At 47.2% G+C, this 51,025-nt stretch overlaps 2 long non-coding RNA genes across 3 annotated transcripts; both read left to right on the top strand.

Moving 5' to 3' along the window:
• Nucleotides 1–2,155: 2,155 nt before the first annotated feature.
• LOC118166630 lies at nucleotides 2,156–4,179 on the top strand. The gene is made up of 2 exons (XR_004750638.1): nucleotides 2,156–2,343; nucleotides 3,488–4,179. It is a non-coding gene; the product is annotated as an uncharacterized LOC118166630 (long non-coding RNA).
• A 20,670-nt stretch (nucleotides 4,180–24,849) lies between these two features.
• On the top strand, nucleotides 24,850–30,412 carry LOC118167089. Of its 2 annotated transcripts, XR_004750927.1 has the most exons (3): nucleotides 24,850–24,912; nucleotides 25,283–25,446; nucleotides 28,795–30,412. It is a non-coding gene; the product is annotated as an uncharacterized LOC118167089 (long non-coding RNA). The 2 variants fall into 2 exon arrangements; XR_004750926.1 differs by lacking the exon at nucleotides 28,795–30,412 and having other exon boundaries at nucleotides 25,283–28,272.
• The last annotated feature ends 20,613 nt before the right edge of the window (nucleotides 30,413–51,025 follow it).

Here is a 51,025-nt window from a genome sequence, read left to right as displayed (position 1 = left end):
GCGAGCCGTACCAAGTGCTGGCACCGCGGGAGCCCACGGCTGGTATCGGCACCCGCGCTGTGCACAATGTTCATTTGTTTGGGGTGCTAACACGAAATGACAAAAGCCTCCAGATTCATGCTGAAAAAAAATTGTCTCTTGCTAATTATTAGATTACGAAACATGTTTCATAATCTAATGAATAATGGGGCACCCGCCGCCCGGGCCCAGATTTTTTATTTTTATTATTTTTATTTTTTTGGTTCCCTGTTTGAATCTGGATTTTTTCATTGTTTGCCCCAGAGTTCTTTTTTGGTAGGTCGAAACAGAGATGTGAAAAGAATGGGAAGGCTGGGTTTTATTTGTGCCTTGCCTGTTAAAGCTGTGACTTGGCTCACACAGTAAGTGCAAACAATTCTCTCCTGGCAAGTGTTCAGTGGAGACATTACTGATGACAGACTTTATTAACTGCAGGTTTGCTTGTTATTAAATTCTCTGTATGCTAGTTTCCGAAGCTGCTGGCCTGGCCGGCTGCATCGTATTAGGATCTTTAGGAAGAAAGAAAAGAACAGAACATTGTATGCAGCGGAGCCAGCGATGATGAGATAGGGAAGCCAGCAATGCGTTTTGCTTTGGGAAGAGGACCCAAGGAGATAATTAATGGCTACATTTAAAACAAACATTTGCTTGTTTTATTGAGTTAATTCAAGCCATGAGATTCCTGGTTTTCAGGGAGGCCAGGTGAAGCTGGGGATAGGTTCCCACGTCAGCGCACTCAGTGCTGCAGGAGGTCAATGTATGTTGCGTTAATTGTTTGGGGGGGGGAAAAAAAACACCATTAAAATTCAGGCATGTTTCTAATTTCTCAAAGCCTTGTCTAAAAGTCTTCTCTTCCCGTCTCCCACCCTAGCTATTGTATCTACAGCATGCCACCAGTGACTGCCTTTCTATACACAAAAGTCATACAAAGTCCTAATTCCATAGGACTGAATGCCCTCCGTCGCTGCGGGCACCAACCCTGATGGCCCAGGACACCTTACCAATTAAAAATGATGAGTTTTCACAAGATGGATGCCAGGTATTTCCTGAAAATCAGGTCCCTTTGCAAGGTGTCCCACCTTCAGCTCTCAACAGATAGTGATTTGTGGGAGGAATCTTGGCTGAAAGCTTGAAAGCATTTTAAACAGATGGGAGCTGCTCAGATGCAAGAGAGCAGGAATTGATCCACAGTAGCCAAAAAGGAAAAATAGATTTTGCACCAAAGATCTTGTGCATTTTTGCCCTAGGATTGTCTGAGATGTTTAAGATGCTGGCTTCCTCCTGCTGACCTCGATCAATACAATCATAATTCTGCGTCAATGAAAGCAGACAACTGGTTTGGTTCACAATCTGGGTTTGCAATTTGGTGTTTTAAGCACACTCCTCTCTCTATATGGCGCTGGCTGTTGAGGCTAATGGCAGTAGTTAAATTGTTCAAGCTAAGCCCAAGAATACAGTTCTTTCCCTCCACAAGATGAGAAATTCACTGGGGGGGAAAAAAAGGCTTTTTTTTTTTTTTTTCTTCTTTTTTTCTTTTTTTGTCCTAATGGGAAAATCTCCTTTCATCTCTGTTTTGGAGGAAACAAAAGAAAACTGTGCCTGTAGTGCCTGTAGCCCAGGTCACCCAGAGAGTTTTGTGGCTGAGGGAGAGGAGTTTCTCCAGCCAAGGGGTGCAGAGCAGCGAAGTGGCTGGGATGTGCCAGGTTTTGCTCCCCTAACTTCTTTCCCCAGGTACATTTTGGCTCACGGCAGGCGCTGGCCCGCAGGGACCCAAAGCCCCGAGCTGCTGTTGGGCTCCATTTCTTCATCTTTTGGCTATCAAAAACTGGGGAAAGGAAGGAAAGAGAGTAACGAAATACTTATTTTTCCTCATTCTTCCCTTTGGGCTTTTGTACCACAGCTAATGATGTTTGGTGGGAGCCCATGTTTTGCAATTTATCACTTTGGCATGCAGATAAAGGGGCTGGTGGTGCTATTGATCTCCTGCTTTTCCTTTGAGGCTGCAAACTGTGTGTTACTTGGTTGTGTGCCTTGGGGCCTCCCTGGTGGCTGGGGGCTGAAGGGTCTTTCTCAGTCTCCACCCCTGTATTCGGTATCTAGGTGCTGTGAGGCCTGTGCTATGGATAAAGTCCCCTCCTCGACGTGCTCCGAGGTCCTGCAGTGAGGAAGCACCACGAGATCCCTGCATAAAAGGCAGCACCGACCTTTCAGCTGTCCCCAGTTTCATTAAATTTGCCCAGGCTGCTTGCTGCTCAAAAGGTGAGTGACAGCCCATCTTGGCAATACCCTAGCATCCCGGAAATACTGGAGGATTTTCTTTTCTATGTAAGTAATAAAAATCTCTCAGTTGAAAGCTTTCCGGTGGGCCTTGTTGTACGTTCATTTTCTGTAGGTCTGACAAGTGCCCTCAATATGATGTTGCCTTATCTTCTATCTTGCTCTCCTGATAAAATAAACTGCTGGAGAAATCTGTATGCCCTTAGAACCATGCCAAGGAACAGATGCGTAACGGGTGTCCAAGTTAAAAAAATAATAATAAAATAAAATCGTTTTATGTCTGGCCTGAAAAAATGTCAGAAAACTACAATCAAGGAAAAAACAGCTCCACCCTCTCTTCATTTTCAGAACCTGGGACGTGACCATTTCAGGCCATGTTTTGTCTGGGAGTCTCCTTCCCCAGCCTGTGAACACAATGAGGATTGTGTCTCAGGTATCTTGAAAATGTTTTGCTACTGTTGGTGAATTTAGATGGGAAAAGCCAGGCACAAAGGGGCTTAAGTGATTTGGCTCAATTAACTATAATTTATGAATCCTAATTCCCAGTTGACTAATCACAGTATCAGACAATGGCTGTGACTCCAGAAATTGCTTAAATATGTGCCTCTGCTCTACTGGATGTTAAACATGTGCTTAAAAATAGACAGATGGGCCACTTTTGAATGAGAAATATTATCCTCTATTCAGACTTGGTTCTTAAAAGCAAGCGAGCTTGGACATCACTTGGATTTAGCCTTAGCTTTGCATTTACCTGTTCTGAGGAGGGAAGTGTTTGGAGAAAAGAGGGAGAGCTGAAGTCTGAAAAACTCAGAAGTTTTAAAAACCCTCTGCTCAAAGTCTTCCCGCGAGACGGGGGGCTGCAGAAGCTGCCATTCGGGGTCCTCCGGCCAGTGGGTCTCAATGAAGTGCTCAGGGTCAGTAAGGAAGAAGAAATCATCGTGCCTGCAGGGCAAGAGGAGAGGGCACCATGGAGGGTATAAGAAAACCTTTAGCATATAGGAAGGGAGCTTCCCCCACACCATCAGAGCTGCACCAGCTTCAGTAAGGGAGGATCGAGCTCTCACTGAGCGTTTCACTCCTATGCTCACATCCCACTCCAGTTTGCTACCAAACCTCTGACCATGTTGGCTTTGCTTGTTCTGAGAGCTGCACGCGTTGCTGGGGGCCTTCACTTTCCTTTCATGGATCTTAGGGGTGGGGAGAGGATCCCTCTCTCTGCAGGCGGGCAGGTCAAATGCAAGGTTTGATTGCCCACAGAAATGGTCCAGCACCTTGTCCAGCTCTGGCCAATGCTGAGGGGGATCCTCCAGCACTTCTTTTCATCCTAGATGCACCCATTTTTCCTGGAAAATGACTTTATAGACGGCTCTCCACACCCCGAGTCCTGTGACTTCTTCCAAGAATTTACTCAGGATTTTTTAGAAAAATACATCTCGGTTCCAGCCTGACTTTCCAAATATTGCCTTTGCTGAGGGGTCAGCCTGCAGCCTTGTACTGGGGTCACCCTCTGAAGCCCTGTTACATCTGTCAACCTGAAGGTTTTGAGGTCATTGACAGCACCGTGCAGGGTAAAGCTCCCTCAGCCTGCCCAGCCCGGAGCAGATACCCCAGGGGACTCCACAAGGACTAACAAGAAGCTGTTATCTCTGCCTGTTGCCATAGGTGATGGTTCTTCTGCTCCTTTTTTTTTTTTTTTTTTTTCCCCATGCTCAGCTAAAAACAACCCATACTCACTGGTGTTATAAACTGTTTGCAGCAAGATAATTACCTATTAGAAATTCCACAATTATTTCATTACACATTATTAGAGAGAGAGGAAAAAAAATAAAAATGTCAATCCCATAATATAGTTAATGGAAATTATTAAATTGTACAAATAACTTCCATGAGAGTCATTATTTGCTTAACATGGGCTGAGAAATCTAAAGTAATTATGTGTGGAGCCACATAAGAGTGAAGTTGCTGTGAAAACAAGAGTTTGTTTTGTCGCCACGGTTTAAAATAAATTCGGGAGAGGGACAAGGGGGGGAAGTCGTCACCTGAAAAGTTGCCACTCCAGCTCAGGGAGCAAGGAACTTGAATGTAGGTGTCTACAGCGGGTCTCTTTTTGCATGAGGTCCCTGAGGACCCACTGTAGCTAAGGGTGAGCAGATTGGTTCTCTGCACCACCTGCAATTAGCATCTGGGGGGTGCATTTTAAATGTGGGCTCAAGGCCTGGCAAACCTGGTCTTTAAGGGGTCTACTGGAAGGTTTGGGATGACCATCTCCAAGGCCACGTTGAACCTTGTCAGTTTGCGTTGAGGAACGTGTTTCCAGTGATGGTGTGGGGTGGTGTGTCTCACCTGGGCACGAACAACCTGCTCTCTGGATCCACGGTCCCCGCACCCCAGCAGGCATCCAGGAGGCACCACTGTCCTTCCAGCTCCACCGCGTTCCACATGTGGCCGGTCTTCTGCTGCTGGCACCACCGGCCTCCGTGGGTACCAAGGCCCCGGCCGAACCCCGGGACCTCCACGCAGCTCAGACCTGCCTTCCTGCCCAGGGGAGACAACCACTCAACAACCACTGCTTTCTGCCTGCTTCTTGCAATCCAACCCAACCTGTGTGGTGAATTTCATAGAATCATAGAATCACAGAATACCCCAACTCGGAAGGGACTTGTAAGGATCATCGAGTCCAACTCCTGGCTCCAGTTCGACCTTCCCAAATCCAAGGTCCCACATTTGTGCCAGCTGTTGGCCAAATCCAGCTTTCAGCCAGCTTCCTGCTCACCCAGGCTACTCCCAACCTTTGGTCTTCGTATCTTGGACCCTGGTTTCTCCATCAAACCCATCCCTACTCCTCCATCCAAGCAGAAGAGGGAGGGACACGGCGGGTAATGATGCCAGTTGCGTGCAATCCCCATGCCAGCTGTAGGTCTCCCACTCAGATCTTTGAGGGGGCAGGCTGAGAAAGCCCAAGGTGAGTTTTTACCTGCACATTTCCCGGCACAAATGGGCATAACCAGAGCACACAGCTTTCCCCGTTTGCAGAACCTGCTCTGGCACGTGCATCTTCTGAGACAGCCCCAGGAAGCCATCCACATCATATTCTAGGAAAGGGAGAACACCACCCAATTTCAGGCCAATGTATGGGCTTATTATTTCCAAACCGATCCCATTCCTTCTCCTGCCCAACCCTGTTTCTCTGCCTACCCACCCTGGAAGCCATGACAGCTCTTCTCTCCGTAGTTATTCAAGAGCTTGACAATTCCCCATATGAGCAAAGAATTGCTAAAGCCTTGGGGGAATTGGATTCTCAGCGCATGTAAACAGCGGTTGCGCCATTCAAGTGAGGTACAGTGACAATCACATTGTCTCGCACACATGGATGTAGTAGGGTAAAGTAGCACGAAGTGGCTGCATTGTGCTGAGATTCCTGTGTCCCCAGATGACTGCTGCCAGGCATAGCTCGGCTTCCTCGGACTTGCACCACGCACGCATTATCAGGGAGATGCCCTCGGGTGCGTTGAAGCTGAGAGCAATGGAGGTGGGTGGGCTCAATTCGTGTCTCTGGGGGTCTGGTACCCAGCAGGTGTCATTTCCAGGTCCCAGTTTGTGACCAGTTCCCACCCCAGGCTCTTTCACAAAGTCAGGAGGGGATTATTTCACTTTGTGATTGCCGTAAGAACATCGTAGAGTCTGTTCTTCAGGACACGAGGAGCCTAAATCCAGGAGGTGGCATCCAAGGAAAGGGCTCTCAGCTCCATCATGCCACCACTAAACAGTGGGACCAGACTTACCGATGTTATGGCAGAGCCAGATCCATATTGCCCGCACCGTCTCCAGCTTGCTCTGGGATTTGGCAGTGATGAGGGGAACAATGGCCTGGATGGACATCCTGCTGAGCCCAGATTTCAGCTGCAATGGAGAGGAGAGGTGAGATAAAGGCACTCTTGGTGTCACCACCACACGGCTGGGTGACTGCTGACATGCTGGGCTTGCTGGAAGGAAAAGGTACATCACGAAAACCCCAAAGCTGCATTTCCCACCCCGGAATTTAAAATGCAAAAATGTGGTTTGTGGTAGAACAGGGTGTTTTCCCCATTTTCCTAGCATGGTTTTACAAAAGCCTAAGGACTGGAATTGCAAGCTGGAGGAAATAATCAGATTAATGTCTTAGTGTATTAACACAGAAGAGGAGCGTCCTTGTGGCTCAGATACTCTTCTTGAGACTGTGAAACTCCAGCCAAATCCGTACACCAAAATGGGTGGAAAAAAGATTTTTGCCCCTACCTCTAAAATTCCTTAATTTCTTAAAAGCCTTTCTGCCCCTTTCCTCCCATTCACTCATTGACATTTCCGTGCTCTTCCCTTCTTTGTGCTAGCACAAGCATTTTTAGCAGCAGGCTTTTCTTTCACTGGGTTAAATTTAGTCCAGCTGGTTTCTCCAACCTCCTGCCCCTGCTATGTTACTCCTCAATGACTTTCCTGCCCCAGCCATGTAAGATATTTTCACGTAGATGGAAATTTCTTTCTGTCTACGTGTGGGAAATGTTGCGTTTGTAATTGCTAAAGATTTTCCTTGGGATGCTGGGTTTAAAAATGAAGGTGCAGCCAGGAGAGGACCTGTTTCAAAATGACTGTGCTGCTGCTGGTCCTTTGTGTTTCCACCACGAGGTTGTTATGAGTGTGCAGCTGCTGGGCAAACAAATAATGATAATTATTTCCAAGGAACAAAGAAGTATCTGCCATTAGTTATCTAGCTACGTGCTTCCCTGTTGGCACATCTTGGTGCAAATTCAGCCCAAGTGTATCCTCTGTTTCAGCCAGAGATGGTCCTAGATTGAGAGTTGCAACACTCCCAGGTAATCCTGGCCCTGAATAAGCACGAGGACCCTGAAGAATTGGGGCAGGGCGTCTTGGCTAGGTAACTGCTGGCTCCCCCAGAGGTATCTGGAGTTGACAGATGGGGCTGTTTTCCCCCAGACCACCCAGGCAGTGACCTGGGTGCATGCAGACCGTCCCCAGGCTGCTCCTAGATGGCGAGACGTGATACCCAACTGGTGGGCAGCCAGCGAGCTCTGCCCATGCTCTTGGCACTCATAATTCCCATCCAAGGAGGAGACTGAGTGCACCAGGTTTTAGTGCAGCTAGCACCTTGAATAAACAGCGAAACAAGCTGTTCCCATGACTCCCCATTGCCTTGGAAGTATTTTTGGTAGTTTATTACCTTCTTTCTCCTCCCTTCCAACTCCCTCCCCCTCTCTTCTCTTTTTTAATAGGCCAGGTAGGCCGTGAAATACTGCTGCATCCTTCTTCCCAAGGGATATTAGCCTCAGGCTAGGTAGAAATTACAGGTTTCGGCTACAACGGAGAGCACAACTATTCCTTGTGCCTCTTCACTCTCACTAATGAGCTGATGTGTAAGCTGCGAGCTCGCTGCTTAGACAAATTGTGCCGGCCCTGGGGGAGAAATTACAGCAGCAGCACAGGGTTGGGGTAAGAGGAAGGAATTATATAATTTGGTGCTCTCCTTCTGGGCTCCCACGCACCCGGAAAAGTGGAGCATCATATAACAGACCCCTTGCACCCTTCTAGAAAGGTCTTTGGGATCCTTCTGTCCACGTACAATCCTGCCTGGGGTCCTGCAAAGCCTGTGCCATGACAAAGCCAGCCCTTCTGCCCAAGTTTGGCCACCACTTTGCCCCTGCTGTTGTCAACCAGAGCTTGTGGTGAAAGCTGAAAGTGAGGAGATGGACCCGCTGAGGGACACCAGGACCTACCTGATGGCTCACATGTAGGACGTGGGCGTCCACGTGGCTGAAAACCTTTGAGTCAGAGAAGAGATCCCTCCTGGTCTTTCTCTGGGGATTTTTTGCTGGCTTCTCTTCTTCCGAGCTGCTAGGCCCTTCCTTGGGAAGGAGAGCTGGAGAGCAGCTTCCCGAGGTCATGGACGACTTCTGCAGCACCTTGTGGAAGGTGGCCCCTTGGCCACTGCCATTCACTTTGTTTGCCCAAAACATGAAAACGTCCCTGGAGGCGGAATCCTTGAGCTCATCCCTCACTTTCTGCGTAGCTGTGATGTTCTTTAGCACCCCATCCTTGTTCCTGTTCCTTCTGGTGTCTCGGCGGGGGAGTTTCTCTGGGGTCTCAGGGCTGATCTCTTCAGAAACGTGTCCCAGGGACAAGTTGCCATTACAGACATCTGATGTCTGAGCCCCCCTCTGACCAGGCACGGTGTCACCTGCCGGCGGTGGCATCGCGTTCTCTTTGTGGCTCCTGGGATGGGCCCACCTCCCCGGGCCTCGGGTGGGCTGTTTTTCATGGTGGCTGCCGTTCCTGGAGTGAGGGGAAAGAACCGGCTCATTTGCTTTGGCGGTGTGGGATTTGGATGACTTGTCCCTGTCGTGGCTGGTCTTCATCCCTGCCGTGGGCAAGGGGCTGGAGAAACCACCGAGGCCTGGGGATGGAAAGGGAGGTGAGGTTTTTTACAAAATAAGAATATAGTCTGAAATGATTCCTTCAGAGCCTGCCTGTCTGCATGGGTAAGTACAGCAAATCAGGATTTGGTCAGCAGAATTTAGCCAAAAGTACTGTTTTTTTTCCCCCGAATTCCAGCAGAAAAGTGGGATAGAAATGCCACAGAGAAGCCCTTGACCTGTTTCCAAGTGCAGATATGTGGCTTTTTCTTAGAGGCAAACTCGCTGGCTGAACATCAGTTGTTACATGTCTGCACTGGAAGGAAATGGGTAAATCAGGGCTATTCCTTGTGCAAACAAAGGGCCAGGAGGCATCTGTGTGTGTTGGAAGTGTCTGTGTTTGGGTCTGTGCCTCAGTTCCCCTGCATGAAACTTGGACAAATCACATAACATTTCTCCTCACCTCCAGAGCTAGGAATCAGGGCAAACAAAGAGTTAATATAATTAGTGTTTAGGTGCTCCAAAGGGGTCCATTTTTCAGCAAACCTTTTCTTTGGGAGGACCCCCCACATTCCACCCCAAATATTTTTGTGATGCTCAGACTTACTTCTTCTGTTCAGGTTCTGCAGAAAAAAATAATATGTAATTTTTTGTTTTCCTGCTTTGCATTTGAAATGTAGCTGAGTCGAGTGAGAAGGCCATGGGGGAAAATAGGTGAAAAAGTGGGAGGAAAGGTGCGATCCAGGACCGGCGGGTTTGTTGGGTTAAAGCTGCGGGCAGAGCCAGCTCTCGCATGCCCTCGACATCTGCACGGCGCCCGCTGGTTTCATCTTGGTTTAGCTTCTATTTGCTGTTGTTGTTTTTAATCACGAAATGACTGTTTGTGCCATGCAAGCAGCAGAGCCTGCTGTGAGGCACTCGGCGTCGCCCAGAAATGTCACTCCCCGCGTTCAGCCGGCCTCTCCCAGGCAGGCTGGCTTTCAACAGCTGCGCTGGGGCGCTGGCCCCGATCTTCCAGGAAAGCGGGGATGTCACTTGTCCCTCCCGGTGCTGCCCTGATTGTCCCCGCTCTGCCTGGGACGAGCCTCGCAGAGCTGGGGCAGCCTCATCCAGAAGGGATGAGGGAGGTGGTGACTCCCAGGCTGGCCAAAATTAACATGTGAAAGCACGCACCGACAGCGTGCCAACGGCACCCATGTGTCAATCCAGTGCTGGGTGCTCAGACAACCAGAGGACACCCCGCTGGGAGCACATCCCCTAGGTAGGCTTCTCAGTGGGATGCTCGTCTTTGCAGGGCTGCCGCAGAGCTTCTGCACGGCCCGCTGAAGCCGTCCGTTCCCTATTTCCTCCCGGACCACATCTGAGCCCAAGGAGACGAATTGTTGGTGCCCAGCTGTTGACACGTTGGAGCTGTCGCCGTGCGTGGGAGCTGCGGTCGCTGCTGGGCTGCTCTCCCGTCCCCAGGCGCAGCCACACGCTGACACAGGCAGAGAGAGGCGTTTTGCCTGCCGCTTTCTAAGTGAGCAACAAGAGGCCACTTCTGGGCCTTTCACGGTCGTTACCTGACGTGAACCGGGGCTTGGCGACTCAAAAAAGAGTTACCAAGAGTTTTCCCAGCAGGTCCCAGGAAGCACAGCCTTTCTCTGCTTGCTCCTGCAAAGTGTGTCCTGTCCTGGTGGGACCGGGGGGCTTCAAAGCCTGTTTTTTGCCACAGCCCTGCTTCCTCACACCTCGCCGTGCCACCTTCCCACTTTCTTTCTGGGAGGGGATCTGCGTGGGGCTACGGTGGAAGCTGTGCCCTCAGCACACAGCCACAGGCTCCGAAAGAGTGGAACGACCCAGATGATGGAAAACGTAGGAAAACTCACTTTCTTAGTCTTATTTTATTAAACCGAAGACTTTTGCTTAGATTTAAACTGAATATTTTGTTTCCATTCTGTGCCACTCATGTATTTACAGCTTTAAAAGAAATTTAAGCAAAAGCTCTGCTTTAACATGTCTAAATGGTTTTCTCTCCCCATGCATTAAACTTATCCCTCCAGACAAAACCCCTAGCTCAGAAGCCCCTAAATCATTGCTTGTAGTCACAGACGAGAAGGAAGACTGCTGCTTTCTTACTTTTCCCCCGAAATTTCATCTGTGGTTGCAGAGCACGGGTCAGCAAGAGCACTGACCTCAGAGAGCACTGTGCAACCTCCCCCTGCACCCACCAGTGTCCCGGAGGTGCCACCACGTTAACCCACAAAATGACAGCTCCAGGGGGGGAATTTCAGCCCCGAGGGGCTGCTGCAGAGGGAGGAGAGGTGGGGACAGGCAGGCTGCTGGTGGGGTTTGAATGGAACAATCACCCCGTGCCTCCCTGGGGACGGTTGGGCTATCAGCGAGCCACTATCGTGTTCCCAGACTGGCATTTCGGTCTGCCCTCTCTGTGTTTTTGAAGTCAGGAAGACGGGAATCACATTTGTAAGCTGCAACAGCGACAGCTTAGAGGTCAAATGCTCCTCAACAGGAGCAGAGCCATGCTGGACCCTGTCCAGCCCAGGTGGGGACACAGCACTTGGTCCTGCTACGGTGAGGAAATGGACAGAGCCAAGAGGATTAATGCAGAAAAGTGGCAAAATGATGAGAAATAACCCCAAATGGGGTTGTTCCTACTCACCCTGCTCACGCCGCCGCTGTTTTCTCCCTGCTGCTGGCAGAAGGCAGGCAGCTCCTGGTGGGCCCCATCCCTTTTATACACGTACCGACACAGGGCTGGCTCTTTCTTTTGCACCTTGCTATTATCAGGGGGGCTAAAAATACTATAAAGTGCCGGCGAACGTGTTAACGTCGCTGCCACCAAGCAAAGCCTCTGTGAGCCTGGCACTTCTGCAGTGTGTGTATGGGCTGGGGTGTATTTGCAGGGAGATAGGGGAGAGGGAAAAGGTTTTCTCTTATCAGCAGCCAGGCTTTGGCAGGGCCAAAGTGTCAGCCCCCCTGTCTGGTGAGGGCAGCTGCCCGTAGGTTGGGGTGTTTGTGCAGCCTTGCTCCTGCTCTGAGCACCTTTCACTGCTCTCCCATGATTTCACCATCTTGCTCCTTGTGTTTCACCGTCCTGCCTTTGCCCTAAGAGGGAGGGAGGTGATGGGGGAAGCCAAGAGCAGATTTATCCAGGGCTGGTGGGGTTGTTCTCCGCTTGTTCACAGTGCTTGGCAAAGCACAAGCTCTTACTACCTCGTGAGATGCTCACTGAGTAATTCCCAATGCCTTTGCAATCATCTACATCCGTCCTGAACTTATTGCACCCCTGATTTTCCCACTCATGCAAAATTTCCCTTGCCATGAGATTGCATCTGCAGGAATGGATTGTGAACTTTTTATTTCAGCTTTGCACAGCATGGGCTGCTTTGCAGCCTTTTTTCCTTAGCTTGGTTTCCTGGGAAATCTCCAGTGCACAAGAGAAATAACATCTCATAGAGGTGACCAAAAACTTGAAGCATGGAGGTCGGAATATTGTTCTTTGTTATTATCTAGCTATGTTCCACTAAGTGGCATCATATCCCTTGTTTCTGCACACTCATCTTAACTCTGTCTCCAAATATTGAAACATTTCTTGATCAAACAGGAAATAATAAGGGAGGAAACACAGTTGCCAGCTGAATGGGAGCAGATTCTTGGAAAAGAAATCTCAGTCTTTGGCTGAAATTGGAGAGAATAAAATGAAAAGGAGAAAAAGATTACTTTGGAGAAGTGAAGAGAAACATTTTGTGAAAACTCTCCCCAGACCTGAGTCATCTTTAAGTGGGGAAGGAGCCCACAGCCTGCTGATGCTGCAGGTTCTCCCCAGCTCCCCTCTTGGCATGGGGTCCGTGCCATTCCGGAGGTGGCAGAGCCCAACGTGTCATTTGGGTGCCAGCACTGAAACCTTCCTAATTTGCAAAAAATGGTTTCAAAATGAAATTTTCACAGTGAGCAGGACTTGGCACCGGGAAACTGGCAAAGGATAGTTGTGTGTCTTGGGGGCAAGAGCCTGAAAATCCATAACATGAAGATGTCCCAGAGCCATTGAAGGCTCTGTTTTGCAACGTGACCCTCTCCGCCCAATCCAGAGATCACCGAAATGCTGCAAAAGGATCTATAAGGCAAGGAGTCGTGAGAAATGCCTGTCTGGCACCAGCCCTCCTCATTAATCTCATACCATGCTCTTCCCTTTCACCCCGTTGGTTTGATATTCACATGCGAACAGCAATTACACCCTTTGGCTAAAAAAGTCCTGGAGTCAGGGCGTGAGCCCAAGCTTCTGGGCGACCGATGAGAGCCGTGGGTCTCCTGCTAGGTGAGACAGGAGGGGGCAAGATAGAAAAAAACACATCATTTCTTCCTTATTTCCAACAGTGGAAGAAGTGTGAAGAGAATCAAGATTTGGATAGAGTTGATCCAAGCAAAACAAGGAGCTAAGAATACTCTTGCAGAGAGGGATTTTGCACGTGCAACGAAGGCAAATTTGCATCAGCTGAGCTAGGGCTGCTGCTGATTTGATCTTTGTTATCCAGGTATGGCAGGAAGGGCAGATATGGATGGTGAGGTGTAGCTGCTGGTGGGTGGTTTAGGATGGGGCCAAGGTGGACCTGGTCGTGCTGTCCCCACCTTGGTCACACACCATGGTAGAGGGCTGGTAGACATGCTCCATTGGGTTGGGTGCAACCTTTGGGCGATACCCATCCTTGGGGCATGGCATTGCTAATAATGTGAGGAGACATTTCAAATCTGTCTATAAACGGGGTTTCATCCTGTTCACTTCTCCCTGAGCACCCTGGGACGTGCAGGATGAATCCAGCTCCGTGCCAGCTCGAGGGACTGGCCGTGGGCTCCCGACAGAGGCGAGGGATCGTGGCAGCAGCTCTGCAGCCTTCTCATGCAGAGCGCGGTTGAGAAAGTAATTTTCATTGTAATCTTTTATTTTGCTTGTGAAGCCTTCCAGACTCAGGGAGTCTCTTGGCTCTAAAGCCGGGAGCTAGTTTTTGGGTTATTTTTTTGTTTTATTTTTTTATAAAGCACTCAGCAGGAATCCAGGATTTAAGAGACGAGAGAGAATTGCTCGCTCTGCAGATATTGGCAGCGAGCCGCTTTTCCAGTTTATTTCCCTGGAAAGAGGGAATGAATACATGGAAATAAAGCACAGGCAGTATTTTAAAATCCTTCAGACCAGCACCTTCACCTAACACGGGTCCGGGCTGCTTTTCTGGGCACGCAGCCTTCCTCTCCTGGCAGACCCTGAGTAGGGGGCAGGCAGGGAAATCCACGGCTGCTTTGGAGACCTGTGCAGTGAGGTGTGTTGGAAGGACAACGTGTCTGTCAGGAGGGCACCCCAACCCAAATCATCCAGGTGGGGCTGAATTCATCCCAGCCACTCTGAAGATAACACTGAGTTGTTCTTGTTGCCAAAAACAAACAAACAAACAAACAAACAAAACAAAAACAAACAAACAAACAAACAAACAAACAAAAAAAAAAAAAAAACAAAACATGATTTTCTTGGAGTTTTCAATTTTCCAGTCTACAGGGGACAGCCACTGGACGTGGGTTACCCATTGATCCACTTGATTGAAAAGTCACGGACCAAAATCTGCACTCTTTGTGGGTCAGGGCCATCTTGTGCATCTTGTGGTTTGTTTGTACAGCACCTCAAGTGTTGGGGTTGGTGTCTGAGCGATGCTGCTCACGTCTAACAGGTTGACAGCAGTCCCAGCCTGGGAAGGCTTTGTGTTCTGGGGCAGCCTCTAAGAGCGTGAGATGTAAACAAGAAAGACAGACAAACAGGTGAAGCTTCAGCATGTCTTTTGATGTGGAGGTCTCCCTGACACTAAGATGTTCACAGATTTATGTGAAGGCAAGACATCGGGGAGAAAAAAAGGAATAGAAAACTGGGATTCTGACTTGTTGGCTGGGTCTGCGAGTTAAATCGCAGAGACCTGGCATCTCCTGGTTCGGTAGGGAGCAGGGGGGATAACGCCTGTGTTTCTTGGCTGCTCTCACCCAGCCTCACAAGGCTTTACCTGCTCTCAGGTGAACCCTTTCCATGCGGGAGCACCGGGAACAGCCGTGCAGTGTTGTAGGAATGTTGAGGGCCAGGAGCTCCGGTGTGTCGGAGCTCTGCTGGAGTTGCTGTGGTGCAAAGGTTTTAAACTTTACATTTTAAGAGTAATGAAGGAAATAATACCTCAGGCCTGTCAGTCACTGAGTTCTTTCACCTTATGTACCACTGTATTTGATGACCTTTTCCAAGTGTTTTCTTTTAATGAATTATTATTTTTTTTGCAGACTGAGGAAGAACCAGGGCTTTCAACAGCTTCATTACGCCATAACACCCTTCTCCTCTCTTTTTTGTATTCCTTTCAGGTGAACTCTTGAACCAGAAATGAGTCAAAAGCACAAAATACCCTGCAGAGACCGGGCATGTTCTGCTTCGCCAGCTCACAGCAGCGACGATGTGTTTGATGAGTTGGGAAGAGCTGTCCCCTCTTGGAGCCCGCCTCCTGGCACCGAGCTGCCACCAAAAAACCTTTGAAGCCTGGACAAGTATTTAATTGACATCACTGAGTATTGTCGTGCTGAAGACGCCAGGCTGCCACGAAGCAAAGGGAGAAACAATGTAAGGGACCTTTTGTCTTTGGGGAGGATGGAGTAGCACAGCCAAGGATGAGAGCATAGACAGTCCTGGGTGTGCTTCCATGCTTTGCTGCCCTGGTGTGTGTCTGAGCTCCTCATGGCCCCTGGGATTTCCTGAATGTCTTTACATCTTGAAGGTCTTTACCCAGCAATAAAGTCATTTTTGGTGTGTTTTTTTTTTTTTTATTATTATTATTATTATTTTTTTTTTACCTGGCGACACAGAAAGTCACCACAGCATCACAGAATACCTTGATTTTGAATGGACCCACGAGGACCATCGAGTCCAACTCCTGTCCAGCCAGGGGTTGGCTGATGCACAGGGACACACTAAGGTGGCCTGCAGGTCTACTGGGGAGAAGGACTGGTTTCCATCTCCAGTTGCAGGTCCCAGTCTGGAACTGAAAGACTTAGCAGTGCTTGTCTCGAAAGATATGAGATGTTCTGGGCATCTAGTAAGGCTCTCAGCGTGGGATAAATTTCCAAAAGTGAGTCCTGGGGAAAATTTTGGACAAAACCTCTGAGTTCTTGTGGTCTGTTTCCCAGACAAAGGCATATTGTCCATGGGGTCCACGTGGATGCCACAGCAGTTTCCAGACACAGCGCTGGGCTGTGAGAATGCAAAACAAATTTGCTTGTGCTGCTGCTGCCTGCAGATCTGTCAGCAGAGGCCAGATAATAACCGCAGGTGTTAAGTGGGAAATAAGCATCCCAACCTGCACGAGCGATGTTCTTCGTGTCATGTCTTCTAGTCTTGCACTTGTTCTTGTCTCCTTTTCACCCGCTGTAGGTCACGTCTGAGTCGGAGCGGACAGGGCAGGCTGTTACAGGAGGTGTCCCCCCAGAAACATGCTGCTCGTGTCTATTTTCACTCGTCCCTGCTTTGTGTGTGGGAAGAACAAATGATCTATCCTTGCAGATTCAAAGGAAAGGAGAAAACAAACAATATTTTAATGTAGGATCTTGCTTGAAAACTAGGATGCCTGGATTGTGAGCTCAGAGGTGGCTCTGCAAGGAAAGCACGCAGCTTCCAGACCTGGCACAACCACCAGGCAGGGGATAACTCTGAGAGGGTGCACATCCCACCTCCAGGAGTTTCAAGGCGCGATTCACCTTCTACGGGAGCTTGCCCATCGACATGACGGGCTTGGGTTGTGCTTGGGCTGTGATGCTGACTTGGTTTGCTTTGTGGCCCGGTGGTCCCAAAATAACAAAGAGACCACGGATGCCATCTATTGGAGAGGTGCAGGAAGGGAGAAGACAGGTTGGCTTCATTTGCGTGGGCAATATGCTACTGCAAACAGACTGGCTGTCTCGGCTCAAAAACTCACTTCCATCTCGAGTGGGTAGGTAACCAAGTGTCGTGTCTCTGTCGCACAGCAGAGAGGTACGGTCTGTCGTATGTGCTGTTCAACAAAAACATCGTCTCAGTCAAACCCTCTTGGGAAACAGAGCAAAAAAAAAAAAGGACAACTTTCTAGCAGTGAGTGGTTGGTGATGGTATGTTGGGCAAAGGAGGCGAAGGCCACAGCTGGCTGGTTCTGCTCATCAGCTCTGGGGCCATGAAACCACAGAGTTGCTCCTCTCCTGGTCTGGGGACCCAGACAGCACATATATGCTATATCTATGTGGGACGGAGTTGCAGGACCAAGATGTGCCCAAAGCACTTGGTGGCCCCACCAGCGTCCCAGAGATGTGGAACTGAACTACTGGCCATTTAGCTGAGCAGAGAGGTGTTTTTACTGTTCATTTAAAATCCATTTTTTCTGGTAGTGTCTTGCTCTTTCCCTCTTGGTTTATTCAGGGTTTCTGGGGACCCATGGGTGCTGCTTAGTTTTTCCAGAGTGTTTGGCCCTTTCAGAAGGGCAATGTGCATGCTTCATGCTTGAGGGCTGATTGAGGTCTGATTGAGGTCTGATTCCAGCTGGCATAAGATGGGGATCCAATACACACACCCCAGAACTATTTTCATTTGGCTATTTTTTGTTGCTGGTGTAATAAGCAACTCATAACTCTTATTCTTCATGGATCTTCACGTACCCATTATACCCCATTGTAATCTGCAGGATCCCTGGAGAACAAGAAAATTAATAGCAGTGCCTATGTATTGCAGTTACCACTGGGCAAAACCCAGAAATTCCTTTTTGCTGAAAAGCCTGGTTCTCTGGGATACAGCAATTCCGAATTAGCAACTCTTAGAAAAAATAGGAATCCTGAAAGAGAAGTTCAGAAATTATCCTCCTTGGCTACTTCGAAAACTGTCTGGGTGTTGAGCTTCTCTCAGAGAGATCGCCCTCTCCTTTTCCTTTAATTTACTCTCGGTGTTATTAAAAACACACACACACAGAGACAACAAACAAAAAAAACCAGCTGCTACTCTAATTAGTATTGAGCGAAACAGCTTCTTTTACCGTCTAATTCAATGTGTCAAACAATTCCCTTCCAGCAGCAAGACACACCTCAGACAAGCAGATAAGATGTTTCATTAGAACAGTAGCTGCTTTCAATATTGTGGAAAACTGATCACAGGCTGAAAGAAAAGCAGAAAAATACGGAGCCGGGCTGTCAGACAGGCAGGAGAAACCCTAGATGAAGTCAGCAGCCAGCCATTTTTCCAGACAGACTATTAGGTGCAATTTTTTTTATTATTATTATTTTTATTTTTTTTTCTGGCAAGTTGATTGATTTCCAAGAGAAATTGCAGTCTTGCCGAAATTTCATTTTCCCGAGCAGCTGCAGCCCTGATAACGCTGCAGCCGAACGGGGAAGCTCAGTTTGCAGTGAAGCAGGGTGAACCTCCTCTGCAGAGACCCAGGAGCTTTCGGTTTTTCAGTTTTTCAAAACAACCAATTCTTTGCCCATTTTACAGATCAAGAAACTGAGGTGTGATTGGCTGGTGTTTAACCACTGACCCATAGGAAATGCATATTTCAAATAACCCAAGCCAACTTACTCTAAAATAATAATAATAAAAAATACTAATAAATCACAGTTTAAGTTTGAACATAACTAGGGATTAAATTGAGAGCAATTTCTGTACAAAACAACATTGTTCCTGTGTGCAAATGAACAGAGACTCCAAGGATACTCCTGAAGTTCCTGAGGTAGGTGTGCCAGTGGTTCTCCAAGCCTTCCATGCAGTCCCCAAGGGGACAGGGGAGACTCCATCCTTGCAGGGACACAGACATAGAAAGTGTCTAAAATAGGATAATACAGCAAATACTCTGTTGAATCACTAATTTTGGTGTGTGTTCACTACGGTGGACCTGGTCCTCTGCTCGGTTTTGGAGGTAGGGATTAAACCTTGGTGGGCAGTGATGGCTCCAGCATCAGAGGTGGCCACGAGTTGGGCTGGGAGAGGGATGGTGGCTTCCACTTCTGGCTTGGACCAGAAACACTCCCACAGCCTGACAACCTTTCTGCTCAGCACTGCACTTTCCCAGCTTCTTTTTTTTTTTTTTTTTTTGACAGGTGGAGGTTTTCCTAAAATAAAAAAAGGGGGGGGATGGATTCTTGATCTCCTCCAACCTGTGAGAGTTCCTACCCACTCATGCGAAGGATGTGGGCAGTAAGAGTCAGAGGGTTTTGGGGGACCAGATTGAGGGGGGAAACAAAGGTAGGAGGAAGCAGCACAGACATGTTCTACCTGGCTGGGAGGTATGGGAGAAGCTGGGATGCCATCTGGAGGGCTCTTTCCTATAGGAAGGAGGTGCAGAGTTTTCCAGCCTCCCATGTGTGGGGCTGTTTTACAGCTCCTCCAGGTCTGACAGACACAGACAGGTTTGCACTACAGTCATCCCCATCCCTGCTTGGTGCTATCCCAAGGGACAGCTGGGGACCCTAGGACAGCAGGGTGCACGCCTCACATAAATAAGGGCAGCTCTGCACTGCTGCAAGGAGTGAAGAGAAGTCCCTTCATATTGTCTGAGTAACAAACAGAGGAAATATCTGTAATCTCTCTTCCCCGCCACTCCTAGGGAACTATCTTGTTGCTTTTCCTGTGGAGTCCTCTCCTGCTGTCCTGCCTGTGGGAAAGGCTGCCTAAAAGGATTATTTAAGCCTGAACAGTTCTTCCAAGGGGGGGGTTACAGGATTCCCCTTTTGGGGATCTGTCTTTCCTAGTAGGAGGAAAAAAAACTGCAGTGATCTCCAGTTTACATCTGTTTTCCAAGGTGGGGGTGACCTGGCAGCTCCTCTCCTGCAAGAGCTCAGCTTGTAAAAAAACAACAACAACAACAACAAAATACAAAAACAAACAAACAATAAAAACAGAACAAAACAAGCAAACAAACAAACAAAAAAAATAACCACCCCCTTGCCTAGACCCTAAACTACAGAGTTCATCACTGCTTAACCTTAGTCACTAGCACCTTGTTCAAGAAATGAACAAATTCTTGCTCAAGAAATTACACAAGTATGGGTGGAAGGAAAAGCCTTGTTGTGCTGGAGATGGGCACAGCAGCTCGAAATGATGCTGTTTGCATGGGAATGGGGGTAGGCCTCTGTGAAGCACCACTAAAAAGCCTTGTTTTGGGAGCCAACCTTACAGACCATCTGCAGAGTACGTGAAGCCCTAGAAAGAAAACATTATTGCCCCTTAGAGCTTGTGGCCGAGGCAGGTACCAGAGGCAATGGGTGCCAAACGTGCCAACGTTACAGCTTCAAGGTGGCAGGGAGCAATCCCATACCCGTGCCCTGACAAAGGAACCATTGGGTTATGCAGGTCTGGGTGAGACCCTGCTGTCACAACCCAACCCGTGATTAAGGCATGGAGCCTGCAGGGCTGCCAAGCAGCCTCACTTCTCCTGGGGTAAGACCCCAGTTCACTTCCAGCCCATACTGGAAGCTTCCCTCGAGTAGATTCCCCCCTGCCAGCACTCTGCTCTCCTGAGCTAAAAAAGTCCTCACCCCAGCTGACACAGAGCTGCTTCCCTGTCCGGTTTTGGGAAAGCATGGTCCTTTCTACATCTCTCTTGGGGAGGTTTGGGATGACCCAAGGTCATCCAGGTGAACCCTTGTCCGCCTCTCCCAGCTAAACCACTTCATTGGTCTTCCAGCAGCACACACCTGGGTGCCAGATACCCTGTGAAGAAGGGAAAACACTTCTGGGCTGTGCTGCAGACTTAGATTTTGCTTTTTCTGCTCACTTCAGTACCACTATAACATGTCTTTCCTCCAAGCATGGTGGTTTGGGTTCACCCTTTTGAAATAACTATAATCAGAACCACTGAGGATGCTTCACTCTCACTCATGTTCTCAAGTGTCTAACACAACAGCATTAAGGTTTCCATACCAGCATTGAAACTTCCCCAGTACGTCCTAGGATGATGTTTTTCCAGTTACTCAATTACTTGTTTTATAGATTCTCCATATCTTTCTTCTCTTCCGTTACTTCCAAACTATATTTTCTACTCTTTCAGTGAAAATTTTATCCCCTCACTGCACATTCCTGTACCTTGCTTCATTTATTTCCATCCTTTTTAACTCTTAAACTCGGGCATTTTTTCATTTATGATAATTATGAATTCTTCCTTCTGAGGTGTCCTTATCTCTTGTATCCACAGCAATCATCAACACCCTGCTCTTCCTTTAGTCAAAGCTATTACTGAAAATGTATATTTTTTAAAAGGGCCCCAGTGGCTCACCTTTGAACTCCATTAGAAACTTTATTCCCATCCATCAGTTCCTCTCCCATCAAAACCTGGTGTGGTCTCCACCCATCCTCAGCTTGCTGCTTACTCACCTTTACAGTTTTCAGGCAAATCCTCTTTTTTCAGGATATTACTGGGTAAACAAGGCGCCTGGCATGATGTCAGCAAATAGATCAGTGAGGTTCTGAAATAAAGGTTTCTCGCATTTCACTTTTCCAGTAAAAAAAATGCTTTCTAGCAATGGGTGTGGGGAGGAGGTACAGGAGGAAAGCAGCCACAGCAGCTCCTGCTGTCAGGTAGCACACGACAGTCTTGAGCAATGACTGGACCCACATCAGGGTTCATCCTGCTTGGTTTTCAACACCCACGGTGCAGATTGAAGACCCTACAGAGCTGCCTTGAAACCCTGGTGCCTGAGAACCCCTCAGCCCCCCGTGGAGACCACCTTCCCCCTCTGCAGGCTTTGCCGTGACTCTGCACAGGAGGCCTGACATCGAGCGGCCGGATCTATGCAGAGATCTTCCCAGAGCAAAGTCTTCAAGGGTTCAGGTCTGGACCCAGTGTGTCACTTGCTGGTTTTATTGATGTGACGCCAGAGATTAGTCCCCGCTGTGTGAGCACCACAGCTGCAGCTGCTGGGAAGAACTGCTCCAGGCTGTCTTGGCAAATATCTTGGCCGGTGAACGTTTCAAAGCTGACTTAATAACTCCGAGAAAATGAAAAACAAAAGCCACAACAATCGGCCAACCATTGCTTATTTACAGGATGTGGGATGGGAGATGGCCAGCACAAGGGGTTTGCTGCCTTCTAGGTGTGCACAGCCTGGGCTGGCTTCGTGGCAGGTAGCCCCAGATGGGGCTTCAGGAAATAAAACAGAACTGAAACAGCCCAAAATCAAAGTACTGTGAGGTTACAGGCAAAGAAATTCACAGCTCATGGAGTGTCACTGCCCTGATCTGAATTCAGCCTTATCTGTAACCTCGGTGATTTTTCACCTGAGCCAATTCCCATTTTATTGGTTAGGAAAGTGATCGTATCATCCAATTCTTCAAATCCATCCCCCAATCCCTCCCTCTGAATGAGGGAGTTGAAAACCCTGCAGGTTTTATTGATTGCCATTATAAACGAACACTATGCCTATAAAACATGCTCTATAGTTTCACATTTTTAGCGTCCCCACAGCATGTCAGTGCTATGCAGATCATGTTGTCTGTGTCTTTCTACTGCAAATTCAGACTTACTCTAGGGTCCAGATAAACTTTCCCACAAGGCTCTGTAGTCCCAGAAAGAGAAGAAAATACTAACATGTATCTGCCAAATGCAAGTAAAATGCTTTCTGGGGAGTGAACTAATTTGTAGGGTCAGAAACCCCTTGCTAAAGGTAAGATGAAATTCAGGAAAGTCTTGCTGAATTTTCAGGGCACTGTTTTATTATTGTTATTATTATTATTTGTCATTTTCTCTGCATTTACATGTTTCTGAAGGCTCCGAGGACAAAATAACTTTTCTAAATCTCTCGTCTTTTGTACTAAAAAGTCTTTCAGACAGAAGCTGAGCTGTGTTTTCTCACCCCAGGTGGAAAGGATGCAGACACCTGGGTAAGAATTTATATTTTCTATTTCCTTGGATGTTTTCCTTCCGGGGCTGGCTTTTAAGCATAGCATTAACGAAGCCCACTCCCAGGCAGAATTGCATCACCAGCCTCATTTGTGTGCTGCAAGATAAGGGAACGAATTTGGCTGGTTGTCAGTTAATTAACGCACCGCTGATGAATTCGTGCCACTGGCAGCAGGGTGTTGGCGCTCTCCTGGGCACCTGCTGTCAACAGGAGGTGGAGGACAGAGAGTTTCTGCAACATCCGTGCTACGGAGCAAGCAGCCCCTGGGGTCCATGCAAACCTGCCGAGGGCAAGCACTGTTGCTGCTCCCAGATGCCACTTGGCAATGGATATTTCTAAAGGAAAAAAAAAAAAAAAAAAAAAGGAAAAGGGAAAAAGAAAGAAAAAAAGAAAAGGAGAAAGAAAAAGAAAAGGAAAAGGAGAAAGAAAAAGAAGAAAAAGGAAAAGGGGAAAGGAAAGGAAAGGGGAAAAGAAAGGGAAAAGGAAAAGAGGAAAAGAAAGCCCAGGGCGTGATGTCCCCGTGGTCTCCACCCAGGACAGGACAGCCGGTGAGAACACCACAGTTGCACCACAGTTGTAATTATTCAGGTTGAACACTTGCAAGAGAATAACATTTTTTATGTTCTTTTTTCTCCCACCCCCCCCTTTTTTTTTTTTTTTTTTTTTTTTTTCCTCCTGTGAACAGATGACCAAAAAATCCAGCAAGTGGAATTTGGAGTGCTCCCTTTCCTCCATCCCCAGCTGCCACAGGGGGTTTGAAGATTTCAGATGGGGAAATAAATGAATGGATTTCTCCAGACCTCACTCCTTGTGCAATCCTTTCACTCTTCTAGGGTACCGAAATGAGCTCAGCCCAAGGGTCAGGGTGGGTTTCATTGAAAATAGGCAGCATCTCCCAGGGCTTGGCAGTATGAGCCCATTGGCAATGGGAGACGCAGGACCTCACTGTGAACAGATGTGGTTTTGGGGAAATCTCTTTCTGGCTGCATGTTTTGGGGACGGAAAATCTTTTGTTTTGTCCTTGCTGAGCAGGAGGTAGATCTGCTTGCAGATGAGCAAAGAGAAAACACATGGAAGGGGAAGGAAATGTGAGCATGTCCAGAGGTTAATCTGAAATCAGGTATAAAAGTAGCAATAGACTTGTTTTTTAGAAAACAAACATTAATTCATCAAACACACTCAACAAGCATATTTTTGCACTGTTCTTTCTCCTTTACTTCTACCCAAGAAAGAAAGAATCAGAAGAAATATATAAGAATCCTGAGTCCTTTGGGACTTCCACAACATCTGTGTAGTGGTCCTACTCCTCCCAACAGGTGCTTGCAGCAGCCCAGGAAGGTGTTTGCTATGAAGGGAGTGAAAAAAGTTCTTCAGCAGAGGGTTTGCTGCCCTGCAAAGCAGAGCAGAGGGGGCTCGAGGCACCTTCTGAATTGGGCACAGGTGTAACCCTCAAAATGAAGGGAATTCTCCTCTGGCGCAGAGTCTAATGGCAACCTCCAAGAACAGAGCCTGGTGCTTCATGCAAGTCCAAGCAAGATCCTCCAGGCGTGTTGTCTTAGCCACTTCCCAAGCTGAGTGATGTCTCTACGCATTAGCAATTCTCAATTAATTTCTCCTCCATTAATTTGTCCAGGCTCCCTATGAGCCTATCCCAACTACCAACACCTGCCTGATCCTGTGGCAAGGAGATAAATGGCTCAGATGTGAAGGGCCATCTCTATGTGGTCCCTCACAGTCAGCCTTTTCTGCATCTCCTCCAGACATCCCAAGAGCTTCATGGCAATGCTATGGCTGTTTCAATCCAGGTCTGTGTCTGCAAGAGAGCTGGCAATGCAGACAGAAAGCATCTCCATCACAAAAGTGGCCTTCAAAGCCACTTTTCCTGTCCCACGCAGATGCCACCTGTACCTCCCCGGGGGTATCAGAGCACAGGAAAAGCTGGGGTTATCATGGCTGTGAGGCCAGATGGATCCCCTGCATCCATCCTGCAGCCCCTGGTCGTCTCCCAGCAGACAAGGCTGGCTGGCACCCAGCCCTTTTGGCTTGCTCAGCACCCTCTCTGCGGGGCTGTCCTCCTTCCTCAGCCTCCCAGAGGCAGGCTCAGCTGGAGAGGATTCACCATGCACAGCATTGTTGAGCCCAACCGTTGTGTTAGCTTTATCTGGAGTTGCAAATTCCAAGAAAAAGCAGGGCCAATGGTTTCAGCCTTGGTGCAACATTAGTGCTGTGTTGCTAAACAGGAATTTAGCGGAGCCACAAGAAGGCTGAGAGAACAAAAAGCCCAGGATTTGAGCAAGGGGTAAGTGTCATATTCTTGTGGGAAACAAGTGGCTTTGCTCTCTAATCTGTTTCACCCCCTAAGCTAGGTGAAAGAGTGTGTTACATCTTGCAAGGCGGGGGAATATTTCTGCAGGTCTCCCTCCACTCAGAAAATAATCCTCAGCCCTGTCTGGTTTGTTGTTTACTTTTAATCCCTCTTTAATTGAAGCTCTTCTGTAAGGAATTAAAAGCAATTTTTCTGAAGAAGGGATACGTAAGTGAACCCACACAAACCCACCCCATTTGGGGCTGCTCAGGGCTCTGGGATGAACTGCTGTGTCTCTTCATGTATTGAATTGCTTTATTAGCAATTCGCTCTTTGCTCTTTTGTCTCCTAAATGCATCTGCAGCCCTTGCTTCTGTGAGCTCTCCACCAGGCTTGGAAATGTACCAGCTGTGATGAAGAACCCATGGAAGAGAGAGCAGGAGCTGGACAGGAGGCTCCCTGCCTCGGTGTGGGGCCAGGCACCACGGATGAGTGATGAAATGAGGCAGGACTGACAAGGAGGCAGAGGTGAGGAGGTGGGAGGATGCTTTTAGATTTGGATAGGAAGATCTGAGGTTCAGTGGTGGAGGAGAAGCCAAGAGAAGGGTAGGTGTCAGGGATCACAGCTAGTCAGCAACTCCCTTTAGCCCAAGGTCATCCATAGTTCCAGCTCGTGGGCTTGGCGTGGAGGCAAACATCTGAAATTGTGAAATCCCTCCTGTGCTGCCACCCGCGTGGACAGACTGATGAGCCTTGGGGAGGCAATCTGTCCTGCACAGCCAAACACGAGAATAAATCAGGCTGCAGCGTGGGCCAGGAGGTGCCTGGCCATGCTTGGAAAGAGATCTTCAAAAGCTGCCCAGCCATGGTCCTGGGCTACCTGCTCCAGGTGACCCTGCTTAAGGAGGGCTCTTGGACAAGATGACCTTCAGAGGTCCCTTTGAGGCCAACCACAAACATTTGGTGATTCTGTAAAACCTGGAAGGGGTCAGCCCCCACCACTTCAAAGATGGGACAGCTCTTCCACCGACAGGCATTTGGTGCCTCCACTGGTTTAGTTTCAGTTTATATCTAATAAAGCCTCTCGCCAAAGTTTTAACTGCATCTGGAGAATCCAACCCCAGGCACCAGAGAGAGCCGAAGGGCAATTTCTGCCTATGGCAACGAGGGAGGAGCAGCCTTTGCAAGAAGAAGATGTGCAAGAACAGTCATAGAGACAAGCAATTTGGCATCAATCTCTCCTCGGTTCGCATTATTGGGGTATCGATAGCAAGGTTAATAGCCCTATGGTTCCGGATTCGATGTGCAAGACTGTTTATAGCGTCTGCTGAGAGGCGGTTACTTTTACTCTCGTTGGCAAATCATTGTTTACGTCTCGTGTTTCGAAATGCAGCTGGGTTCCAGCCTTTCCTCACCAACTGGCGGAGCCGAGCGAATCCATGCCCATGTGCTGCTCTTTAGCAACACAAACAGCACAGCCAGATTCCACTTAGCGGGCTTTGCTAACCCTCCAAACACGCAAGGCTTGGCCACGAGCACGCCAGCTTGTTTCCGATGGCTCCTCGAGCCGAGAGCACAGCCACAGGAGTTAAGAGTGGTTGAGTGCTCGTGAAGTATCCCAAAATCAGAACGGGCTTGATTCTTGCATCAAAGTTGGGGTGTAATTTATCTTCCTGGCACCACCAACTTCCCTTCCACTTGTGATTCTGAAGACATCTGTTGACTCTTGTGAAGCTCGTTTCATTCTGGCCTTCTCTCCACCTTTTCTGGGACTATCAGCAACTCCGAGTTGCTCTTGTCCAACCTGAAGACTGGTACGTTGCAAAAAAGACCCGGAGAGCCCAAATGGGACATCAAGTTATGAAGGTGGAGATGAAAAGCTATAGCCCCAAGAAGATCTACACAGATAATTATGGTCAGCTCAGAGGGATCACATTCATCAATTTTGAGCTGCACTAAACCACAGAATAACCACAGAATCAGAGGATATCCCAATCTGGAAGGAACCCACAAGGATCATGGATTCCAACTCCTGGCTCCACATGGGACCACCCAAAAATCAAACCATAAGTCCAAGAGCACCGTCCAAGCACTCTTTGAACTCCAGCAGGCTTGGTGTTTAGGCCTGGGGAGCCTAAAAAGCTTGAGTGGTGCACCACAGCTTGAGAGGTGCCCTAAAGCCACCCTTGCTTATTCCAGCTTGCGTGCATTCTCATTCCCCTTGAAGTTCAGCCCACAGTGATGGGAAGAAGGGACAAAACACATCATCCAGAGCTTTGGGAAGAAGGGACAAAATACCAGTAGCTGTTATTGCTGGACTTCACACACTCAAGTCCTGCACTGCCTAGATAAGCCCTAGGTGCCTTTTTTACATTGGCAGATCTTCTATGCAGAACTCCAACAGTGACATCTTAGTATGTGCACTGGGACTTATGGTCCAACCGATGCCACAGACGTTATCTTTAATCTTTTATTTGGTTAAACTCCAAGGCTTAGACACACCTTAGAGGTGAAGACCAAGCTGAGAGCAATGCCCTATTTATTGGTGTGAGCAGCAAATGGGGTGGGGGTGTGTAGAATCAAGAGGAATTGTAGCAGAGGTGTTACAATGATAGGTAAATGCTATATTTTAGCCTAATAGACAAAGAGAGATCTGACAAACATGGGGCAACGTTTGAATTTAAACAGAAATAAAGGTTAAAAAAAAAGAAATTTAGAAGAAGCAAGGGCAGAGCACTGAGCCAGCACAAATCTTGATTTGTTTTATACAGGTGGGAAATTTGAGGTCTGGTGGCAACACTTAGATCCAACTCCCAAGAAAGTGCATTTTGAGAGCTGGAGCTGCCTAGGGAAGAGTTTCTCCCTGTGGGGAGGCGAGAGGGCTCAGAGGAGAGGGAAGGGCCTGGGAGAAGCCTCTTCTTGTTTTTCAGTCTGGTCCCAGGTTCGGGCTGCTGATGGAGCGGCGAGGGGTGGCTGACTCATCAGGCTTTGTGCTGTTTCGCAGAAGCCGTGCAAAGCTCCTGACACCCTCTGATTTTGTGTTACATAAAGTAGATACACCCTAGCGCCAGATGTGCTATATCACATTCCTCTTTAACAGAATCCTTCGGCTCTCCAAACCATGTCATGTTTATGTAGACTCCCAAGCACCAATTATGCAATCTTTTCCCATTCTCTCTCGCCAACAAACATCCAATTAAAATGAGCAGTTGCCATGGTTTCCTCCTCACCAACCTAGGTAGTGATGAGATGAGAAGTTTGGATTTGTGGAAAAAAAAAAAAAAAAGTATTTTCTTGTTAGGAAATGTACTCATTAGGCTGATGGTCTTAAAATGTTCTGTTCAGCCCATTTGGTGTTTGGGTGTTTTAATGGCATTCTTTTGTTGTTTTTTTTGTTTGTTTGTTTGTTTGTTTGAGTACTCAAATCCATGGAAAGGGAAGAGCTTGGGAATGGTTTACTATGACAAATACATTGTTTTCAGAGTAAATTTAAGCAGCCAGAGATGAGGACTGGAGCTGGGGAATGTTTGCTGGAGTATATGAACGTGCTGTTGGAAATAGCTCGTTGTTAGTAAAAGCTGGGTTTAATTGTAGTCTCTTAAAATCCCCAAATGTCATATAAAGAAAAGAGTTTTACAACAAAACATGTCTTTTAGAATGGAACTGAAAATGAATGTGGAGCTTAGAAACAAACGGGAGTTGCCTGAACTGGGTTACAAACCCATTCTCCAGCGCGTGCCTTTTGTCATGTCCCACCGTCCTGCCTCTCAGGATCCCTTCAGCATGGCAGGAAATTAGACTCAAAACCCTGGCTCCATGCAATACCATAGGGATCAGGCGATGTAGCACAACCAAATTCTCCAATTTTCCCCACAGGGAGAGCAAGAGGACACGGCAAGCAGGTCACAGCAGCAGGGATGGGAAGAAGGTCGGTGATCTGGTGAAGTGGAACTCAGCTGTGGCTGTTGAGCCAGTGCAAAACTTCCTGAGCTGTGATGGAGACCAACAGCATGGTTCACAGCTCTCCAAGCCTTAGACCTTCCCTTTAAACATAAGGGAAGGCACGGGGGGAAAGGACCCACAGAAACATTAGTAGGTCTGCAGAGAGTAGCAATTGACCATAAATAATTGCCAGCAAATACCTGATAATGATGGCTGACCATGCCAAGCAAAGAAGTTGGCTAGACCCTGGAGATTTCATCTAGATAGATTAATTAGGTTTAGCTTCCTCTTTTTTCTTTCCCCCTTCATGTTTAAGGAAGATGAACCAAAATGATTAGAGACACAGAAAGGAAGTAATACGATAACATTAAAGGGAGACCATTCTTAAGAAATAGAAGAAAGGAAAAAATAAAATAAAAGAGTAGTTTGTCTGGGCCAACATAAATCCATGAGTGTCTCCTGGAGAAGTTGGCTCTTCTACAAGGTATGCTGCGCCACTAAGTAGAGGTAATGGCTACTTCTATTGTAGTAAATAAAATAGGATGGAGAATGGGTTCAAAAGCTGCCAAACAGTCACCAGAATGGTTTCATCTCCTCAGGAGGTTTTGATCTGGTTTGTGCCAATGAATGGTCTCCCTGATGAAGCCTGGTAATGCTGCAAGGGTCCATGCCAGGTTTTCCCCAGTTTTCCAAGCTACTGCCTGGCTTTCCCCTGCTCCTCCAAAGGGAAAAGCTTTGACGTGGCATTCCTCAACTGACAGTTGTCATCAGGGTTTGACTTTGAGTGGTGAGTCTTTGGTTAACCTGCAGGATGCAGAATGATTCCTGGTGCAATCAGCCCGTGCCTGCTTCCTGAGTGCATTTATTATATATTATTATTATTTATTCCCTTCCATGTTGGATTTTACAGAAGGAAAACCTGGGCATGGAAACCAGAAAGGAGCTGTGCTGGGCTATCACAGGCGAGACTTGGGTGCCCAGCCCAATGTGAGCATGGACCTGATGCTTAATGGAGATTGTCTAGTGGGACACGGTGCTGTTATGCTCCAATGCACCATCACTGTGGGATTCAACAGCACCTTGTGATGACACTGCCAGCAGTCTGCACTGATCCTCTGGTTTTATTCAGGTACAGAGTGGACAATGGCTTTCCTGATGTCTCAGGCTAGGGGAAAACCAAGAGGAACAGCTAGAAATCTGCACCCTAGCACATGAACCTGGGACTGAGGAAGATTCTCGAGAGGGCAAAGCATACCAAGAACTTCCAAGGGAAAGGGACTGGAGCTATCAGCAATCCCATTTCGATAGGCGAAATGGTGAGCTTGGCCCCTGCAGTTTCAGCTCATGAGATCATCCGCTTCCCGAAGGTTAGGTTGGAACAACATTTCACCACTGATGGAAACCTCAAAGCAAAGCAAACCCACTGAAGCCATAATTATGTCTTTATTGTCCAGGGCCAAGCTGTGTGCGGCCTGGCAGTGTGCCTTTCATTCTGCAGAGACGATTACATTTATACTACATTACACATTGTGGGTTGGGGTTGGTAGTGCCGTTGTAATTCAGCGAGGGGCATCTCCATTCAGATCACTCGCTTGGCACTGCTCGCCACAGCGCTGTGAAGGCCATGTGTATGCAGATCCCATAAAGAAGGACTTTGTTGCCTTTCTCCCAAGCAAGCCCCTCCTGGCCACCACATGGGGTGATGTGAAAGGGCTTTGTGTTGCCTGTCAGCACCAGCGCTCCAGCTGAGACTGAAAAGGGCATGGACGAGGTGGGTGCACACAGAGATGAGGCAACAGAGAGGGAGAAGTGCAGAGGTGGTTGATACTTAGGTGAGGAAACGTGTGGCTGGGTTGTGTCTTGTGAAAAAAGAAGTTTTGGAAGCGGTAAGGTGTGCAGAGGAAGGTGGAAGAGCTGGAGGATGGAAGATGGGTTTCCTGAGGAGAAAGACAGGCTGGTGGAGAGATTGAGGCCATGTGGGTGGTATGATGGCAGCAGAAGTGGAGATGAATATGGGGTGTGAGCCAAGGACAGATGAGTGACTGGGATCAAGGTGAAGGGTTTTGGTGCACAAGAGGAGAGAGGCTGAATGAGAGATGCCTGTGGAGACTGGAGGCAAAGTGATGAGGAACAGGCAGAGCTGGGAGTTACAGGGGCTAAGATAACAGAGTGAGAAGAGGAGGGAGCCAGGGAAGTGCAAGTGTTTGACATGGTCAGCATGGGATGGGAAGTGGGGAGAGCAGATGGGTTGCTGCAGAAACCCCATGAACATGGTGCCTCCAGGCTCTCTTCCTCCTGCAGAACTGAGTAGAGTGGTCCTGCCCTTGGGGCAGGGGTTGTCCTTTCTCCACTCTAGACTGGTTCCTCTGGCATATAACAGGGCTTCCTGCTATGCCTACCCTGCTTCCTTCCTCTCCTGAAGACTCCTCCAAAGCCAGGAGAATGCCAATGGACTCTTGAATTGTTTGGCACCTATCTGCCCAAACCCATCCCTCACCCACCCACCAGAAGATGTATGTTTCAAAACTCCTGAACAAGTAAATCCTAGACTTTTTTATTTTATTTTATTTTATTTTATTTGGACGCCAGTTCAGCAGCTCCTAGGACACTGATTTTTATGTTGACCAACAAGTGGTGATGGCTGTGACAAGGTATTGTAATTAGCCAAGGCTATTCATGACCACAAGGAACCCCATAGACTTCGCGGAGTGGCAAAGGACCACCTTTCAGCGAGGGATCTGTGGTTTGCCGTGGCTGGAGGGAAAGTCCAAGATTTGGTGAATCTGATGGGATTTGACAATTCTCCCATGTCTTGGTTCTGGTCAGGAGGTTGGTGGCAGTGGGTGGATCGCACAACAGCAGATGTTGGGCTGCACCAGCAAGGGAGGGCTGACAAATTGGAACAGGCTTTGTGAGGGGAACACGCAAGGTTTGGTGCCACGAACTGCTGGGCTGTGGACACGTGTCTGTCTCCATGCATTGAATAAATACTGGAATTCCAAAGTAAATGTTGACCTAAGCTAAGAATAGCACGTCAGCCCAATCCTCAGACACCAATGGCGAAGGGAAGGAGAACACCACACAAACCACACCGAATATTTAGAGTGGACAAGACCTCTGCTAATAACCACATATTATCATGCCATTTCTGCAAAATGTGTTTCTTCCCCACAGCACTGGCTGTGCCAACCTCCTGCCTCGGGAGGGGTGAACAGAAGCTGAATCAACTCTATGGGGCAGCAGTAATCCACCGAAGTCCCCAGGCTGCTTGGTGTTTCTTGGCCGTATTTTGACTTCATGTCAGGAGACAGTGCCTTGTTCAGCTGAGTTTCTAAGGAAGATCTGGATATGCAGGTATGGGAGGAGATAAAGTGCACTGTAATTCATCCTCTAGTGGGGTGTGTTAGGGGAAGGACCTGGGATGTGCTCTAAAGGACACTTGGGACATGGCTGGGACATGCTTCTAACTTGTAACATCGCCAGTATTTCTACGTGTACATGTCCTGTTGTGAACCACAAGGTCCAAGTCATGGCAGCAGTGATGGAAAGCAATGGATCGCTTGATGTAATTGAGAGGTGGCATGCCTAAATAAAATGAAAGGAAATGTAGGCATTGTAATGTGTTGTTTCAGGATATATCTGAGGTGAGGAGAAAATACCCATGGCAAAATCCTTAGAATAATTCAGTTTGAGGCAAAAGGCAGGGAGAGGTTCCCAGTGGAAGTGTCCCATGTTATTCTCCATAAGATATCCAGGTCTTCCTCGAGGACTCTCCAACCAGTCCTGGAGGAAAGGTAAAGAATGAAGCAGCCTGACTGCTCCAGGCCATTCCACATCACCTAATCCATGGACAAGCACCCTTCCCATCCCCAGCTCTGCCTGCCTGCCATGGCAGGGAGGCCTCTCTGGTAAGAAAAATGCTTTATGCAACACAAATTCGTTTTGTCACATTAAGGGCAGACTATTTCTGAGTATCTTGGCTCTTCCACATTTAAGGAAAAGATAGATTAGCATCCTGAGTTGCCATGGTAAATAATACAGCAGCACCTTTGCGTAATGCCACTCTGCAAATACTTTAATATTGAAGGACTGTAATTTTGCTTTGGAGCCTGGAAGATAGATTCTGAGACCAACCGAACAGTAGCTGATGAAAGTAATTTTGCAGCGGTCTGTTAAGCATCCCCTAACCCAGCCAGTGAGGCACAAACCAGAAAAATAAGAAACCTTATACTTTGATTTTTAAAAAAGTATCTTGAAGCAGAAATTGGATTCAAGATGTGCTATCAATGCACTTACTGGGGATGTGGGTTTGCTAGTGATTAATGGCAGGGATGCCTTCAGTATACATCTCCGTTATTTATTAAGTATTGACAGTGTGTTTAGAGCAGCACATGGCAGAGGAGTTCCAGTTCTTAGTGCAGTCATTTCAATAGCTCCTAGGAGTGATGCTGCTTTTTTTTTTTTTTTTTTCTTTTTTTTTTTTTTTTTTTTTTTTGGTTTGCAAAAGCTACTCCTCCAGGACCCCTCTTCCTTTCCCTGATGCCATCTCCCTGCCTTCTCCTCCATCGCCCTCTCCCAGCACCCAGCAGCCTGAACAAAACCTCTGTGGTGACAGGAGAGCATAAATGTCCCCTCTGTGGCACAGCAGAACACAGTTTTGCATCTCCAGAATTTAGCCCTTGCTTGATGTGCAATCTGTCTGTGCTTGCCCAGGCTTCTCACCAGTGAAGATGCTTCATGTTTTGATTGCAATGGAGAAGAAGGATGTCTCTAGCAGACCTTGTTGAACAAGGCATCAAGGAGCTCTGTCCTGTTCTCTGCCACTGATGTCCTGTCTCTTCATGCAAGAGACCTCTCAGTCTTATCTTTGGGTAAGGAAGCTATGTATGAATCCATTGCCCCACACCCAGGGATGCTCATCTTTCTTGGTTTCACTACATCCCATGGCAGTACCTTAATAACAGAGCAATGTGGCATTGCAGCTGCCCCATGGTGGTTCTTCCAGCCTTCTCAAGACAGCACCTTTCATCATTGTTAAATGCACTTTGAAGATAAAAGGCCCACTAAGACCCAGTTCAGCTGAAACTGTACCTTCTCCACCTGCCTGAACTTAGGCTGTGTGAGTAAGAAGATGCTAGAGACCAGCAGAAAGCCCTCTAAACATTTGTCCTGAAGAAGAGGCGACCTGCTTTCCTTCATCTGGAACCAGATTGCACCATCAGAGCTGGAGGTGATGGCAGGGAAGGAGCAGAAGAGGGGACCACCTGCACAAGGCTCTAGGACAGTAGGATCAGTTTTGGGTTGCTATCTCTGATCTGGTAGAAAGAGAAAAGGATTCCCAAAGCATTTGGAATATATTGCATCTTGTCCCATTGCTGAAACCAGCATCTCACAATAGGAGTCTCCTGCCTTTTTGCATGCTCCATGATTTCAGCGGAGCACCCACCCATTTTCCTCATGCTCAGGAATGAGCTTGGGTCTGAGAAGGATGTGAGAGTGGTGAGCAAGGAGTGCAGAGCCGCAGAGCAGTCATATGCAATTTCTTTTCTTTTTTTTTCTTTTTTAAAGAAAAGCAACATAATGATACAGTTAAATAATGAAGAAGAAGAAGAAGAAGAAGAAGAAGAAGAAGAAGAAGAAGAAGAAGAAGAAGAAAATACTGCGCATAAGATCTTCAAAACAACAACATAAATGCCCTCCTGAAACAAGAAAGTTCCTCTCCTGTATCCTGGTGTTGATAAAAGATGACAGATTTTTTCCTTTGACACAACACCAGTGTCAGAACAGCATGTTGGGATACCAGTTTCTCCATGAGATTTCTCATTCATTCATGGGGCCAAAATACATGGTGTGCTTCAACCACCAGGCAGGCTTGTGCTGTTGAGTTTTCATTCCTCGCTGTGGTTTTGGTGGCTGAGGAAGCTGGAAATCAGGATTACTAGATATTCTCCCATACACAGCTCCAAATCTTCCTCCTCTTTTTCTGCATCAATCCTTTCCTTTAAGAAAGCACCACCACCACGCAGAGACACCAGTCCTCTTACAAACCTCACAACTGTCCAGAGACAGATCAGAAACAAGGACTTCAGTGGTGCCTGGAGTGCTTGTGTGAAGGAGAAGACCTCATCTGTGCACCTTCGGTGAAGACTTCACTTTAAGAGAATGAATTTATTTCTTCCTGAGAATCATGTTGAATTTCCATACAACACAGCCCGACCCTTTGAAGGAGTTGGCCTGTCATTAGATTGTACTTTAATGAGTTAACCTGTCTCCAGAAGACTGGGATGGACTCTCCATGTTGCTAGAACCTTTTCTTATTATGGTTGTGTCCACAGCCTTTTAAAAGCACCACAGCTGCTCATCAGCACCTTTCCTTCTGCAGAGGAACACTTTCCAAGAAAAGGGCACAGATGTAAAGCTGGGTGTTTGGGACAGGAAGGGTCCTGGGGGAAGAAACAGAAAGCTTCCAGCCACCCCTTCACATGGGCACCCTTTGAGATGGAGGCTTTGGCAAGCTCAACGTGGGTCCCAGGAGTGTTGTTTCGGACATCTCCTCTCCAAAACTGGGCTGCCGTGACTCCCAGACCCCTGCAAATCTCACCACTTGCAATATATTTCACGGCTTGGCCTTGACGATGTTGCTCATGTCCTGCTGAAAGGGGTTCCTCTTCTCTCAGCGCAGCAGCCTGCTCTCTGGGTTGTGGGTTGCACACAAAATCTCTCTGAGATTTCTCAAGTTGGCAAGACCTTCCTGCAGCCCTCATCCCCCTTACTTCAAAGCCATCCCTCCAAGGTGAAATATGTCGAGAAGGGAAGGCTGTGGCAGCTGCAGATAGCAACCCAGCAGCTTACAGGGGACATTTGCTGTGGGGACGGCTTTTAGGGCAGGTTTTCATTATGTGGAAAGTGTGTATCCGAGCCGTCCTGCAGGGTGGCGTGGTGCCTGTATTTACAGTGCTGGCAGCTTTCAATAGCAATCTATTTTTAATGAAACCAAGCTGGAATGTGGTGCCTAAACCCTTGATTTAAGGCAGATTTCTAAAGGGAAGATTTAAGCAAATTTGCTTGATTGGAAATTAATTATTGCAACAGTCAAGTTCAGCTCAAATGATCTTGCAGAGACGGCCGCAGGAGTCAGATAATTCATGTTGGAGAGAAGACATCAATTTACATTCCTTACATTTCCATTTGGAAGGTTTCCTAATGCTGGAGTGAGCGGGAGGCATCGCAAAGGGAGAGCAAAGGGCCAGGGGGACTGGCAGAGGATTGATTCGTTCCCTGAAGCCCTCCTGTGCAAGGCACCATGCGTGAGTTATGGTAAACCCAATATAATGAGATCTTGCAGAGCCATTCATCATGCCAGCACTGCCAGATCCTCCTGTGAAGCCAAAGGGACGTCCGGGGGCCCAGGTGCGAGAGGGAAGATGCGTGTCAGCCTTGGTGAGTGAGGGGCTTTCATTTGCAAGGTTTTATTGGTGTATTCATTTTTGTACTTTATTATCATTATTATTATTATTCCATTTTAATTTTGCTGTGGGGAGCTCTTATAGAGAGCAGGTCGGCTCCCAAAGTGGAGGGCAGGTGGGGGTGTGTTGTGGGAACAGGGAGGCTCTGCTGGGCACCAGCAGGGTGCTGGACCCACTGGCATTTCACAGCTCCTCTCCCATTTCTTGAGCCATTAGCCAAATTCAGGGAGTGGGAGAGGAACTGAGCCAGCTCCAGGAAACAACACATGATGGAGATATGCAAAGTTGCCCTATGTCATTGTGTTACTGGGTTGTCCTTAGCAGCTTAAGCTCATTATTTCCCATTTAATTGTGTTCCAGTGCTTAAAGTATAATAGGAAATCAGCTCCCTGGTACGCCTTCAGAGATGTGAGTCCTCACCCTCCCAGGTAGGGCATGCCAACGTGGTATTACATTTATTTATGGCAGGATGGAGACGTGTCTCTCTCTCCTCCATCTGCATGTTTCACAAGGGGCATAGTGCCTTCCTCTCACCTCCTCACCATGACCAGGAGCCCCCAGCACTCGCTGGGCTGTTTGCTCAAAGCATCACCTCTGGGACAGGTTTAATTAACAGCGAGCGTCTTCAGAAAGCTTGGAGGATATATTATCTCACATCCTGATGGGGGAAGACTTTGGTTTAGACTTCTGTGAGGTGCAAAATCTGCCCCTATTTGTCCGGATTTGAGCATCGTTGCATCGGGGGCTGAGGCAGGAGGGAGGCAGCAGGGAGCAAAGGGTGGGCAGGATGGCATCAGGTTGGGAAACCCAGTGACGGCCTGGCGGGCCGCCTGCTCTCAGCCCGTCTCTCACAGTTGGGAGTGATTAACGAGATGAAGTTCTCCTCCTTCCCCCGCTGCGTCCTGCTGGGCTGTCCGGGTTGGCGGAGACTGTGGTTTGGGTTTCTCGTGTTCCCTCGGCTGAAATGCAGCCCTGGTGACGAAGAGGGAGGCTCTCAATAGATTACTTGTTTTCAGCAGTGTCTGTACCTCCACAGCTCCTCTGATGCCTTGTGGGCTCCCAGTCCAGTTTCGCTGCCTTCAGCACCCTGCAGAGCTTCAGGAAACAGACCGAAGATAGGAAGGACGCTCCAGATCTCTGGAATGCTGCAGGCTGTTTTTCTCTTTGAAGCTGGTTTCTTTTTCCAGCCCTTTCTAGTTTGCTTTTGGTCAGTGTGACAGGATTTTCTCTGATCCTTTCCTTAGACCAAGAGGGAAGCAGGACATGTCATCCCTTCTCCTCCTCAAAAATGCAGACTTCTAACCAAGCTCTTGCTTGAAAATGACATAAGAAATAGTCATTTTGGCTGGACTTCACCTTGCCCATTCTCTGCCAGTGGACTATGGTGAAAATATGAGAAGAATTTAAGGCTGCAGTGAAAATCTCCCAGCTACTCTCCCAATATCTAATGATTTGTATAGGGATGTCCCATACCACTTTATTTATTTATTTATTTATTTTTACATTTAATACCCTGCAACGGATTCTTCTTCCCTGAATTTCTCCCATTGCATTTTGGACACACGTAAAGCACTGCCAGCATCTGGATTTAGGAAGCTTCACATCTTAACTGCATGCTTGAACCTGTCACAAGGCAGTTTCAAAGGACAGTCCCTCATTCTTGTACTATTATTCCTAGTTGCCCTTCCCCAAACCCCTCCTGATTATATAGATATTTTCATCTGTTTTCCAGGTTGAAGAATCCTCGCTAGTGAAAAGACCACTATTTTAGGCAAAAGTTGAATGCTCAAAAGTGGAACTTAAGGTTGTCTGTACAATGTGAACCCAGCACTGTGAGGGACAAGCTCTCTTGATTAAGATGTAGGAATCCTGCCCTGGACACTCAAATTCTGCCATAGGCTTCCTTAGTGATGCTGGGCAAGTCAGCCCAAACTCTACCAAGAAAGCCACAAATTCTTGCTTTCAGTGAACGTGGCTTGAGATGCTGAGGTCTAACCCACCCTGGTGCTGAGCAGTCAACAGCACCTGGGCTTTTCTGGAAGATAACGTGGAATTTAATCAGAGCTAGCTCTCCTCCTGTTTCTTAGAATTGACAAGTGGCTTCAAAACACGTTGGGGGGCAAACAGATGGAGCACACCATGGAGCACAAACTACACCTCCTAAGGAGATCTGGATAAGAATAAATAGTGGTAATATTAGCAGTGATGTAGACAAGCACTTTGTTTTCCTACCATGGGATGCTATGTGTACAATGAATAACATAGAGTATTAAATCTGCTGTGAGAAAGTGGTTGACAGCATCCTTTTAAGCTAATTGAAGTAATTCTGGGTAGCTTTTTCTTGCTTGAAATTAGTCAGGGTAATTTTATAGATATTTAGGTCACTCTTAGTGCACATACTGTATTTAGCAATGCAGGCTTTCTGACTAATGTGGCTGTCTTTGTCTGCATTCACGAATATCTACCAATTTTTCTTTGTAGATAAATTTATCCCTGAACGAAAGATGAAAGATGAAATCTTGAAGATTGCTGCTGGTTGTTTTGTCAATGAATATACACCCTCCTTTGAGCTTGAGGAAGGAAAGGATGGCCTATATTTTTAAGGGTGATCATAAATAGTTTTACACAAATGTAAAGGTTTTGTTTTCTTTTTTGTTGTTATTGTTCACCATGCTCTATTAGTTCAGCATTAATGGGAATTAAATGTCCTACTTATCTGGAGTAGGTGCCCATGCTAATATTAGTGCAGTTGGCTGTATTTGATATTTCTGAGCACGAGGTCCTGCGCAGGTAAGAGCACCTTGGGGTGATTCTCTCCTTGTTGAGAAGTCCAGAGTTCCGTGTCAAAGTGGCCTTCCATTCAGGCACCACAGTATTTCACGTGACTTTGCCTTCTCATTTAAGTGGCAGTGTGAGCCCTGGGAAAATGAAAGGCCATAAAAGAGGACAGGCTTTTCGGCAGGCTCATGACACTTGGCTTTACATCAAAGTTTTGGGGAGAAGTGGAAAGAATGACTCAGTGTGTGGGGGAGGTTGCAGCAAAGAGGGAAAGCAAACAGGCCCTTACGTGATATGAAAAAAGGCACTACCTATGCCTGAGAAATTCCTGACTAGTACAGAAAAGGGGGCAGGGGAAAAAAGAGACATCAAAATTTGGTCATCTGAAGGCCTATCTGGTTCAGTACACTCAGAGTCAAGGAGGGGATGACTTGATAAATGGTGGAAGAAAGACGACCACTGCAGACTGAGCCATTCCCTTTTGCACAGGTCAGCAGGTTAGAGCTCCTGGGTCAGGGAGGACAGCTGGAACATCGCATTTCATCGTCCTCCAGCAATTTGGAAGTCCCCCACATTTATCAATAGGAAGCTATAGATTATTTTGTCCTGCTTGAAATTCAAGATGTCGAGTTCCAGCAGGCTGCAGCACATTTTTTGTAAAAATAGTGCTTGTTTGTACCTGTTTGCTCACGGCTGCACCTTTGGCATCTTTGGTTTAAATTAAACCAGCATCTCCCCACCTTGTCATGGGCTTGCACCTTGGATGGATGGATAGTGGTGACAACTCTTGATGTTCAACAAGCCGTAGTCATTTGTTGTAACACTATTAGGTGCCCATAAGCTTGTTTTTGTTTTGGTAGAGTATGTAGAATCTTTGTACTTACTGCTTCTTTTTTGTCATTATGGTCCCAGAACTGCGTAAATATCCATGTGTTTTCCCCTTCGGTATGAGGTGACACAGGTTCACAGGTAAAGATCCATGGAAGCTCTGGTAGTGGGCCTGCTGTGTTGTTCCAGATCTATGTTCTCAGTTATATTGAAGTAAAAATATCAATTCCATAATATGCAGTTTTGTGACAACTGGTTTCAATAACAGCATGAGGCAGCTTTGGTCCATGGGTGCATCTGTTTAAAAAAAAAACAGAAGCAAGGGCAGTAGCAACTTGTTCATGACTTACCATGAAACTTTTCCCCTTGGAAAACCTGATTTTTCAGTTGAAAAAGTAAAACCTGAATATTTCATTTAAAAAACCCTAAGCTTTGGAAATATCACTGAAAATTGTCCCTTTGTGGGCCTTCTGCACCATTCAACTGCAAGAGCTCATGCTAGTTCTGATGCCATCCCAGGTTCTCCCCTCGGGGTGCACAATGAGTTCCTGTGGCCAGGATACATCAGGGTATCTTTTGTCTAGCTGAGAACCTTTACATGAGAAGTGAAACACTTTTTCCAGGAAATGAGGGAAAAAAAAAAAAAAAAAAAAAAAAGTTTGTAATTTCTTTTGTCTGGTTTTATTATCCGTATTAGTGCAGAAACTCAAAGTACCAGTTGTGGACCCGGCTTGAGCTAAGTGCTGTGTATAGGATGGAAAGACAGTCCCTGTCCCAAATTGCTTACAATTGATGGGCAAGACAAGAGACACTAAAATGGTTTCCAGGAAGGTTCCTGACCGCTACCACTGCTAATGGAGCTAACACCTTTGTTGGTGGATGTCACCGGCTCTTTTATCCAATTTATAGGGCTGTTACGGCCGGGAAAACACAAAGATCGTCACAGTTCCTTATATTTATGACTAAGAGCAACCTCTCTCTTCTGCTGTCAGATTGCTCCCCTGGGTTGAAATCCTCTCGAGTTGTAATCACTATATCGTTTTGTCACCAAGGCAACCACAGCAGTCACTCTGGGAATCCGAGCACACATAGCTCTGGCTCTGCCTTTTGGCATTGAAACGTTTCCTAAAACTGCCTTCTGTCTACTTCCACGCTATACCAGGGTCCCACATGTTTCAGAGGGCCCGTTTGTTTTTTTTTTTTCCAGGGATAAGCCTTTGGAGAATACAATTTTCCTTTCTGCACCCAGATGGGAAGTCTCTAAATTATATGAGAATGATTTAACTCTGTCCTGGCCTGCCGAAATCCTCTGAGGTTTAATTACTCAGTGACACAAAAACTGCCCGAGCGTGCCAGAACCAGTGGCCAATCTTCCTCCAGATCTTGCTTTTGACATTAATCATTTCCAGCTGTTTCAAAGAAAGATGTAAGAAACGCTACACTTGATAAATTATGCAATTTTCCCACAGGGGAAGTTTCATCCTAATGGGCTGTTGGTAGCTTGTTTGTGCTCTGCAGTACGAGAATTGATATCCTTTTCAGACCAATCTAACATAGCTGAAGATGCTCCATTAGCCAGATAAATGCCAATTTCTTTCCATCTCTTTTTTCTTTTCTTTTTTTTTTTCTTTTTTCTTTTTTTTTTTCAATCTTGCTAACCCCTGAGCTTGCGTAATATCTCTTGGTGATGAGTTCCACAGCTTAATTAGGCATTGTAATAACACATTTCAAATTGATGAGGTGTTCTATTTGCCTTTTTACTGAGTTGGGTGGTTTTTTTTCCTCCCTTTTTCTAGATATGATGAAAACAGGGAAGGAAGGGATTCCCAGCCTGCCCTCCCAGAGACGTCCAGCAATTTATGCACTTCTTTCATGTCACCTCTCCTCCCAGCCAGCTGTGAATCTCCTAAGGCAGGAGGAAGCCTCCATCTATTTTCTGATCCAAAACCCTTTCAAAACACGGGCAGAAAAAAGCCACCTTTCTCATTAGGGATGTGAAGTCTGGGAAGAGCCAGAGGAAATATCGGAAGAGCGCTCCAGCAGAAGGGCTGGTGGCTCCAGGGGGAGTCCTGCAGGAGCAGCGCGGCTTCACGGTGGCACATTGGGTCCGACAGCATTCTTCGCGAGGAAGATGAAGGCTTTCCTTTCAGCATTTCCATCGGGAAGAAGGAGGAGCGAGGGGGAAGCTGCATTCAGACTTTGTCATCCCATTTTGTTTTGACTTCTGTGCTAAACCGAGTCAAAACAGGTTGAAGCAAGACACGGTGAAGTAAAAATAACTATTTTTTTAAATAATCCCAATATACCGAAATTAAAAAAAAATAATAAAATAAAAAATATCAGAGAGAGATTTCACACTTGCAGCTTGGAATTCATAGTCTTTGAAAGAAATTTTAATATTTTTTTTGAGGAACAAAAATCTGTCTTGCCCAGGAAGTCCAAACTAAAGCCTCCAAATGTCCCTATTGGGAGATAGGATGAATTATATTGTGGTTGAGAAAACTTGTTGGGGCTCAGGGAATGTGGATTTATTTCCTGGCATGGTTACAAATCCCCTCTGTAGCTCTGAATGAGACATTTGGAAATAAATCTTACCAAGGATTTAAACATTACAGTCCTGAGCACTTCATTACCCCTTTTTGAGGTGTTTAGTGCCTGGAATGGGACCAAAGTCCCCAAAGACTTGGGAACGGAGGCAGGGGAAAATGTCCATATGGGAACGGCAGATTTGGAGCATGCCAGATTTTCTCATTCAATATTTTTCATCTGTTCTAAGCTGGCAACACTTTCCTGAAAAATGAACGTGCTCCCAGTCCCCCTGCAACTCACAGGGCAGGGCAAAATGCTAAGAAATACATCATTAATACATCATTTCTTCATGCTCAGAGATTTGAGATTCTGGGAGAGGGTTTTTTCTTGTATTTTCTTCTTTTGTATTTTTTTTTTTTTTTTGTCTTCCCTGCGGTCCTCATGGGGCTTACAACATAGGAAATCCTGGGATCCCCTTGCTTTAGATTATCAGTGTTCTTAGTTTCGGGGAGACTTTCTTGACTTCCTTTCATGATGCCTCAGAAAATTACAAACTCTTCTTTGCTCTACAACAGCAAGATATTCCCTGCACTATTTTCTTACTGGTACGGGTCCCACCTTTCCCCAGACAGTTTGCAGACCTGATTCCCAAGGGGAGGTGATGCTTAGTTACAGCATGGCATGCACGAGATCACTCCCACAGCTCACCCCGCAGAAATAGTAGATGGGGCTCTAAATACCAACATAATTTTTAATGTTGATTTTTCTTTTTTTCCCCACTGAAAAATATTCTTGGGCAGAAAGATGACCTGCAGTGTCAGGTAGCAGAGGACAACCTGTGGCATGCCTGGCTCCTTTGTGCTCTACGTGGAGGGATGCCCCGGCATCGCACATGGGAGAGCATCTTGGTCCTGCTCCCATCTGCAACCCAACGTGTGATGGGGTCTGTGGGGAAGAAGATCTTGGTCTGGGGACGTGCGACCTGACTTTGCAGTCAAGGCAGGACCTCGGGCAGCTGTTTCTCCTGAAAACTGTAATGTGAACCAGAGGGACAGGTCCACTCTCTGCCATGCCTCAGGCCAAGCAATGCATCTTGCTAGCAGCCGAGAGCCGCTGGGGGCTGTCCCTCCTGCTGAAGGGTCATTTAATCCAAAACTTGCTGCTCCGTCAGGGCCTCGAGCCACTGATCCCCTGGGCATGGTGAGACCCATCTGTTTACCGAGCTCTGCACGTCCAGGGCATGACAAGGATCTTGGCCGGGCCGGGCTGAGGAGGCTGTTTTGAATCTCGCCTCTTTCTTGTGGGATTGCGTCGGGGGAGAAGTGAATGCAGAGACAGGGCTTTGATGCTGCCACTTGCTGGCAGCGCGCTGCAAATGTGGACGGGTGGTTCCCGCGCCGCGAATGTGCTGAGGGCATGGGCAGTGGGCACAGCGACACTAAAATAAATTACATGTTTCTCAGGAATGGGGTGGGGACATCAACAAAACCTTGGCCTTATGCAATTGCCGCCAGCATTACAACAGATTTAAAGCAGCTGCTGCTGGCTTTCCCTCTTTGCTTTCATAAAGGGGCTGTTTGTCTGCTTGCTGGATCCTGGTGGACACGGCGGTGGGGGGAGGGAAAAGGGGAACGTGTGGGGGTAGCACGGGGATGGCTGGGTGAGGGGATTGTGCCCAAATCTGCCATCTTTGGCTGAAAACTTCTGGACAGCTTGAGGGTTGGCCAAATTTAAAGGGAGAGAAGTCCTCTTGTGGTGCCAGGCAAGGAGCAGGAGCTTAGGAGGTCCATGGGGGGCCATAAAGAGGGAGAGGCAGGGCTGAGCCCAAAGGATGTTCCTGGAAACACCGCCTGGAGGAGGGCAAGATGTTGCCATCAAGGCCAGAAAAGAGGCAGTTCCTATCCTCTGAGGCACAGGAGGAGACAGGGGGCTAACCTCTGACTTTGAATATCTTTGAAGGTCTTTGATTTCCTCCTCAGACAGAAAGGGGAGGCTGAGTTTTGAGGTTGCAAGTAGCAAAAGTGGTAAGATCTGGACACAGTCTGAGTGTGGGGTTGGGAGGAGAGGATCGGGTCTAGGATGATGTTGGGGTGATGGGCACAGGACGCAGAGAGGTGCCTGACCCTAATGAGCTTGGGTTTGGCCGTGCTGGAGACTGAGCAGCTCAACAAGCAGTGAGGCAGAGGATGGGACGGTGTGGGACCTGCTTGTGGCAAGGAGGGAGGATGTGGCTCACTTGTATTTGATGCTGAGAGGAGCCAGAGACAGGACCAGAGAAGGCAGGAAAATAAAAGAGGGGGAGCAGGTGACATGGGGGCATCTATAACTGAGCACTCAAGTCCCTTATTTTCCCACCAAACAGGAAAATTCCCCAATTTCAGATGCAGCAAGGCTCTAGATTCACTGCTTTGAGCAGCCTGCTTGAAACTCTCTGTGGGACAAGAGGAACCCCCATGCACTAACCACAGGCAGTACCTAAACTGAGAGCACCTGCCTGTGGGTATGGCTCTGCCTTTGTGTCCTGAAGGGAAGCCCGGGATGCACTTTCCATCTCACCTCAGAGACACACAGCACTGTAGCAACACCCTGGGTTGTGACTGTAAACCTTTAAAACGAAAAGGAATGGATAACCTCCTATTCGGGCCCTTCTCCAGCCCAAATCTACTTGCCTTCAGCCACGTATTGTTGCCTTTATTCAGCCCTAGTATTCACCAGCCTCTTTCTATTCAAATAATACTAAAGCATGCTCGCATGAGGGTGAGCATGTCTTACTTAGCATATAACTGGTGTTTCAGCAAAACCCCAGGAGCAATCAAATCATCACTCAAATAGAAGCACTCCAGCCAGATAGCCACAAAGAAGTCTTCTCCATCATTCCAGGAAACCATCCCTCAGCTGTCTCCAGCAATCCTATTGTGAATAGATGTCTTTTGCCACTTTCCCAGAACATCCACAAATGCAGGGGGTTCAGATCCAGGGAGGACAGCACAGGAAAACCAAGATTTAGTGTCTCAGTGGAGGCAAAGAAGTTGCCCTGCCAGCAGTTTCTCTCTCCAGCTGAGGTGGAATGAGCTCCAGCCCCACCAACAAGGCAGAGAAAATGTAGTCCTGAGTTCCTTCTGGCCTTGAGCAGCCTTTAAACATAAAATTGGTGCAGTTTAAGTGCTGCTTGGCTTGACAAAGAGGCTCAGAGTACTGTCCATGATGAGATTTGGAGGCAGAGTGTCAAACACTGCAAAGGGCTTTGAATATTTATTTTCTTCTCATCTCAAACCCAGCTCTCCCACTGTGGTGGGTAAGGGGCTTAGCACAGAGCAATTGCAGCAGAGAACACCTCCCAGCACATCAGCTCCGCGTTTCCAGAGGCTGGGTTTTATCTTCAGGTCTTCTTTGGGACTCTTTGGGCTGGTAGCCACATGTGTAAGGTCTCCCAGTTTTGCACATTGCTCTAAGCCACCAGCTCGTTATGGAGCTGCATGTTTCCAGCCTCACCACATCGTTGCATGAACAGAGGAGCAAACACCTGCACTGCCATCATTTCATTTCACTCTTCAGGCTTCTCTGCTGGGAAGGTCGAAAGGAGGAAATGTTTGCTCTGTACACTGGGTTTCTTACCTGCCTGGTATTTGTTTCTGGCTTTTCCCTGTTAGAAAAGCTTTGTGCAGGGAGCTTGTGCCTGCCGAGTGCTGAATCCTCCCCCACCCAGCTGAGCCCCCCTTCCTCCCCACAATCCAGTGACCTTTCCTTTAGGAGCTGCAGGAAACAAGCCCAGGAGGATACTGCTCGCCCTCACCACGGTCCTCCCGAACCCACAAGGCACCCTCTCCCCGGGTCAGGATGTTAAACCAGGCGGGGATTCCTCCGCAGAGCTCAGTGGAGATGTCCCCTCCATCTCTTCTCCTCCCTGCTGCCTGGTGCGGACGTGTTCAGCAGACTCCCCACCAAACACCCTCTGGGATTTGCAGTGATAGCTGTGCCAGAAAACACGAACCTTCTCCTGGATCTACCTCCTCCCAGGGAGAATCTTTCTTGTCTGTTCCTCCCCATCAGCAAGACGTCCTGGCAGGGTGCCCCATCTCCTCAACCTGCCCTGTAGCTTTCTTTCTTTCTTTCTTTCTTTGGTCAGGGTGAACAACTAGGAAAATTAAGATAATAAAAATACCCTTGAAGACTTAAACCCCAAGACCTCGCTTTTGGCTCAGGATGTCTCTGGGCTGCTGTTTTCTCTTTTGTTCTCCTCTGGTTTTGTATCGTGCACCTTCCCCTCTGCTTTTTGTTAGCATTAGAAACAGAAGCAGGGATATTTCTAGCCACGCTCTGGCTTTGATGTGAACGGAAAGTTTTCTTGTCCCTAAGGTGAAAGGAGAGCTATGTTAGCAAAAAAAAAAAAAAGCTTCCTTCTGCTAAAGGAGACCTCTGAATAAATGAAGATTTAGCTGAAACAAAGATTTATAAACACTCAGAATAGAAATTGATTCTTTTTATGGCAGTTTCATTCTTGCTTTAGTTCTACTTTCACAGATGTCCTAATTGTAAGACGCTATAGCAAAACTGAAGACTGAGGAGCCCTGCATTTTGTGTACTTCACGTCAACACCAGCAAGAGCAGCAATGGCAACAAAACTTAGAAAATCACATAAAAAATTAAACTATGTTATACACATCCAAATTCTGGCATGCTGGTCAACTCGAGGGTAGTAGGGAATACTCCGGCAGCCAACTGCTTCTTCGGCAAAGCAAGGGTACAAGAGCTCTTCATGTGACTTTGTCTTAGGCCATTGTTTTGTTCTCTGTTAATTTAGCATCTCTTTCCTTCATGTTCGCAAAAGCCAGGGTTGAGGGATGCTGCAACAGCAGGCTCTGGACTGCTTTAATGTGAGCCAGAGAGGGGCTGAGCTGGCTGAAGGGTTGTGCAAGAGGCGAGGCAGCTCTACACACTTCACCTGAGCTTTAAAGGGCTCAGAAAAAGAAAGAAAAAATCAAACAGGAGCCTGCAGTGCTTTTTCCCTTATGATAATATTGTGAGAGTTTTAAGGAGTTCAAACATAAATGAAGAATAGGGCTTTCCACATATTACCCGCAGTAATTCAGTACATATATACATGCAATATATAAATATATATAAAAAGAGATGGACTTACATATAAATAGATGGACATATATATAAAAGAGATGGACTAAGAATGCCCAGACACTGTTTACTCATAGCAGCCATTATTTGAAAAAAGTGCCTACATATAAAAAGATTTTTACTTTAAATGTTCCCAGGGCCTTTGAAGCTAATTTGTTTGCTGGCTTGATCAAATATTCCTGGAACAGAAATAAACCCTCCTTTTTAACATCCAAGGTCTTACCTTGTTTACTCATAACACGCCTACTTGAGTGCTGAACACTGAGCATGAATCAGTTCCATTTTTCCCAGCACAGTGTTTGTATTTCTTTTGGATATATCATTTTCCAAATCGGAGTGTGAAAAATAAATCAGTGGAAGATATTTGCCGTGGGCATATACTGCAGGTCTGCAACACACTGGGAGTGAGCAGCCAGAAGGCCAGGGCTCCAGCTGGTAGCACTGGTCCATAGGAGATGTTCAGCAAGGTGCCTCCATCAGAGCAGGGCCACCACGGGGCCACACCGCTCTCTTGTCTCCAGCGGCTTGCAACCAACTTCTTTACCCATAAAGAATGGGTAAAAAAAGATATTTGTATTTAATAATGCATAATGGAGTTTCCCCCATTAAGCTGCTGAATTGCTGCTGGAGTTCTGGTAGTCTTTTTATGATTTATGGCAAAAAAAAAATCCCTTCCCAGATGTGCTTTCTCAACTCCCCAATGAGGATGGTTCTTCTGACCACCTGACGGATGGCTCTGGGACTGCCTGTAAAGCTTCTTACACCCATGGCACTGTAGGTCCTTGTGCAGGATGGTGTTTGTATGGACATAGGTGCAGAGAGCCAAAGGTGACCCTAACAGAGCTCAGAGGTGAAAGGTGCAGTGATATCCCCGGGGGGAGCAGATCAGCAGATCACCTTCTGCAGGTCCATGGAGCACCTTACGTGTCTTGTGGGGGAAATCGAGGTCAAGAGAGAAAGGATGTGCAGAGAGATCAATGGCCAGGAGGGCTGAGGACAACAGGGGGACTTTAAATGAGATTGAAAGCCAAAATAAGTTAGCAATTGTATTGAGAATGGGAAAAAAAAAAAAAAAAAAAAAAAAAAAAAAAGTGTTAATAATAATGAAGGCAGAAAAGTTCCATAAATATTTCTGCTCTGTACTTGGGAATAGCCAGATAATGTAATCACAGCCGAGATGGTGAAATGCTTTCCATTCCAACAGTAACCCCCTAAGGGGGGCTTGGGCAGCCGCTATTAATCCTCGGCACGGCTGCATCTAGATAACTGCACCCAAGAGTTTTAAAAGGGCCGCCCGAGGAGGTCTCTGGAACATTAATGATGTGTTTTTTCAGTTGTTTTGGGTGGTTCTGAAAGATGAGAGTCCGGCTAATGTTGTAACTATGTTTTTCAAAAGGTAAATGGGATATCCTAGGAAAGAGTAAGTCTGTTAGCCTGGCATCGGTCCCAGGCAAAATAATACAGAATCTCACACAGGACGCAATAAATTAAAGGAGGATAATTAATAGAGGAAGGAAATTAAAGGAGGGTAGCAAAACTAAGGCCAAGTAGTAATGCCGTCAAGTGAATTTCGTGTCCTTTTTAAAAAGTAAGATTGCTGATTTTTTAAAGAACTGTAACAGTGTTGATCTTACAGGTTTTGTCAACATTTTTCAGAAAATGGTGTTTCAAATTACTCCTGTTTTTAATTTGAATAAGAGTTAGAATGCTGTGCAAAGTGTGCAGAAGTTGTTAAATGGTTTGCAAACCAGCTAATTAATAGGATTCAGAGGGTAATTATAAATGCAGTAATAAATACAGTTGCTGTGTTTCCACTGGGGTTGGGCAGAAAACATTTCCATGCTATTTAACATTTGGATTAACGACCTGAAGAAAACATACATTCACCACCGATAAAACCTTTCAGATGACCCAAAGAGCAAGGAAGTCATAAATGACAAAGGAAGGAATTCTGCAATAGAGAAAAATTATTGCTTCTTTTATTGCCACACAGTGAGGATGCATTTGAAGGGGCCAAGTGTGCAGGCAGACAGCAGCGACCCATGGGCATGGGCTGGCCCCATGGAGAGGGGCACTGGGAAGGACTTTGGGAACAGGGGGAGGCGGTGGGAAACGTGTGAACCCAGGCTCCCACTGCCTTTTGGTGACCACAGGGCTGATGTGACCATGGGGGTGAGGGAAATGGAAAGTAGGAAATGGAAGACTGTGCTGAAAGCAGCACGGGAGGATGGTGGGCAGTATGGGGAGCCTAAATACTAAATACTGAAAAGCACTGACGGCCGGAGAGGGCTGGGGGAGTCAGGGGCTGTCACAAACTCAAGGCTTGCGTGGCAGACAGAGACTGCAGGATTTCATCTACGAGTGAACACACATGGCAGTTTTATGCTTTTGGCACCTGAAGCAGTCAGCAAATAGGGGCCACTAAGTGGACTCTCCTGTGCACTCTGCATTCTCTGCTGATTGCAGAGCCTGAGCGACCTAGACGAGGTATCCCCATCATTCTCAAATTTAGGAAACGGGAACACCCCCTTTGCCCCGAGATGCATGTTAAGATGCAATTCCTTCCTAACCTCTGAGTGCCCCATGGGGTAGCCAAGGGAGACCTGACAGCATCAGTCTCCAGGGTACAAACAACCAACCATTGCAAAATGCTGTGGCTGGAGGGCAGGCAGACAGACCAGAAGCCAGGGACATGCAGTAGGCTGCTGAGTCCTGGGTGGAAGATGGCAATTCAGATCATTTGACCAGCTCCTGCTGGACATGGATTTTTTTTTCATTGATGCCAAGGAGATGCTGACCATCAGGAGCCTGCAGACCTGGCATCTTCAGCTGCTCCAGCTGAGGGGCTCCACAGCAAGGGCCAGCAAAAGGGAGGACTTGTAAAACCCTTTTCATCAGGGCTCTGGTCACTGCTGCCAAGGCTGCACAAGCTTTCCTGAAGTTTGCTGTTTTTCTTTGGAGAGGTAATGGATGAATGAGGGAAGTGTGTTTTCTCTCGCCTGGGCTCTCCCTGACCTGAGCTTGCATCACAGCACTTCTGCTGTGAAATTCATCTGATTCCACGAACTTCTAAAACTGATGAAATGCTGCCCAGGCCCTCTGGGAGTTGACCATTACACATCAATTTTCAACAACAAAAAAAAAAAAAATTGGCATCTTTTTTTTTTTTTTTTTTTTTTTTTAGATGTGGCTATGATGTGGTTCCTAAATGTACCCCTTTGATATCTGATAATCTGTCTGCTTCCCTCCTTGCTCTGGGCCTCCTGTCCACTCTGCTTGTGCCCAAACACCACCTCTCCTCAGAAGTCCAGACGGCTTCTTGCCTTTCCAACTCTCCCCACCTTTCCCTAGAGGCCAGCCCCACCAAAGGTAAGTTCTCCCAACCCTTTTTATTTTATTTTATTTTATTTTATTTTATTTTATTTTATTTTATT

This window comes from Oxyura jamaicensis, chromosome 4, assembly GCF_011077185.1.
Source record: "Oxyura jamaicensis isolate SHBP4307 breed ruddy duck chromosome 4, BPBGC_Ojam_1.0, whole genome shotgun sequence".
NCBI lineage: Eukaryota > Metazoa > Chordata > Aves > Anseriformes > Anatidae > Oxyura > Oxyura jamaicensis.
Note: the sequence above shows the minus strand (reverse complement) of the source record. Positions and strands in the feature narration are given on the sequence as shown.